The sequence below is a fragment of the Aythya ferina genome (genome assembly GCF_964211825.1).
Source record: "Aythya ferina genome assembly, contig: HAP1_SCAFFOLD_148, whole genome shotgun sequence".
NCBI lineage: Eukaryota > Metazoa > Chordata > Aves > Anseriformes > Anatidae > Aythya > Aythya ferina.
The window spans coordinates 202,255-274,343 of record NW_028181378.1 but is presented as its reverse complement, the minus strand read 5'-3'; the positions used below and the strand labels follow the sequence as shown (position 1 = coordinate 274,343).

General features: G+C 44.7%; 2 long non-coding RNA genes across 2 annotated transcripts; one reads left to right on the top strand and one right to left on the bottom strand.

Annotated features, from left to right (window-relative positions):
• The first annotated feature begins 45,602 nt into the window (after nucleotides 1-45,602).
• On the top strand, nucleotides 45,603-46,284 carry LOC311428814. The gene is made up of 2 exons (XR_014687902.1): nucleotides 45,603-45,723; nucleotides 45,895-46,284. It is a non-coding gene; the product is annotated as an uncharacterized lncRNA (long non-coding RNA).
• A 2,746-nt stretch (nucleotides 46,285-49,030) lies between these two features.
• On the bottom strand, nucleotides 49,031-51,182 carry LOC311428811. The gene is made up of 2 exons (XR_014687899.1): nucleotides 51,087-51,182; nucleotides 49,031-49,353 (listed from the first exon to the last, which is right to left on the bottom strand). It is a non-coding gene; the product is annotated as an uncharacterized lncRNA (long non-coding RNA).
• Between the last annotated feature and the right edge of the window lie 20,907 nt (nucleotides 51,183-72,089).

Genomic DNA, 72,089 nt, shown 5'->3' with positions numbered 1-72,089 from the left:
CCAAAAAAGAACGGAATCACCCCCAAAACTGGAAGAAAATCCCCCCAAAAACATAGATCCACCCCAAAACGACACTAAACCTACTTGATGTTCTCCAAATCCCAAAGTCCACTCCCAACAAACTTAAAACACATTAGGAAATCAACGAAACGCAACGGAAACCCCAAAACACGTCAAAAACACCACAAAAAAAAGCGGGATCACCCCCAAAACCGAAAGAAAACCCTAAAAGCCGTTGATCCACCCCAAAAGTCCCCCTAAACCTACCTGATGTTCTCCAATACCCACAATTTACACGTTTTCACCATGATGAACAACAAGAACCCAACAAAAACAAACGGAGACCCCAAAATATGTCAAAAAAAAAAACAAAAAAGAATGGGACCACCCCAAAAACAGAAGAAAACGCTAAAAAAACAGAAGAATTCAACCAAAACCATAGATTCACCACCCAGAAAAACTTAAACTCACCTGATATTCTCCAAAACCCACAATTTACACTTTTCCAACATGATGACCAACAAGAACCCAACAAAACCCAACGGAGACCCCAAAACACATCAAAAACACACCAAAAAAGAACGGGATCACTCCAGAAAAACAGAAAAAAAAAACAAATACCATGAATCCACCCCAAAAGTCCCCCTAAACCTACCTGATGTTCTCCAAAACCCACAATTTACCCTTTTCCACCATGATGCCAACGGAAAACCCAACGAAACTCAACGGAGAACCCAAAATACATCAAAAACACCACAAACAAGAACGGAATCACCCCCAAAACTGGAACAAAATCCCCAAAAAGCACGGATCAAATCCCAAAACCACCCTAAACCTACCTGATGTTCTCCAAAACCCACTATTCAGCCTTTTCCACCAAAATGAACAAGGAAAACACAACGAAACAAAACCGAGACCACAAAAAACGTCAAAAACACCCCAAACAAGAACGGAATCACCCCCAAAACTGGAAGAAAATCCCCAAAAAACACAGATCCACCCCAAAAAGACACTAAACCTACCTTATGTTTTCCAAAACCCGCAATTTACACTTTTCCAACATGATGACCACGGAAAACACAACGAAACCCAACGGAGAACCCAAAACACGTCAAAAACACCCCGAAAAAGAACTGGATCAGAAGAAAAAACACCAAACACTATGAATTTCCCCGCAAAACCACCCTAAACTCACCTGATCTTCTTCAAAACCCACAATACACTCCCATTTCCCTTAACGACCAACGAGAATCCAACTAAAACCCAACGGAGACCACAAAAAGGGTCAAAAACACCCCAAACAAGAACGGAATCACCCCCAAAACTGGAAGAAAATCCCCCAAAAACATAGATACACCCCAAAACGACAGTAAACCTACCTGATGTTCTCCAAAACCCGCAATTTACACTTTTCCAACATGATGACCAACAAGAACCCAGCAAAACCCAACGGAGACCCCAAAACACGTCAAAAACATGCCAAAAATGAATTCGATCACCCCCCCAAAAAAAACAGAAAAAAAAAACAAATACCATGAATCCACCCCAAAAGTCCCCCTAAACCTACCTGATGTTCTCCAAAACCCACAATTTACACTTTTCCACCATGATGACAACGGAAAACCCAACGAAACCCAACGGAGAACCCAAAACACGTCCAAAACACCCCAAAAAAGAACGGGATCACCCCAAAACTGGAACAAAATCCCTCAAAACCATAGATCCACCAAAAAACACCCTAAATCTACCTGATGTTCTCCAAAACCCACAATTTACACTTTTCCACCATGATGACCACGAAAAACCCAATGAAACCCAACGGAGACCCCAAAACACGTCAAAAACATGCCAAAAAACAACTGGATCACTAGAAAAAAACAGAAGAAAACCCTAAAAATCATGAATCTGCCCCAAAAGTCCTCCTAAACCTACCTGATGTTCTCCAAAACCCACAATTTACACTTTTCCTGCATGATGACCACGGAAAAAACAACGAAACCCAACGGAGAACCCAAAACAAGTCGAAAACACCCCAAACAAGAACAGGATCACCCCCAAAAAAGAAAGAAAACCCCAAAAAGCACGGATCCAATCCCAAAACCACCCTAAACCTACCTGATGTTCTCCAAATCCAAATGTCCACTCCCAACCACCATAAAACCCATTAGGAACTCAACGAAACCCAACGGAAACCCCAAAAACACCTCAAAAACACCCCAAAAAAGAACTGGATCAGAAGAAAAAACACCAAACACTATGTATTTCCCCGCAAAACCACCCTAAACTCACCTGATCTTCTTCAAAACCCACAATCCACTCCCATTTCCCTTAACGACCAACGAGAATCCAACTAAAACCCAACGGAGACCACAAAAAAGGTCAAAAACACCCCAAACAAGAACGGAATCACCCCCAAAACTGGAAGAAAATCCCCCCAAAAACATAGATCCACCCCAAAACGACACTAAACCTACTTGATGTTCTCCAAATCCCACAATTTACACTTTTCCAACATGATGACCAACAAGAACCCAGCAAAACCCAACGGAGACCCCAAAACACATCAAAAACACACCAAAAAAAACGGGATCACCCCAGAAAAACAGAAAAAAAAAAAACAAATACCATGAATCCACCCCAAAAGTCCCCCTAAACCTACCTGATGTTCTCCAAAACCCACAATTTACCCTTTTCCACCATGATGCCAACGGAAAACCCAACGAAACCCAACGGAGAACCCAAAACACATCAAAAACACCACAAACAAGAACGGAATCACCCCCAAAACTGGAACAAAATCCCCAAAAAGCACGGATCAAATCCCAAAACCACCCTAAGCCTACCTGATGTTCTCCAAAACCCACTATTCAGCCTTTTCCACCAAAATGAACAAGGAAAACACAACGAAACAAAACAGAGACCACAAAACACGTCAAAAACACCCCAAACAAGAACGGAATCACCCCCAAAACTGGAAGAAAATCCCCCAAAAACATAGATCCACCCAAAAAACACCCTAAATCTACCTGATGTTCTCCAAAACCCACAATTTACACTTTTCCACCATGATGACCACGAGAAACCCAATGAAACCCAACGGAGACCCCAAAACACGTCAAAAACACGCCGAAAAACAACTGGATCAGTAGAAAAAAACAGAAGAAAACCCTAAAAACCATGAATCTGCCCCAGAAGTCCTCCTAAACCTACCTGATGTTCTCCAAAACCCACAACTTACACTTTTCCTGCATGATGACCACGGAAAACACAACGAAACCCAACGGAGAACCCAAAACACATCCAAAACACCCCAAACAAGAACAGGATCACCCCCAAAAACGAAAGAAAACCCCAAAAAGCACGGATCCAATCCCAAAACCACTCTAAACGTACCTGATGTTCTCCAAATCCAAATGTCCACTCCCAACCACCATAAAACCCATTAGGAACTCAACGAAACCCAACGGAAACCCCAAAAACACCTCAAAAACACCCCAAAAAAGAACTGGATCAGAAGAAAAAACACCAAACACTATGAATTTCCCCGCAAAACCACCCTAAACTCACCTGATCTTCTTCAAAACCCACAATCCACTCCCATTTCCCTTAAGGACCAACGAGAATCCAACTAAAACGCAACGGAGACCCCAAAGCAAGTCGAAAACACCCCAAACAAGAACAGGATAACCCCTAAAAAAGAAAGAAAACCCCAAACACCATAGATCCACCCCAAAAACACACTAAACCTACCTGATGTTCTCCAAATCCCAAAGTCCACTCCCAACAAACTTAAAACACATTAGGAAATCAACGAAACGCAACGGAAACCCCAAAACACGTCAAAAACACCACAAAAAAAAAAGCGGGATCACCCCCAAAACCGAAAGAAAACCCTAAAAGCCGTTGATCCACCCCAAAAGTCCCCCTAAACCTACCTGATGTTCTCCAATACCCACAATTTACCCTATTCCACCATGATGCCAACGGAAAACCCAACGAAACTCAACGGAGAACCCAAAATACATCAAAAACACCCCAAACAAGAACGGAATCACCCCCAAAACTGGAAGAAAATCCCCCAAAAACACAGATCCACCCCAAAAAGACACTAAACCTACCTGATGTTTTCCAAAACCCGCAATTTACACTTTTCCAACATGATGACCACGGAAAACACAACGAAACCCAACGGAGAACCCAAAACACGTCAAAAACACCCCAAAAAAAAACTGGATCAGAAGAAAAAACACCAAACACTATGAATTTCCCCGCAAAACCACCCTAAACTCACCTGATCTTCTTCAAAACCCACAATCCACTCCCATTTACCTTAAGGACCAAAGAGAATCCAACTAAAACCCAACGGAGACAACAAAAAGGGTCAAAAACACCCCAAACAAGAACGGAATCACCCCCAAAACTGGAAGAAAATCCCCCAAAAACATAGATCCACCCCAAAACGACAGTAAACCTACCTGATGTTCTCCAAAACCCGCAATTTACACTTTTCCAACATGATGACCAACAAGAACCCAGCAAAACCCAACGGAGACCCCAAAACACGTCAAAAACATGCCAAAAAACAACTGGATCACTAGAAAAAAACAGAAGAAAACCCTAAAAACCATGAATCTGCCCCAAAAGTCCTCCTAAACCTACCTGATGTTCTCCAAAACCCACAATTTACACTTTTCCACCATGATGACCACGGAAAACACAACGAAACCCAACGGAGAACCCAAAACACGTCCAAAACACCCCAAACAAGAACAGGATCACCCCCAAAAACGAAAGAAAACCCCAAAAAGCACGGATCCAATCCCAAAACCACCCTAAACCTACCTGATGTTCTCCAAATCCAAATGTCCACTCCCAACCACCATAAAACCCATTAGGAACTCAACGAAACCCAACGGAAACCCCAAAAACACCTCAAAAACACCCCAAAAAAGAACTGGATCAGAAGAAAAAACACCAAACACTATGAATTTCCCCGCAAAACCACCCTAAACTCACCTGATCTTCTTCAAAACCCACAATCCACTCCCATTTCCCTTAACGACCAACGAGAATCCAACTAAAACCCAACGGAGACCACAAAAAGGGTCAAAAACACCCCAAAAAAGAACGGAATCACCCCCAAAACTGGAAGAAAATCCCCCCAAAAACATAGATCCACCCCAAAACGACACTAAACCTACTTGATGTTCTCCAAATCCCAAAGTCCACTCCCAACAAACTTAAAACACATTAGGAAATCAACGAAACGCAACGGAAACCCCAAAACACGTCAAAAACACCACAAAAAAAAGCGGGATCACCCCCAAAACTGAAAGAAAACCCTAAAAGCCGTTGATCCACACCAAAAGTCCCCCTAAACCTACCTGATGTTCTCCAATACCCACAATTTACACGTTTTCACCATGATGAACAACAAGAACCCAACAAAAACAAACGGAGACCCCAAAATATGTCAAAAAAAAAAACAAAAAAGAATGGGACCACCCCAAAAACAGAAGAAAACGCTAAAAAAACAGAAGAATTCAACCAAAACCATAGATTCACCACCCAGAAAAACTTAAACTCACCTGATATTCTCCAAAACCCACAATTTACACTTTTCCAACATGATGACCAACAAGAACCCAACAAAACCCAACGGAGACCCCAAAACACATCAAAAACACGCCAAAAAAGAACGGGATCACGCCAGAAAAACAGAAAAAAAAAAAACAAATACCATGAATCCACCCCAAAAGTCCCCCTAAACCTACCTGATGTTCTCCAAAACCCACAATTTACCCTTTTCCACCATGATGCCAACAGAAAACCCAACGAAACCCAACGGAGAACCCAAAACACATCAAAAACACCACAAACAAGAACGGAATCACCCCCAAAACTGGAACAAAATCCCCAAAAAGCACGGATCAAATCCCAAAACCACCCTAAACCTACCTGATGTTCTCCAAAACCCACTATTCAGCCTTTTCCACCAAAATGAACAAGGAAAACCCAACGAAACAAAACAGAGACCACAAAAAACGTCAAAAACACCCCAAACAAGAACGGAATCACCCCCAAAACTGGAAGAAAATCCCCAAAAAACACAGATCCACCCCAAAAAGACACTAAACCTACCTTATGTTTTCCAAAACCCGCAATTTACACTTTTCCAACATGATGACCACGGAAAACACAACGAAACCCAACGGAGAACCCAAAACACGTCAAAAACACCCCAAAAAAGAACTGGATCAGAAGAAAAAACACCAAACACTATGAATTTCCCCGCAAAACCACCCTAAACTCACCTGATCTTCTTCAAAACCCACAATCCACTCCCATTTACCTTAAGGACCAAAGAGAATCCAACTAAAACCCAACGGAGACCACAAAAAGGGTCAAAAACACCCCAAACAAGAACGGAATCACCCCCAAAACTGGAAGAAAATCCCCCAAAAACATAGATCCACCCCAAAACGACAGTAAACCTACCTGATGTTCTCCAAAACCCGCAATTTACACTTTTCCAACATGATGACCAACAAGAACCCAGCAAAACCCAACGGAGACCCCAACACACGTCAAAAACACCCCAAAAATGAATTCGATCACCCCCCCAAAAAAAACAGAAGAAAACCCCAAATACCATGAATCCACCCCAAAAGTCCCCCTAAACCTACCTGATGTTCTCCAAAACCCACAATTTACACTTTTCCACCATGATGACCACGGAAAACCCAACGAAACCCAACGGAGAACCCAAAACACGTCCAAAACACCCCAAAAAAGAACGGGATCACCCCAAAACTGGAACAAAATCCCTCAAAACCATAGATCCACCAAAAAACACCCTAAATCTACCTGATGTTCTCCAAAACCCACAATTTACACTTTTCCACCATGATGACCACGAAAAACCCAATGAAACCCAACGGAGACCCCAAAACACGTCAAAAACATGCCAAAAAACAACTGGATCACTAGAAAAAAACAGAAGAAAACCCTAAAAACCATGAATCTGCCCCAAAAGTCCTCCTAAACCTACCTGATGTTCTCCAAAACCCACAATTTACACTTTTCCTGCATGATGACCACGGAAAAAACAACGAAACCCAACGGAGAACCCAAAACAAGTCGAAAACACCCCAAACAAGAACAGGATCACCCCCAATAACGAAAGAAAACCCCAAAAAGCACGGATCAAATCCCAAAACCACCCTAAACCTACCTGATGTTCTCCAAATCCAAATGTCCACTCCCAACCACCATAAAACCCATTAGGAACTCAACGAAACCCAACGGAAACCCCAAAAACACCTCAAAAACACCCCAAAAAAGAACTGGATCAGAAGAAAAAACACCAAACACTATGAATTTCCCCGCAAAACCACCCTAAACTCACCTGATCTTCTTCAAAACCCACAATCCACTCCCATTTCCCTTAACGACCAACGAGAATCCAACTAAAACCCAACGGAGACCACAAAAAGGGTCAAAAACACCCCAAAAAAGAACGGAATCACCCCCAAAACTGGAAGAAAATCCCCCCAAAAACATAGATCCACCCCAAAACGACACTAAACCTACTTGATGTTCTCCAAATCCCAAAGTCCACTCCCAACAAACTTAAAACACATTAGGAAATCAACGAAACGCAACGGAAACCCCAAAACACGTCAAAAACACCACAAAAAAAAGCGGGATCACCCCCAAAACCGAAAGAAAACCCTAAAAGCCGTTGATCCACCCCAAAAGTCCCCCTAAACCTACCTGATGTTCTCCAATACCCACAATTTACACGTTTTCACCATGATGAACAACAAGAACCCAACAAAAACAAACGGAGACCCCAAAATATGTCAAAAACACCCCAAAAAAGAATGGGACCACCCCAAAAACAGAAGAAAACGCTAAAAAAACAGAAGAATTCAACCAAAACCATAGATTCACCACCCAGAAAAACTTAAACTCACCTGATATTCTCCAAAACCCACAATTTACACTTTTCCAACATGATGACCAACAAGAACCCAACAAAACCCAACGGAGACCCCAAAACACATCAAAAACACACCAAAAAAGAACGGGATCACGCCAGAAAAACAGAAAAAAAAAAAACAAATACCATGAATCCACCCCAAAAGTCCCCCTAAACCTACCTGATGTTCTCCAAAACCCACAATTTACCCTTTTCCACCATGATGCCAACGGAAAACGCAACGAAACCCAACGGAGAACCCAAAACACATCAAAAACACCACAAACAAGAACGGAATCACCCCCAAAACTGGAACAAAATCCCCAAAAAGCACGGATCAAATCCCAAAACCACCCTAAACCTACCTGATGTTCTCCAAAACCCACTATTCAGCCTTTTCCACCAAAATGAACAAGGAAGACACAACGAAACAAAACAGAGACCACAAAACACGTCAAAAACACCCCAAACAAGAACGGAATCACCCCCAAAACTGGAAGAAAATCCCCCAAAAACATAGATCCACCCCAAAACGACAGTAAACCTACCTGATGTTCTCCAAAACCCGCAATTTACACTTTTCCAACATGATGACCAACAAGAACCCAGCAAAACCCAACGGAGACCCCAACACACGTCAGAAACACCCCAAAAATGAATTCGATCACCCCCCCAAAAAAAAACAGAAGAAAACCCCAAATACCATGAATCCACACCAAAAGTCCCCCTAAACCTACCTGATGTTCTCCAAAACCCACAATTTACACTTTTCCACCATGATGACCACGGAAAACACAACGAAACCCAACGGAGAACCCAAAACACGTCCAAAACACCCCAAACAAGAACAGGATCACCCCCAAAAACGAAAGAAAACCCCAAAAAGCACGGATCCAATCCCAAAACCACCCTAAACCTACCTGATGTTCTCCAAATCCAAATGTCCACTCCCAACCACCATAAAACCCATTAGGAACTCAACGAAACCCAACGGAAACCCCAAAAACACCTCAAAAACACCCCAAAAAAGAACTGGATCAGAAGAAAAAACACCAAACACTATGAATTTCCCCGCAAAACCACCCTAAACTCACCTGATCTTCTTCAAAACCCACAATCCACTCCCATTTCCCTTAACGACCAACGAGAATCCAACTAAAACCCAACGGAGACCCCAAAACAAGTCGAAAACACCCCAAACAAGAACAGGATAACCCCTAAATAAGAAAGAAAACCCCAAAAAGCATAGATCCACCCCAAAAACACACTAAACCTACCTGATGTTCTCCAAATCCCAAAGTCCACTCCCAACAAACTTAAAACACATTAGGAAATCAACGAAACGCAACGGAAACCCCAAAACACGTCAAAAACACCACAAAAAAAAGCGGGATCACCCCCAAAACCGAAAGAAAACCCTAAAAGCCGTTGATCCACACCAAAAGTCCCCCTAAACCTACCTGATGTTCTCCAATACCCACAATTTACACGTTTTCACCATGATGAACAACAAGAACCCAACAAAAACAAACGGAGACCCCAAAATATGTCAAAAACACCCCAAAAAAGAATGGGACCACCCCAAAAACAGAAGAAAACGCTAAAAAAACAGAAGAATTCAACCAAAACCATAGATTCACCACCCAGAAAAACTTAAACTCACCTGATATTCTCCAAAACCCACAATTTACACTTTTCCAACATGATGACCAACAAGAACCCAACAAAACCCAACGGAGACCCAAAAACACATCAAAAACACACCAAAAAAGAACGGGATCACCCCAGAAAAACAGAAAAAAAAAAAACAAATACCATGAATCCACCCCAAAAGTCCCCCTAAACCTACCTGATGTTCTCCAAAACCCACAATTTACCCTTTTCCACCATGATGCCAACAGAAAACGCAACGAAACCCAACGGAGAACCCAAAACACATCAAAAACACCACAAACAAGAACGGAATCACCCCCAAAACTGGAACAAAATCCCCAAAAAGCACGGATCAAATCCCAAAACCACCCTAAACCTACCTGATGTTCTCCAAAACCCACTATTCAGCCTTTTCCACCAAAATGAACAAGGAAGACACAACGAAACAAAACAGAGACCACAAAACACGTCAAAAACACCCCAAACAAGAACGGAATCACCCCCAAAACTGGAAGAAAATCCCCCAAAAACATAGATCCACCCCAAAACGACAGTAAACCTACCTGATGTTCTCCAAAACCCGCAATTTACACTTTTCCAACATGATGACCAACAAGAACCCAGCAAAACCCAACGGAGACCCCAACACACGTCAAAAACACGCCAAAAAAGAACGGGATCACCCCCCCAAAAAAAACAGAAGAAAACCCCAAATACCATGAATCCACCCCAAAAGTCCCCCTAAACCTACCTGATGTTCTCCAAAACCCACAATTTACACTTTTCCACCATGATGACCACGGAAAACCCAACGAAACCCAACGGAGAACCCAAAAAACGTCCAAAACACCCCAAAAAAGAACGGGATCACCCCAAAACTGGAACAAAATCCTTCAAAACCATAGATCCACCAAAAAACACCCTAAATCTACCTGATGTTCTCCAAAACCCACAATTTACACTTTTCCACCATGATGACCACGAAAAACCCAATGAAACCCAACGGAGACCCCAAAACACGTCAAAAACATGCCAAAAAACAACTGGATCACTAGAAAAAAACAGAAGAAAACCCTAAAAACCATGAATCTGCCCCAAAAGTCCTCCTAAACCTACCTGATGTTCTCCAAAACCCACAATTTACACTTTTCCACCATGATGACCACGGAAAACCCAACGAAACCCAACGGAGAACCCAAAACACGTCCAAAACACCCCAAACAAGAACAGGATCACCCCCAAAAACGAAAGAAAACCCCAAAAAGTACGGATCCAATCCCAAAACCACCCTAAACCTACCTGATGTTCTCCAAATCCAAATGTCCACTCCCAACCACCATAAAACCCATTAGGAACTCAACGAAACCCAACGGAAACCCCAAAAACACCTCAAAAACACGCCAAAAAAGAACTGGATCAGAAGAAAAAACACCAAACACTATGAATTTCCCCGCAAAACCACCCTAAACTCACCTGATCTTCTTCAAAACCCACAACCCACTCCCATTTCCCTTAACGACCAACGAGAATCCAACTAAAACCCAACGGAGACCACAAAAAAGGTCAAAAACACCCCAAACAAGAACGGAATCACCCCCAAAACTGGAAGAAAATCCCCCAAAAACATAGATCCACCCCAAAACGACAGTAAACCTACCTGATGTTCTCCAAAACCCGCAATTTAAACTTTTCCAACATGATGACCAACAAGAACCCAGCAAAACTCAACGGAGACCCCAAAACACATCAAAAACACACCAAAAAAGAACGGGATCACCCCAGAAAAACAGAAAAAAAAAAACAAATACCATGAATCCACCCCAAAAGTCCCCCTAAACCTACCTGATGTTCTCCAAAACCCACAATTTACCCTTTTCCACCATGATGCCAACGGAAAACCCAACGAAACCCAACGGAGAACCCAAAACACATCAAAAACACCACAAACAAGAACGGAATCACCCCCAAAACTGGAACAAAATCCCCAAAAAGCACGGATCAAATCCCAAAACCACCCTAAACCTACCTGATGTTCTCCAAAACCCACTATTCAGCCTTTTCCACCAAAATGAACAAGGAAAACACAACGAAACAAAACAGAGACCACAAAACACGTCAAAAACACCCCAAACAAGAACGGAATCACCCCCAAAACTGGAAGAAAATCCCCCAAAAACATAGATCCACCCAAAAAACACCCTAAATCTACCTGATGTTCTCCAAAACCCACAATTTACACTTTTCCACCATGATGACCACGAGAAACCCAATGAAACCCAACGGAGACCCCAAAACACGTCAAAAACATGCCAAAAAACAACTGGATCACTAGAAAAAAACAGAAGAAAACCCTAAAAACCATGAATCTGCCCCAAAAGTCCTCCTAAACCTACCTGATGTTCTCCAAAACCCACAACTTACACTTTTCCTGCATGATGACCACGGAAAACCCAACGAAACCCAACGGAGAACCCAAAACACATCCAAAACACCCCAAACAAGAACAGGATCACCCCCAAAAACGAAAGAAAACCCCAAAAAGCACGGATCCAATCCCAAAACCACTCTAAACGTACCTGATGTTCTCCAAATCCAAATGTCCACTCCCAACCACCATAAAACCCATTAGGAACTCAACGAAACCCAACGGAAACCCCAAAAACACCTCAAAAACACCCCAAAAAAGAACTGGATCAGAAGAAAAAACACCAAACACTATGAATTTCCCCGCAAAACCACCCTAAACTCACCTGATCTTCTTCAAAACCCACAATCCACTCCCATTTCCCTTAACGACCAACGAGAATCCAACTAAAACCCAACGGAGACCACAAAAAGGGTCAAAAACACCCCAAAAAAGAACGGAATCACCCCCAAAACTGGAAGAAAATCCCCCCAAAAACATAGATCCACCCCAAAACGACACTAAACCTACTTGATGTTCTCCAAATCCCAAAGTCCACTCCCAACAAACTTAAAACACATTAGGAAATCAACGAAACGCAACGGAAACCCCAAAACACGTCAAAAACACCACAAAAAAAAGCGGGATCACCCCCAAAACCGAAAGAAAACCCTAAAAGCCGTTGATCCACCCCAAAAGTCCCCCTAAACCTACCTGATGTTCTCCAATACCCACAATTTACACGTTTTCACCATGATGAACAACAAGAACCCAACAAAAACAAACGGAGACCCCAAAATATGTCAAAAACACCCCAAAAAAGAATGGGACCACCCCAAAAACAGAAGAAAACGCTAAAAAAACAGAAGAATTCAACCAAAACCATAGATTCACCACCCAGAAAAACTTAAACTCACCTGATATTCTCCAAAACCCACAATTTACACTTTTCCAACATGATGACCAACAAGAACCTAGCAAAACCCAACGGAGACCCCAAAACACATCAAAAACACACCAAAAAAGAACGGGATCACGCCAGAAAAACAGAAAAAAAAAAAAACAAATACCATGAATCCACCCCAAAAGTCCCCCTAAACCTACCTGATGTTCTCCAAAACCCACAATTTACCCTTTTCCACCATGATGCCAACAGAAAACCCAACGAAACCCAACGGAGAACCCAAAACACATCAAAAACACCACAAACAAGAACGGAATCACCCCCAAAACTGGAACAAAATCCCCAAAAAGCACGGATCAAATCCCAAAACCACCCTAAACCTACCTGATGTTCTCCAAAACCCACAATTCAGCCTTTTCCACCAAAATGAACAAGGAAAACACAACGAAACAAAACAGAGACCACAAAACACATCAAAAACACCCCAAACAAGAACGGAATCACCCCCAAAACTGGAAGAAAATCACCAAAAAACACAGATCCACCCCAAAAAGACAGTAAACCTACCTGATGTTCTCCAAAACCCGCAATTTACACTTTTCCAACATGATGACCAACAAGAACCCAGCAAAACCCAACGGAGACCCCAAAACACATCAAAAACACGGCAAAAAATAACGGGATCACCCCAGAAAAACAGAAGAAAACCCCAAATACCATGAATCCACACCAAAAGTCCCCCTAAACCTACCTGATGTTCTCCAAAACCCAAAATTTACACTTTTCCACCATGATGACCACGGAAAACCCAACGAAACCCAACGGAGAACCCAAAACACGTCCAAAACACCCCAAAAAAGAACGGGATCACCCCAAAACTGGAACAAAATCCCTCAAAACCATAGATCCACCCAAAAAACACCCTAAATCTACCTGATGTTCTCCAAAACCCACAATTTACACTTTTCCACCATGATGACCACGAAAAACCCAATGAAACCCAACGGAGACCCCAAAACACGTCAAAAACATGCCAAAAAACAACTGGATCACTAGAAAAAAACAGAAGAAAACCCTAAAAACCATGAATCTGCCCCAAAAGTCCTCCTAAACCTACCTGATGTTCTCCAAAACCCACAATTTACACTTTTCCACCATGATGACCACGGAAAAAACAACGAAACCCAACGGAGAACCCAAAACAAGTCGAAAACACCCCAAACAAGAACAGGATCACCCCCAAAAACGAAAGAAAACCCCAAAAAGCACGGATCAAATCCCAAAACCACCCTAAACCTACCTGATGTTCTCCAAATCCAAATGTCCACTCCCAACCACCATAAAACCCATTAGGAACTCAACGAAACCCAACGGAAACCCCAAAAACACCTCAAAAACACCCCAAAAAAGAACTGGATCAGAAGAAAAAACACCAAACACTATGAATTTCCCCGCAAAACCACCCTAAACTCACCTGATCTTCTTCAAAACCCACAATCCACTCCCATTTCCCTTAACGACCAACGAGAATCCAACTAAAACCCAACGGAGACCACAAAAAGGGTCAAAAACACCCCAAACAAGAACGGAATCACCCCCAAAACTGGAAGAAAATCCCCCCAAAAACATAGATCCACCCCAAAACGACACTAAACCTACTTGATGTTCTCCAAATCCCAAAGTCCACTCCCAACAAACTTAAAACACATTAGGAAATCAACGAAACGCAACGGAAACCCCAAAACACGTCAAAAACACCACAAAAAAAAGCGGGATCACCCCCAAAACCGAAAGAAAACCCTAAAAGCCGTTGATCCACCCCAAAAGTCCCCCTAAACCTACCTGATGTTCTCCAATACCCACAATTTACACGTTTTCACCATGATGAACAACAAGAACCCAACAAAAACAAACGGAGACCCCAAAATATGTCAAAAACACCCCAAAAAAGAATGGGACCACCCCAAAAACAGAAGAAAACGCTAAAAAAACAGAAGAATTCAACCAAAACCATAGATTCACCACCCAGAAAAACTTAAACTCACCTGATATTCTCCAAAACCCACAATTTACACTTTTCCAACATGATGACCAACAAGAACCTAGCAAAACCCAACGGAGACCCCAAAACACATCAAAAACACACCAAAAAAGAACGGGATCACGCCAGAAAAACAGAAAAAAAAAAAAACAAATACCATGAATCCACCCCAAAAGTCCCCCTAAACCTACCTGATGTTCTCCAAAACCCACAATTTACCCTTTTCCACCATGATGCCAACAGAAAACCCAACGAAACCCAACGGAGAACCCAAAACACATCAAAAACACCACAAACAAGAACGGAATCACCCCCAAAACTGGAACAAAATCCCCAAAAAGCACGGATCAAATCCCAAAACCACCCTAAACCTACCTGATGTTCTCCAAAACCCACAATTCAGCCTTTTCCACCAAAATGAACAAGGAAAACACAACGAAACAAAACAGAGACCACAAAACACATCAAAAACACCCCAAACAAGAACGGAATCACCCCCAAAACTGGAAGAAAATCACCAAAAAACACAGATCCACCCCAAAAAGACAGTAAACCTACCTGATGTTCTCCAAAACCCGCAATTTACACTTTTCCAACATGATGACCAACAAGAACCCAGCAAAACCCAACGGAGACCCCAAAACACATCAAAAACACGGCAAAAAATAACGGGATCACCCCAGAAAAACAGAAGAAAACCCCAAATACCATGAATCCACACCAAAAGTCCCCCTAAACCTACCTGATGTTCTCCAAAACCCACAATTTACACTTTTCCACCATGATGACCACGGAAAACCCAACGAAACCCAACGGAGAACCCAAAACACGTCCAAAACACCCCAAAAAAGAACGGGATCACCCCAAAACTGGAACAAAATCCCTCAAAACCATAGATCCACCCAAAAAACACCCTAAATCTACCTGATGTTCTCCAAAACCCACAATTTACACTTTTCCACCATGATGACCACGAAAAACCCAATGAAACCCAACGGAGACCCCAAAACACGTCAAAAACATGCCAAAAAACAACTGGATCACTAGAAAAAAACAGAAGAAAACCCTAAAAACCATGAATCTGCCCCAAAAGTCCTCCTAAACCTACCTGATGTTCTCCAAAACCCACAATTTACACTTTTCCACCATGATGACCACGGAAAAAACAACGAAACCCAACGGAGAACCCAAAACAAGTCGAAAACACCCCAAACAAGAACAGGATCACCCCCAAAAACGAAAGAAAACCCCAAAAAGCACGGATCAAATCCCAAAACCACCCTAAACCTACCTGATGTTCTCCAAATCCAAATGTCCACTCCCAACCACCATAAAACCCATTAGGAACTCAACGAAACCCAACGGAAACCCCAAAAACACCTCAAAAACACCCCAAAAAAGAACTGGATCAGAAGAAAAAACACCAAACACTATGAATTTCCCCGCAAAACCACCCTAAACTCACCTGATCTTCTTCAAAACCCACAATCCACTCCCATTTCCCTTAACGACCAACGAGAATCCAACTAAAACCCAACGGAGACCACAAAAAGGGTCAAAAACACCCCAAAAAAGAACGGAATCACCCCCAAAACTGGAAGAAAATCCCCCCAAAAACATAGATCCACCCCAAAACGACACTAAACCTACTTGATGTTCTCCAAATCCCAAAGTCCACTCCCAACAAACTTAAAACACATTAGGAAATCAACGAAACGCAACGGAAACCCCAAAACACGTCAAAAACACCACAAAAAAAAGCGGGATCACCCCCAAAACCGAAAGAAAACCCTAAAAGCCGTTGATCCACCCCAAAAGTCCCCCTAAACCTACCTGATGTTCTCCAATACCCACAATTTACACGTTTTCACCATGATGAACAACAAGAACCCAACAAAACAAACGGAGACCCCAAAATATGTCAAAAACACCCCAAAAAAGAATGGGACCACCCCAAAAACAGAAGAAAACGCTAAAAAAACAGAAGAATTCAACCAAAACCATAGATTCACCACCCAGAAAAACTTAAACTCACCTGATATTCTCCAAAACCCACAATTTACACTTTTCCAACATGATGACCAACAAGAACCCAGCAAAACCCAACGGAGACCCCAAAACACATCAAAAACACGGCAAAAAATAACGGGATCACCCCAGAAAAACAGAAGAAAACCCCAAATACCATGAATCCACACCAAAAGTCCCCCTAAACCTACCTGATGTTCTCCAAAACCCACAATTTACACTTTTCCACCATGATGACCACGGAAAACCCAACGAAACCCAACGGAGAACCCAAAACACGTCCAAAACACCCCAAAAAAGAACGGGATCACCCCAAAACTGGAACAAAATCCCTCAAAACCATAGATCCACCCAAAAAACACCCTAAATCTACCTGATGTTCTCCAAAACCCACAATTTACACTTTTCCACCATGATGACCACGAAAAACCCAATGAAACCCAACGGAGACCCCAAAACACGTCAAAAACATGCCAAAAAACAACTGGATCACTAGAAAAAAACAGAAGAAAACCCTAAAAACCATGAATCTGCCCCAAAAGTCCTCCTAAACCTACCTGATGTTCTCCAAAACCCACAATTTACACTTTTCCACCATGATGACCACGGAAAAAACAACGAAACCCAACGGAGAACCCAAAACAAGTCGAAAACACCCCAAACAAGAACAGGATCACCCCCAAAAACGAAAGAAAACCCCAAAAAGCACGGATCAAATCCCAAAACCACCCTAAACCTACCTGATGTTCTCCAAATCCAAATGTCCACTCCCAACCACCATAAAACCCATTAGGAACTCAACGAAACCCAACGGAAACCCCAAAAACACCTCAAAAACACCCCAAAAAAGAACTGGATCAGAAGAAAAAACACCAAACACTATGAATTTCCCCGCAAAACCACCCTAAACTCACCTGATCTTCTTCAAAACCCACAATCCACTCCCATTTCCCTTAACGACCAACGAGAATCCAACTAAAACCCAACGGAGACCACAAAAAGGGTCAAAAACACCCCAAAAAAGAACGGAATCACCCCCAAAACTGGAAGAAAATCCCCCCAAAAACATAGATCCACCCCAAAACGACACTAAACCTACTTGATGTTCTCCAAATCCCAAAGTCCACTCCCAACAAACTTAAAACACATTAGGAAATCAACGAAACGCAACGGAAACCCCAAAACACGTCAAAAACACCACAAAAAAAAGCGGGATCACCCCCAAAACCGAAAGAAAACCCTAAAAGCCGTTGATCCACCCCAAAAGTCCCCCTAAACCTACCTGATGTTCTCCAATACCCACAATTTACACGTTTTCACCATGATGAACAACAAGAACCCAACAAAAACAAACGGAGACCCCAAAATATGTCAAAAACACCCCAAAAAAGAATGGGACCACCCCAAAAACAGAAGAAAACGCTAAAAAAACAGAAGAATTCAACCAAAACCATAGATTCACCACCCAGAAAAACTTAAACTCACCTGATATTCTCCAAAACCCACAATTTACACTTTTCCAACATGATGACCAACAAGAACCTAGCAAAACCCAACGGAGACCCCAAAACACATCAAAAACACACCAAAAAAGAACGGGATCACGCCAGAAAAACAGAAAAAAAAAAAAACAAATACCATGAATCCACCCCAAAAGTCCCCCTAAACCTACCTGATGTTCTCCAAAACCCACAATTTACCCTTTTCCACCATGATGCCAACAGAAAACCCAACGAAACCCAACGGAGAACCCAAAACACATCAAAAACACCACAAACAAGAACGGAATCACCCCCAAAACTGGAACAAAATCCCCAAAAAGCACGGATCAAATCCCAAAACCACCCTAAACCTACCTGATGTTCTCCAAAACCCACAATTCAGCCTTTTCCACCAAAATGAACAAGGAAAACACAACGAAACAAAACAGAGACCACAAAACACATCAAAAACACCCCAAACAAGAACGGAATCACCCCCAAAACTGGAAGAAAATCACCAAAAAACACAGATCCACCCCAAAAAGACAGTAAACCTACCTGATGTTCTCCAAAACCCGCAATTTACACTTTTCCAACATGATGACCAACAAGAACCCAGCAAAACCCAACGGAGACCCCAAAACACATCAAAAACACACCAAAAAAGAACGGGATCACCCCAGAAAAACAGAAGAAAACCCCAAATACCATGAATCCACACCAAAAGTCCCCCTAAACCTACCTGATGTTCTCCAAAACCCACAATTTACACTTTTCCACCATGATGACCACGGAAAACCCAACGAAACCCAACGGAGAACCCAAAACACGTCCAAAACACCCCAAAAAAGAACGGGATCACCCCAAAACTGGAACAAAATCCCTCAAAACCATAGATCCACCCAAAAAACACCCTAAATCTACCTGATGTTCTCCAAAACCCACAATTTACACTTTTCCACCATGATGACCACGAAAAACCCAATGAAACCCAACGGAGACCCCAAAACACGTCAAAAACATGCCAAAAAACAACTGGATCACTAGAAAAAAACAGAAGAAAACCCTAAAAACCATGAATCTGCCCCAAAAGTCCTCCTAAACCTACCTGATGTTCTCCAAAACCCACAATTTACACTTTTCCTGCATGATGACCACGGAAAAAACAACGAAACCCAACGGAGAACCCAAAACAAGTCGAAAACACCCCAAACAAGAACAGGATCACCCCCAAAAACGAAAGAAAACCCCAAAAAGCACGGATCAAATCCCAAAACCACCCTAAACCTACCTGATGTTCTCCAAATCCAAATGTCCACTCCCAACCACCATAAAACCCATTAGGAACTCAACGAAACCCAACGGAAACCCCAAAAACACCTCAAAAACACCCCAAAAAAGAACTGGATCAGAAGAAAAAACACCAAACACTATGAATTTCCCCGCAAAACCACCCTAAACTCACCTGATCTTCTTCAAAACCCACAATCCACTCCCATTTCCCTTAACGACCAACGAGAATCCAACTAAAACCCAACGGAGACCACAAAAAGGGTCAAAAACACCCCAAAAAAGAACGGAATCACCCCCAAAACTGGAAGAAAATCCCCCCAAAAACATAGATCCACCCCAAAAACACACTAAACCTACTTGATGTTCTCCAAATCCCAAAGTCCACTCCCAACAAACTTAAAACACATTAGGAAATCAACGAAACGCAACGGAAACCCCAAAACACGTCAAAAACACCACAAAAAAAAGCGGGATCACCCCCAAAACCGAAAGAAAACCCTAAAAGCCGTTGATCCACACCAAAAGTCCCCCTAAACCTACCTGATGTTCTCCAATACCCACAATTTACACGTTTTCACCATGATGAACAACAAGAACCCAACAAAAACAAACGGAGACCCCAAAATATGTCAAAAACACCACAAAAAAGAATGGGACCACCCCAAAAACAGAAGAAAACGCTAAAAAAAAAAAATAGAATTCAACCAAAACCATAGATTCACCACCCAGAAAAACTTAAACTCACCTGATATTCTCCAAAACCCACAATTTACACTTTTCCAACATGATGACCAACAAGAACCCAACAAAACCCAACGGAGACCCCAAAACACATCAAAAACACACCAAAAAAGAACGGGATCACCCCAGAAAAACAGAAAAAAAAAACAAATACCATGAATCCACCCCAAAAGTCCCCCTAAACCTACCTGATGTTCTCCAAAACCCACTATTCAGCCTTTTCCACCAAAATGAACAAGGAAAACACAACGAAACAAAACAGAGACCACAAAACACGTCAAAAACACCCCAAACAAGAACGGAATCACCCCCAAAACTGGAAGAAAATCCCCCAAAAACATAGATCCACCCAAAAAACACCCTAAATCTACCTGATGTTCTCCAAAACCCACAATTTACACTTTTCCACCATGATGACCACGAGAAACCCAATGAAACCCAACGGAGACCCCAAAACACGTCAAAAACACGCCGAAAAACAACTGGATCACTAGAAAAAAACAGAAGAAAACCCTAAAAACCATGAATCTGCCCCAGAAGTCCTCCTAAACCTACCTGATGTTCTCCAAAACCCACAATTTACACTTTTCCACCATGATGACCACGGAAAACCCAACGAAACCCAACGGAGAACCCAAAACACGTCCAAAACACCCCAAACAAGAACAGGATCACCCCCAAAAACGAAAGAAAACCCCAAAAAGCACGGATCCAATCCCAAAACCACTCTAAACGTACCTGATGTTCTCCAAATCCAAATGTCCACTCCCAACCACCATAAAACCCATTAGGAACTCAACGAAACCCAACGGAAACCCCAAAAACACCTCAAAAACACCCCAAAAAAGAACTGGATCAGAAGAAAAAACACCAAACACTATGAATTTCCCCGCAAAACCACCCTAAACTCACCTGATCTTCTTCAAAACCCACAATCCACTCCCATTTCCCTTAACGACAAACGAGAATCCAACTAAAACCCAACGGAGACCACAAAAAGGGTCAAAAACACCCCAAACAAGAACGGAATCACCCCCAAAACTGGAAGAAAATCCCCCCAAACCATAGATCCACCCCAAAACGACACTAAACCTACCTGATGTTCTCCAAATCCCAAAGTCCACTCCCAACAAACTTAAAACACATTAGGAAATCAACGAAACACAACGGAAACCCCAAAACACGTCAAAAACACCACAAAAAAAAGCGGGATCACCCCCAAAACCGAAAGAAAACCCTAAAAGCCGTTGATCCACCCCAAAAGTCCCCCTAAACCTACCTGATGTTCTCCAATACCCACTATTCAGCCTTTTCCACCAAAATGAACAAGGAAAACACAACGAAACAAAACAGAGACCACAAAACACGTCAAAAACACCCCAAACAAGAACGGAATCACCCCCAAAACTGGAAGAAAATCCCCCAAAAACATAGATCCACCCCAAAACGACAGTAAACCTACCTGATGTTCTCCAAAACCCACAATTTACCCTTTTCCACCATGATGCCAACGGAAAACCCAACGAAGCCCAACGGAGAACCCAAAACACATCAAAAACACCACAAACAAGAACGGAATCACCCCCAAAACTGGAACAAAATACCCAAAAAGCACGGATCAAATCCCAAAACCACCCTAAGCCTACCTGATGTTCTCCAAAACCCACTATTCAGCCTTTTCCACCAAAATGAAAAAGGAAAACACAACGAAACAAAACAGAGACCACAAAACACGTCAAAAACACCCCAAACAAGAACGGAATCACCCCCAAAACTGGAAGAAAATCCCCCAAAAACATAGATCCACCCAAAAAACACCCTAAATCTACCTGATGTTCTCCAAAACCCACAATTTACACTTTTCCACCATGATGACCACGAGAAACCCAATGAAACCCAACGGAGACCCCAAAACACGTCAAAAACACGCCAAAAAAGAATGGGACCACCACAAAAACAGAAGAAAACGCTAAAAAACCAGAAGAATTCAACCAAAACCATAGATTCACCACCCAGAAAAACTTAAACTCACCTGATATTCTCCAAAACCCACAATTTACACTTTTCCAACATGATGACCAACAAGAACCCAGCAAAACCCAACGGAGACCCCAAAACACGTCAAAAACACCCCAAAAATGAATTCGATCACCCCCCCAAAAAAAACAGAAGAAAACCCCAAATACCATGAATCCACCCCAAAAGTCCCCCTAAACCTACCTGATGTTCTCCAAAACCCACAATTTACACTTTTCCACCATGATGACCACGGAAAACCCAACGAAACCCAACGGAGAACCCAAAACACGTCCAAAACACCCCAAAAAAGAATTGGATCACCCCAAAACTGGAACAAAATCCCCCAAAACCATAGATCCACCCAAAAAAACACCCTAAATCTACCTGATGTTCTCCAAAACCCACAATTTACACTTTTCCACCATGATGACCACGAAAAACCCAATGAAACCCAACGGAGACCCCAAAACACGTCAAAAACATGCCAAAAAACAACTGGATCACTAGAAAAAACAGAAGAAAACCCTAAAAACCATGAATCTGCCCCAAAAGTCCTCCTAAACCTACCTGATGTTCTCCAAAACCCACAATTTACACTTTTCCACCATGATGACCACGGAAAACCCAGCGAAACCCAACGGAGAACCCAAAACACGTCCAAAACACCCCAAACAAGAACAGGATAACCCCTAAAAAAGAAAGAAAACCCCAAAAACCATAGATCCACCCCAAAAACACACTAAACCTACCTGATGTTCTCCAAATCCCAAAGTCCACTCCCAACAAACTTAAAACACATTAGGAAATCAACGAAACGCAACGGAAACCCCAAAACACGTCAAAAACACCACAAAAAAAAGCGGGATCACCCCCAAAACCGAAAGAAAACCCTAAAAGCCGTTGATCCACCCCAAAAGTCCCCCTAAACCTACCTGATGTTCTCCAATACCCACAATTTACACGTTTTCACCATGATGAACAACAAGAACCCAACAAAAACAAACGGAGACCCCAAAATATGTCAAAAAAAAACCAAAAAAGAATGGGACCACCCCAAAAACAGAAGAAAACGCTAAAAAAACAGAAGAATTCAACCAAAACCATAGATTCACCACCCAGAAAAACTTAAACTCACCTGATATTCTCCAAAACCCACAATTTACACTTTTCCAACATGATGACCAACAAGAACCCAACAAAACCCAACGGAGACCCCAAAACACATCAAAAACACACCAAAAAAGAACGGGATCACCCCAGAAAAACAGAAAAAAAAAACAAATACCATGAATCCACCCCAAAAGTCCCCCTAAACCTACCTGATGTTCTCCAAAACCCACAATTTACCCTTTTCCACCATGATGCCAACGGAAAACCCAACGAAACTCAACGGAGAACCCAAAATACATCAAAAACACCACAAACAAGAACGGAATCACCCCCAAAACTGGAACAAAATCCCCAAAAAGCACGGATCAAATCCCAAAACCACCCTAAACCTACCTGATGTTCTCCAAAACCCACTATTCAGCATTTTCCACCAAAATGAACAAGGAAAACACAACGAAACAAAACAGAGACCAAGAAAAACGTCAAAAACACCCCAAACAAGAACGGAATCACCCCCAAAACTGGAAGAAAATCCCCAAAAAACACAGATCCACCCCAAAAAGACACTAAACCTACCTTATGTTTTCCAAAACCCGCAATTTACACTTTTCCAACATGATGACCACGGAAAACACAACGAAACCCAACGGAGAACCCAAAACACGTCAAAAACACCCCAAAAAAGAACTGGATCAGAAGAAAAAACACCAAACACTATGAATTTCCCCGCAAAACCACCCTAAACTCACCTGATCTTCTTCAAAACCCACAATCCACTCCCATTTCCCTTAACGACCAACGAGAATCCAACTAAAACCCAACGGAGACCACAAAAAGGGTCAAAAACACCCCAAAAAAGAACGGAATCACCCCCAAAACTGGAAGAAAATCCCCCCAAAAACATAGATCCACCCCAAAACGACAGTAAACCTACCTGATGTTCTCCAAAACCCGCAATTTACACTTTTCCAACATGATGACCAACAAGAACCCAGCAAAACCCAACGGAGACCCCAACACACGTCAAAAACACCCCAAAAATGAATTCGATCACCCCCCCAAAAAAAACAGAAGAAAACCCCAAATACCATGAATCCACCCCAAAAGTCCCCCTAAACCTACCTGATGTTCTCCAAAACCGACAATTTACACTTTTCCACCATGATGACCACGGAAAACCCAACGAAACCCAACGGAGAACCCAAAACACGTCCAAAACACCCCAAAAAAGAACGGCATCACCCCCAAAACTGGAACAAAATCCCTCAAAACCATAGATCCACCAAAAAACACCCTAAATCTACCTGATGTTCTCCAAAACCCACAATTTACACTTTTCCACCATGATGACCACGGAAAACCCAACGAAACCCAACAGAGACCACAAAACACGTCAAAAACATGCCAAAAAACAACTGGATCACTAGAAAAAAACAGAAGAAAACCCTAAAAACCATGAATCTGCCCCAAAAGTCCTCCTAAACCTACCTGATGTTCTCCAAAACCCACAATTTACACTTTTCCAGCATGATGACCACGGAAAACCCAACGAAACCCAACGGAGAACCCAAAACACGTCCAAAACACCCCAAACAAGAACAGGATCACCCCCAAAAACGAAAGAAAACCCCAAAAAGCACGGATCAAATCCCAAAACCACCCTAAACCTACCTGATGTTCTCCAGATCCAAATGTCCACTCCCAACCACCATAAAACCCATTAGGAACTCAACGAAACCCAACGGAAACCCCAAAAACACCTCAAAAACACCCCAAAAAAGAACTGGATCAGAAGAAAAAACACCAAACACTATGAATTTCCCCGCAAAACCACCCTAAACTCACCTGATCTTCTTCAAAACCCACAATCCACTCCCATTTCCCTTAACGACCAACGAGAATCCAACTAAAACCCAACGGAGACCACAAAAAGGGTCAAAAACACCCCAAACAAGAACGGAATCACCCCCAAAACTGGAAGAAAAAGCCCCCAAAAACATAGATCCACCCCAAAACGACACTAAACCTACTTGATGTTCTCCAAATCCCAAAGTCCACTCCCAACAAACTTAAAACACATTAGGAAATCAACGAAACGCAACGGAAACCCCAAAACACGTCAAAAACACCACAAAAAAAAGCGGGATCACCCCCAAAACTGAAAGAAAACCCTAAAAGCCGTTGATCCACCCCAAAAGTCCCCCTAAACCTACCTGATGTTCTCCAATACCCACAATTTACACGTTTTCACCATGATGAACAACAAGAACCCAACAAAAACAAACGGAGACCCCAAAATATGTCAAAAACACCCCAAAAAAGAATGGGACCACCCCAAAAACAGAAGAAAACGCTAAAAAAACAGAAGAATTCAACCAAAACCATAGATTCACCACCCAGAAAAACTTAAACTCACCTGATATTCTCCAAAACCCACAATTTACACTTTTCCAACATGATGACCAACAAGAACCCAACAAAACCCAACGGAGACCCCAAAACACATCAAAAACACACCAAAAAAGAACGGGATCACCCCAGAAAAACAGAAAAAAAAAACAAATACCATGAATCCACCCCAAAAGTCCCCCTAAACCTACCTGATGTTCTCCAAAACCCACAATTTACCCTTTTCCACCATGATGCCAACGGAAAACCCAACGAAACTCAACGGAGAACCCAAAATACATCAAAAACACCACAAACAAGAACGGAATCACCCCCAAAACTGGAACAAAATCCCCAAAAAGCACGGATCAAATCCCAAAACCACCCTAAACCTACCTGATGTTCTCCAAAACCCACTATTCAGCCTTTTCCACCAAAATGAACAAGGAAAACACAACGAAACAAAACAGAGACCACAAAAAACGTCAAAAACACCCCAAACAAGAACGGAATCACCCCCAAAACTGGAAGAAAATCCCCAAAAAACACAGATCCACCCCAAAAAGACACTAAACCTACCTGATGTTTTCCAAAACCCGCAATTTACACTTTTCCAACATGATGACCACGGAAAACACAACGAAACCCAACGGAGAACCCAAAACACGTCAAAAACACCCCAAAAAAGAACTGGATCAGAAGAAAAAACACCAAACACTATGAATTTCCCCGCAAAACCACCCTAAACTCACCTGATCTTCTTCAAAACCCACAATCCACTCCCATTTACCTTAAGGACCAAAGAGAATCCAACTAAAACCCAACGGAGACCACAAAAAGGGTCAAAAACACCCCGAACAAGAACGGAATCACCCCCAAAACTGGAAGAAAATCCCCCAAAAACATAGATCCACCCCAAAACGACAGTAAACCTACCTGATGTTCTCCAAAACCCGCAATTTACACTTTTCCAACATGATGACCAACAAGAACCCAGCAAAACCCAACGGAGACCCCAACACACATCAAAAACACCCCAAAAATGAATTCGATCACCCCCCCAAAAAAAACAGAAGAAAACCCCAAATACCATGAATCCACCCCAAAAGTCCCCCTAAACCTACCTGATGTTCTCCAAAACCCACAATTTACACTTTTCCACCATGATGACCACGGAAAACCCAACGAAACCCAACGGAGAACCCAAAACACGTCCAAAACACCCCAAAAAAGAACGGCATCACCCCCAAAACTGGAAGAAAATCCCTCAAAACCATAGATCCACCAAAAAACACCCTAAATCTACCTGATGTTCTCCAAAACCCACAATTTACACTTTTCCACCATGATGACCACGAAAAACCCAACGAAACCCAACGGAGACCCCAAAACACGTCAAAAACATGCCAAAAAACAACTGGATCACTAGAAAAAAACAGAAGAAAACCCTAAAAACCATGAATCTGCCCCAAAAGTCCTCCTAAACCTACCTGATGTTCTCCAAAACCCACAATTTACACTTTTCCTGCATGATGACCACGGAAAAAACAACGAAACCCAACGGAGAACCCAAAACAAGTCGAAAACACCCCAAACAAGAACAGGATCACCCCCAAAAACGAAAGAAAACCCCAAAAAGCACGGATCCAATCCCAAAACCACCCTAAACCTACCTGATGTTCTCCAAATCCAAATGTCCACTCCCAACCACCATAAAACCCATTAGGAACTCAACGAAACCCAACGGAAACCCCAAAAACACCTCAAAAACACCCCAAAAAAGAACTGGATCAGAAGAAAAAACACCAAACACTATGAATTTCCCCGCAAAACCACCCTAAACTCACCTGATCTTCTTCAAAACCCACAATCCACTCCCATTTCCCTTAACGACCAACGAGAATCCAACTAAAACCCAACGGAGACCACAAAAAGGGTCAAAAACACCCCAAAAAAGAACGGAATCACCCCCAAAACTGGAAGAAAATCCCCCCAAAAACATAGATCCACCCCAAAACGACACTAAACCTACTTGATGTTCTCCAAATCCCAAAGTCCACTCCCAACAAACTTAAAACACATTAGGAAATCAACGAAACGCAACGGAAACCCCAAAACACGTCAAAAACACCACAAAAAAAAGCGGGATCACCCCCAAAACTGAAAGAAAACCCTAAAAGCCGTTGATCCACCCCAAAAGTCCCCCTAAACCTACCTGATGTTCTCCAATACCCACAATTTACACGTTTTCACCATGATGAACAACAAGAACCCAACAAAAACAAACGGAGACCCCAAAATATGTCAAAAACACCCCAAAAAAGAATGGGACCACCCCAAAAACAGAAGAAAACGCTAAAAAAACAGAAGAATTCAACCAAAACCATAGATTCACCACCCAGAAAAACTTAAACTCACCTGATATTCTCCAAAACCCACAATTTACACTTTTCCAACATGATGACCAACAAGAACCTAGCAAAACCCAACGGAGACCCCAAAACACATCAAAAACACACCAAAAAAGAACGGGATCACGCCAGAAAAACAGAAAAAAAAAAAACAAATACCATGAATCCACCCCAAAAGTCCCCCTAAACCTACCTGATGTTCTCCAAAACCCACAATTTACCCTTTTCCACCATGATGCCAACAGAAAACCCAACGAAACCCAACGGAGAACCCAAAACACATCAAAAACACCACAAACAAGAACGGAATCACCCCCAAAACTGGAACAAAATCCCCAAAAAGCACGGATCAAATCCCAAAACCACCCTAAACCTACCTGATGTTCTCCAAAACCCACAATTCAGCCTTTTCCACCAAAATGAACAAGGAAAACACAACGAAACAAAACAGAGACCACAAAACACGTCAAAAACACCCCAAACAAGAACGGAATCACCCCCAAAACTGGAAGAAAATCACCAAAAAACACAGATCCACCCCAAAAAGACAGTAAACCTACCTGATGTTCTCCAAAACCCGCAATTTACACTTTTCCAACATGATGACCAACAAGAACCCAGCAAAACCCAACGGAGACCCCAAAACACGTCAAAAACACCCCAAAAATGAATTCGATCACCCCCCCAAAAAAAACAGAAGAAAACCCCAAATACCATGAATCCACCCCAAAAGTCCCCCTAAACCTACCTGATGTTCTCCAAAACCCACAATTTACACTTTTCCACCATGATGACCACGGAAAACCCAACGAAACCCAACGGAGACCCCAAAACAAGTCGAAAACACCCCAAACAAGAATTGGATCACCCCAAAACTGGAACAAAATCCCCCAAAACCATAGATCCACCCAAAAAACACCCTAAATCTACCTGATGTTCTCCAAAACCCACAATTTACACTTTTCCACCATGATGACCACGAAAAACCCAACGAAACCCAACGGAGACCCCAAAACACGTCAAAAACATGCCAAAAAACAACTGGATCACTAGAAAAAAACAGAAGAAAACCCTAAAAACCATGAATCTGCCCCAAAAGTCCTCCTAAACCTACCTGATGTTCTCCAAAACCCACAATTTACACTTTTCCTGCATGATGACCACGGAAAAAACAACGAAACCCAACGGAGAACCCAAAACAAGTCGAAAACACCCCAAACAAGAACAGGATCACCCCCAAAAACGAAAGAAAACCCCAAAAAGCACGGATCCAATCCCAAAACCACTCTAAACCTACCTGATGTTCTCCAAATCCAAATGTCCACTCCCAACCACCATAAAACCCATTAGGAACTCAACGAAACCCAACGGAAACCCCAAAAACACCTCAAAAACACCCCAAAAAAGAACTGGATCAGAAGAAAAAACACCAAACACTATGAATTTCCCCGCAAAACCACCCTAAACTCACCTGATCTTCTTCAAAACCCACAATCCACTCCCATTTCCCTTAACGACCAACGAGAATCCAACTAAAACCCAACGGAGACCACAAAAAGGGTCAAAAACACCCCAAAAAAGAACGGAATCACCCCCAAAACTGGAAGAAAATCCCCCCAAAAACATAGATCCACCCCAAAACGACACTAAACCTACTTGATGTTCTCCAAATCCCAAAGTCCACTCCCAACAAACTTAAAACACATTAGGAAATCAACGAAACGCAACGGAAACCCCAAAACACGTCAAAAACACCACAAAAAAAAGCGGGATCACCCCCAAAACTGAAAGAAAACCCTAAAAGCCGTTGATCCACCCCAAAAGTCCCCCTAAACCTACCTGATGTTCTCCAATACCCACAATTTACACGTTTTCACCATGATGAACAACAAGAACCCAACAAAAACAAACGGAGACCCCAAAATATGTCAAAAACACCCCAAAAAAGAATGGGACCACCCCAAAAACAGAAGAAAACGCTAAAAAAACAGAAGAATTCAACCAAAACCATAGATTCACCACCCAGAAAAACTTAAACTCACCTGATATTCTCCAAAACCCACAATTTACACTTTTCCAACATGATGACCAACAAGAACCTAGCAAAACCCAACGGAGACCCCAAAACACATCAAAAACACACCAAAAAAGAACGGGATCACGCCAGAAAAACAGAAAAAAAAAAAACAAATACCATGAATCCACCCCAAAAGTCCCCCTAAACCTACCTGATGTTCTCCAAAACCCACAATTTACCCTTTTCCACCATGATGCCAACAGAAAACCCAACGAAACCCAACGGAGAACCCAAAACACATCAAAAACACCACAAACAAGAACGGAATCACCCCCAAAACTGGAACAAAATCCCCAAAAAGCACGGATCAAATCCCAAAACCACCCTAAACCTACCTGATGTTCTCCAAAACCCACTATTCAGCCTTTTCCACCAAAATGAACAAGGAAAACACAACGAAACAAAACAGAGACCACAAAACACGTCAAAAACACCCCAAACAAGAACGGAATCACCCCCAAAACTGGAAGAAAATCACCAAAAAACACAGATCCACCCCAAAAAGACAGTAAACCTACCTGATGTTCTCCAAAACCCGCAATTTACACTTTTCCAACATGATGACCAACAAGAACCCAGCAAAACCCAACGGAGACCCCAAAACACGTCAAAAACACCCCAAAAATGAATTCGATCACCCCCCCAAAAAAAACAGAAGAAAACCCCAAATACCATGAATCCACCCCAAAAGTCCCCCTAAACCTACCTGATGTTCTCCAAAACCCACAATTTACACTTTTCCACCATGATGACCACGGAAAACCCAACGAAACCCAACGGAGACCCCAAAACAAGTCGAAAACACCCCAAACAAGAATTGGATCACCCCAAAACTGGAACAAAATCCCCCAAAAACATAGATCCACCCAAAAAACACCCTAAATCTACCTGATGTTCTCCAAAACCCACAATTTACACTTTTCCACCATGATGACCACGAAAAACCCAACGAAACCCAACGGAGACCCCAAAACACGTCAAAAACATGCCAAAAAACAACTGGATCACTAGAAAAAAACAGAAGAAAACCCTAAAAACCATGAATCTGCCCCAAAAGTCCTCCTAAACCTACCTGATGTTCTCCAAAACCCACAATTTACACTTTTCCTGCATGATGACCACGGAAAAAACAACGAAACCCAACGGAGAACCCAAAACAAGTCGAAAACACCCCAAACAAGAACAGGATCACCCCCAAAAACGAAAGAAAACCCCAAAAAGCACGGATCCAATCCCAAAACCACTCTAAACCTACCTGATGTTCTCCAAATCCAAATGTCCACTCCCAACCACCATAAAACCCATTAGGAACTCAACGAAACCCAACGGAAACCCCAAAAACACCTCAAAAACACCCCAAAAAAGAACTGGATCAGAAGAAAAAACACCAAACACTATGAATTTCCCCGCAAAACCACCCTAAACTCACCTGATCTTCTTCAAAACCCACAATCCACTCCCATTTCCCTTAACGACCAACGAGAATCCAACTAAAACCCAACGGAGACCACAAAAAGGGTCAAAAACACCCCAAAAAAGAACGGAATCACCCCCAAAACTGGAAGAAAATCCCCCCAAAAACATAGATCCACCCCAAAACGACACTAAACCTACTTGATGTTCTCCAAATCCCAAAGTCCACTCCCAACAAACTTAAAACACATTAGGAAATCAACGAAACGCAACGGAAACCCCAAAACACGTCAAAAACACCACAAAAAAAAGCGGGATCACCCCCAAAACTGAAAGAAAACCCTAAAAGCCGTTGATCCACCCCAAAAGTCCCCCTAAACCTACCTGATGTTCTCCAATACCCACAATTTACACGTTTTCACCATGATGAACAACAAGAACCCAACAAAAACAAACGGAGACCCCAAAATATGTCAAAAACACCCCAAAAAAGAATGGGACCACCCCAAAAACAGAAGAAAACGCTAAAAAAACAGAAGAATTCAACCAAAACCATAGATTCACCACCCAGAAAAACTTAAACTCACCTGATATTCTCCAAAACCCACAATTTACACTTTTCCAACATGATGACCAACAAGAACCTAGCAAAACCCAACGGAGACCCCAAAACACATCAAAAACACACCAAAAAAGAACGGGATCACGCCAGAAAAACAGAAAAAAAAAAAACAAATACCATGAATCCACCCCAAAAGTCCCCCTAAACCTACCTGATGTTCTCCAAAACCCACAATTTACCCTTTTCCACCATGATGCCAACAGAAAACCCAACGAAACCCAACGGAGAACCCAAAACACATCAAAAACACCACAAACAAGAACGGAATCACCCCCAAAACTGGAACAAAATCCCCAAAAAGCACGGATCAAATCCCAAAACCACCCTAAACCTACCTGATGTTCTCCAAAACCCACTATTCAGCCTTTTCCACCAAAATGAACAAGGAAAACACAACGAAACAAAACAGAGACCACAAAACACGTCAAAAACACCCCAAACAAGAACGGAATCACCCCCAAAACTGGAAGAAAATCACCAAAAAACACAGATCCACCCCAAAAAGACAGTAAACCTACCTGATGTTCTCCAAAACCCGCAATTTACACTTTTCCAACATGATGACCAACAAGAACCCAGCAAAACCCAACGGAGACCCCAAAACACGTCAAAAACACCCCAAAAATGAATTCGATCACCCCCCCAAAAAAAACAGAAGAAAACCCCAAATACCATGAATCCACCCCAAAAGTCCCCCTAAACCTACCTGATGTTCTCCAAAACCCACAATTTACACTTTTCCACCATGATGACCACGGAAAACCCAACGAAACCCAACGGAGACCCCAAAACAAGTCGAAAACACCCCAAACAAGAATTGGATCACCCCAAAACTGGAACAAAATCCCCCAAAAACATAGATCCACCCAAAAAACACCCTAAACCTACCTGATGTTCTCCAAAACCCACAATTTACACTTTTCCTGCATGATGCCAACGGAAAACCTAACGAAACCCAACGGAGAACCCAAAACACGTCCAAAACACACCAAACAAGAACAGGATCACCCCCAAAAACGAAAGAAAACCCCAAAAAGCACGGATCCAATCCCAAAACCACTCTAAACGTACCTGATGTTCTCCAAATCCAAATGTCCACTCCCAACCACCATAAAACCCATTAGGAACTCAACGAAACCCAACGGAAACCCCAAAACACGTCAAAAACACGCCGAAAAACAATTGGGTCACTAGAAAAAATAGAAGAAAACCCTAAAAACCATGAATTGCCCCAGAAGTCGTCATAAACCTACCCGATGTTCTCCAAAACCCACAATTTACACTTTTCCACCATTAAAAACGAGTAGGGTTAGGGTAAAGGTTTTCATTTTTTAAAGCTGAAAAGCAGTATGCAATCTGGGACGTCACAGCCAGAGCTGCCTATGGCAAGGTGAGAAAGGAAAAGATGGAGCAGATGTTCTACTCCTAGTTTTTTCTTTATACGTAAATAAAAGTTTGAGCTAATTCCAGTTGGAAGAGTTCCAATTACTTGCTTGGTCATAATGTCTTTTAATATTGAAAGCTGCAGCAAAAGCATGGGGATTTTTGCTTCTAGAAACACCCTAGTTCTCTTGTCTGCACTATGCATGCTTTTGAGCTAAAACTGATTAAAAAATAAAAAGAAAAATCATACACACACACAAAAAAAAGAAAAAAAAAAAAAACACCACAGCTGCTGCTGCTGCTCTCTTCCTACTTCCTTGTGCTTTGCCCCTACCCTTCCCAGGTGATTGGATTTGGGTGCTAGACGGGGCCAAATGGTATGTGAGTCCCAGGCATCCCCTCAGAGAGCTCATTCTGCTTGGGCTGCTCTTTGGGGTGTTTGTTTTTCCTTCGGTCAGTTGCAGGCTTCTTCAGGTGGATGAGAGTTTATGGACTGATGCGTTTCCAAGTAGCGAGGGGTACGCACATCTTTTTGAGGTAACAGCTAGTAGGATCTGTTAGAATAAACTAATGTAGTATTGATGCCTTTATTGCATGCAGTTCTTTATCAGGTGAGTAACTGTTGCGAGTAACTGAAGTCAATGTTACTTGGTGTGTTTGCTATGCAGTGCCTGTGCGGACTACTGCACGAGACACAGCTTTCTGACATCTGGCCCAGCAACTACTAAATAAGGGGAGGGGAGAAGCTGAAGAACGACCAAAGGACAAAGCCTGGGAGGAAGACTACGAGCCTTCAGTACGAGCGGCCCCCAGAGGGACCACCGGAGACTGATAACGCCTGCACCAGTGGGAGGGTTTGGATTCTGGGAACTAATTAGAATAACCCTGCCTTTTGTAGAAGTAGTAATGAATATGTATTAGCCTAGCAGCATAAAAACCAGCCGCCTGATGTAACTTGTGTGCGTCTTGGTGGAGCAGAGACTCCTGGCGCACCCAGCGCTGCTTGCTTACCTCTATTCAATTAATAAATTGTAAATTTCAATTGCAATCCTATTTGGGACCCAGTCATTTATTACAAGTGGGACCTCCTGATGGGTGGAAGCTGTCGGGATAGCTCGGGATGCTTAGGCGTGGTGCTGCAAGGAGGTTGGTGGTCGGTGGCGCCCTGGGGCAGGCCAAATTGGGAGGGGGCGAGGCGGCGGGTGGTCGGTGGCTTCTGTGGAAAAGGCGCTTGTATGGGGGGCTGCGCATTCAGAGGAACCTTGACAGGCTGCAGATAGGGGCAGGCAGGAACCTTTTGAAGTTCAGGAGAGGGAAATGCCAAGCCCTACCCCTAGGGAGAAACACCTCTGCTTACCAGCACTGGCTAGCTCGATACTGAATAAGCATTTCTTCATGGAAGGGGTGCTTTGCTATTACAACAGGCTGCCCGGGGGAAGTGGTAAGAGACCCGATCCTTAAAAGTATTGAAGAGACATGTGGACATAGCCCGGGAGTCCGGCCTCCGGCAGGGCGGGAGCTGGCTCTTCCGAGCCCCTGTGCTCCGGTCTTGTGCGACGCGTTTGCAAGCAGCACCGGGTGCCGGGTCCGACATCGGACGGTTCGGGGACGGCGATTCCGGGGCCGTCGGCTAGCGGGGGCCGGCTATGTCGTGTCCCGGGGATCCGACTTCAGGGGGCGTGGGGGCCGGCCGTGCAGTGAAGCGGGGGGCTGGCGTCCGCCGGCTTCCCAGAGAGCGGGCTTTCGGTCCCGTGCGGTTCGGTGGCCGGCCGTCCCGAAACCCTGGGCACCGGTCTTGTGCTAGACTCAGCGGGCTCCGGGGCCGAAGTCGGCTTCTCGGGGCCGGCGGTCGCCGTGTCCAGGTGTCCCGCCTCGGGCGGCGCGGGGCCGGCTGTCCCTAGCAGCTGGGCTCCCAAGCGTCGCCCAAGACCGGATCGCAGAGAATCGGGACGGCCGGCCACACCGCTGCGACTAGCACAAGCGTCTCCCGACAACGGAGCCCAGGAGCTTGCGAGGGTCAGATTCCGCGCCCCGGGATAGAGAAACGGGGAGCGCGGGTCGGCCGGCCGCAGCTTCGCACGGGACCGAACCCCCTGTCTCCGGCACGGCCAGACCCCGAGCCGGCAGACAGCAGCCTCCCGCTTCACGGCACAGTCGGCCCCCAACCCGCCCGAGTTCTGATCGCCGGGACACGGGACAGCCGGCCGCGCCGCCCGAGGCCGGACACCTGGAGCCCGGGACCGCCGTCCCTGACAAAGCCAAAGTCGGACCCGGACCCCGCTGCGGCTAGCACACGCGTCGCCCAGGACCGCAGCCTAGGACCTCGGGACGGTCGCATCCCGCGCCTCCGGCAGGAGCTACCCGGGAGGGCAGGACGGCCTGCCGCAGCTCCGCAAGAGACCGAACCTGCTGGATTCCGGGACGGCCAGAGCCCGAGCCGGTGGGCAGCAGCCTCCCGCTTCACGGCTCGGCAGGCACCCAAGTCGCCCGACTTCGGACCCACGGGACAGCCGGCACCCGCGCCGCCGGAGGCCGGACACACGGGCCTCGGCATCGCCGTCCCCGAACCGCACGAAGTCACACACGGTCTCCGGTGCGTCCAGCACACGCATCGCAAAGACCGGAGCCCAGATTATAGGATCAGCCAGCCCCGCGCCGCCCGAGGTCGGACCGGGAACCCGATGCGCTTGGCACATGCGTCGCCCAAGAACGGCGCCCAGGGCTGCGGGATGGCCGTGCGTCACGCAGCCCGAGTTCGGACCCCCGGAACACGGGACAACTGGCACCCGCGCCACCGGAGGACAGAATCCCCTGCCCCGGGGGATCACCGTCCTCAAAGCGCCCGAAGTCGGCTCCGGACCTCGCTGCATCTGGCACATGCCTCACACAAGACCGGAGCACAGGTTCTAGGGACAGACAGCTCCAGAGCCGTCCGAGGTCGTACCGGGAACCCGGTGCGGTTGACACATGCGTCGCCAAAGACCGGAGCCCTGGGAAGCGTGGTGGCCGGACCCCACGCAGCCCGAGTTCGGACCCACAGGACACGGGACAGCCGGCACCCGTGCCTGGCTCTTAGGGACTTGGAAAGAGTCCTGATGCTGTGCCAGCACTATGCAGCAATAGGCACAACACTGGAGTGACTTCACTGTTGTTCCATCTACGAGTGCAGAGTACAGCACTGTGCGGGCTGCTGCAGGGAAACGGTGACTCCAGCTCAGACAGACCCAACACAACTTCCACCGCTTATTCCATAACATTTGTGTCACAATCAGGTACAGTTTAGTATATAGATGGTCTCATCACCATAGTTTTCTGTCCATTGAAGCATTTTTATGTCTGTACTTCTCTTTATTCTATAGGTCTTTTCCCAAAATGCTCCTAAAAACTGTTGATGGTTTCACCATCATCTGTCAAAGTAGTCACTCAGGGCAGGCGAAGTTGGTTTTCTTGACACCAGCACCAGCTTAGCTCACATCACTGTTGCACTTGCCTGGTTCCTTGCAAAGTTGACCTTTCATTGGTTCTGCAGTGTCCTCCTACAACACATAACTTGGATGACAGATTAATTTTCTCCCAGTGTTAAATCTCCTTGAGGCACACACTTGATATCCCCATCTTTCTGCATCACCCACCATGTATACCCTGCACCTTGGGCAAAGACAATCCCACGAATGCAATCCCACAGCACTTGTCTTTCCAGGCCCAAGATAGTGTTTCGGGCCGTGGCATGGTTTACAGGGTATGTTTCCAGCCACCCAGTAGTTGCTTCTTCCATGGTGAGTATGTACCGTTTTCGTTGGCCGGTTTGTGGAAGTGGTCCGATGTAGTCAATCTGCCATAGCTCACCAGATCGAAATCCAAGCCATCTCCGCCTATTCCAGGGAGACTTTCCCCTCATGGCTCGTTTGATTGCAGCACAGGTCTCACACTGATGGGTAACCTGTGTGATGGCCTCAATGGTCAGTTCCTCTTTCGAGTCACTCAATATAGAGGACTCACAAGCTGACTATAGCCTGGCACATGCATTCTCCAAAATCCCACAAGACCTAGGAACGCTTCTGTTTCTTTTTTGCTGGTTGGCGGAGACAGAACTGTTATTTTGTTGATCACATCCCTCGGAATGTGGCGACGTCCATCCTGCCATTTTACCCCCAACAACTGGATTTCCTGTGCAGGTCCCTTGACCTTATTCTGTTTAATGGCAAATCCAGCTTTCAGGAGAATTGGAATTATTTTCTTCGCTTTCCCAAAAACTTCTTCTGCTGTGTTACCCCATACGATGATATCATCGATATACTGCAGGTGTTCAGGAGCGTTCCCCTGTTCCAGTGTCGTCTGGATCAGTCCATGGCAGATGGCAGGGCTGTGTTTCCACCCCTGGGGCTGTCGATTCCAAGTATACTGAATGCCCCTCCAAGTGAAAGCAAATTGTGGCCTGCATGCTGCTGCTAGACGGATAGAGAAAAACGCATTAGCAGTATCGATAGTAGCATTCCACTTGGCTGCCTTTGCCTCTAGTTCGTACTGGAGTTCTAGCATGTCTGGCACTGCTGCACTTAGTGGTGGTGTGACTTCATTCAGGCCCCGATAGTCCACCGTTAGCCTCCACTCGCCATTGGACTTTAGCACTGGCCATATAGGACTGTTAAAAGGTGAATGAGTCTTGCTGATCACTCCTTGGCTCTCCAGATGGTGAACTAACTCATGGAGAGGAATCAGGGAGTCTCGGTTGGTGCGCTATTGCCGCCGGTGCACAGTTGTAGTCGCAATTGGCAATCCTACAGCAGAAGGGTCTTGTGAGAGACCAGGCAGAGTAGACAGCTGCTTAATCTTCTCTGTGCTCAAGGCAGCTATGCCAAAAGCCCACCGGTACCCTGTTGGATCCTTGAGGTACCCTTTCCTGAGGTAGTCTATGCCGACGATGCACGGAGCCTCTGGGCCAGTCACGATGGGGTGCTTTTGCCACTCATTCCCAGTTAGACTCACTTCAGCTTCCAATATGGTTAGCTCTTGGGATCCCCCGTCACTCCGGAGATAGAGATGGGTTCTGCCCCTTGGTGGCCTGACGGCATTAGGGTACAGTGTGCGCCTGTGTCCACTAAAGCTTTCTATTTTTGCGGTTCCGGTGTGCCAGGCCATCGAATCCACACAGTCCAATAAATCCGGTTGTCCCTCTCCTCTACCTGGCTAGAGGCAGGGCCCCACTAGTCCTGGTCAGAGTATCTGTCAATTATTTCTTCCAAAAGTGAAGGAGAAGTCTCTTCATCAGGGTCAGGAGTATTACTGTTCCTTCTACTCCCTCTGGGGGACTGTTCAACAGAAACCGCGGCAGCAATCCTCCTAGGGGCCCTCTTTGTTGCTGCTGTGTCTTTCCGTAGCTCAGGTAGCCGAGCAGCTAGGGCCGAGGTCGGTTCACCGTCCCACTTCCCCCTATCTTCCCCGTGGTCACGTAAATAAAACCACAAGGTACCTCGCGGTGTGCGTCCCGGATTCTCCCTTGTTTGAGCCGGGGACTGCTGGTGCTTGAAGGCCGAAAGATTTTTCCGTCTAGGTGAGGACGAAGCTATGTGTTCATCTAACCGTTGGAACAGTCTCTCCACAGCTGAAATGCAGTCCCGTACTGGAGCAGAGAGATTTTCTTCATATTTATGAAGGTGATTGGACACGTTGTCCACAGTTGGCCCCATCCCCTCGTCCCAACCCATGACTGCCAGTGTGCTGGCATGTTTTGGGGGTGCAGCCCGTACAAACTTCCGCCACTTGGACGCTGTGCATTGGACTTCATCGGGGACTTTAGGTGCCTGGGCGCTGTTTAAAACACTATAAAGCATCTCCAGCACAGCTAATTCCCGCAGCTGCTGGAATCTTATCCATATCCACAGTGGTCCCTTATCCATAGTGGTCCATTTGTTTACTTGGGAGACAATACCCTCTTTGTGGGGACACCTTTCTTTCACAGCTGTTAGGATTCGCCTCCAGAGGCTGATAACTTGTGCCTCTCTTCCAATTACTCTGTCAATGAGCCTTTCTCTAGAAAGGGATCCCAGCTGCTTGGCTTCGTTGCCTTCTAGCTGCTGGGTATTGGCCCCACTATCCCAGCGTCGAAGCAGCCAAGTGAGGATGTGCTCACCTGGACGGCGACTGAAGTCTTTTCGTATTTCTCGCAGCTCACTCAAGGATAGAGACCGAGTAGTTTCTGATTCATCTATGATTTCAGTCTCTTCTTCGTGATGTTGCCGTGATAACGCTGCTTTAGAGCCGCTTGCCTTTTCCTCTTCTCCCTCATCCATAGGAGGCGCTCCTTCCCTTACTAAACGACCTGATCTCCGTTTCCACTGTTTCGTCTTTACTACGGGGGCGACTGATACCAAAGATGGTCGGTCCTCTGGGGTAGTCACAGTGTGTGCTGTCTCATCATCAAATTCAAGAACCTCCCTATCCCCTTGAGGGTGCTGGGCAATGTTAGTTGACATCTGATAGGCGTAAGCCAGACCCCAGCAGAGTGCAGCCAGCTGGTGGAGTTCTCTAGTATTGCCAGGGTCAGGGCATACATCTTTCAAACATTCTACCGACTTTCTTGGATTTTGTACTTGTTCAGGGGTGAAATTTAGAACCATTGGAGGAGAAAACCGTGATAGGTACCTGCCCAAATCCCCCCACACACCTTGCCACCCACAACTTTGTCTGGGGACAGGTCCTTGGATAATATTCTTAATAAACTGCTTTGCCTTGGGGAAGAAGACAAACACTAGACCTAGTATATGAGGATAATATCTCACCAGGGGTATCCAAGATACTGAAAGGCTGCTGTAGTTAGCCCACAGGGAGAAAAGTAGAAGGCACCACACCCGATATTATTCACTGATTGACTGCTGGGGGCAAAAAAGAAAGCACTGTAATTCTTAATATTGTCAATAAGATAATCTCCAGGAGACCAGGAGGATAACAATGCCGGGCTTGAATACCAAACCAAACTGAAGGCCAGTATGTTACAGCACAACATGTTAAAAAAACAAGCACAGACTTCAACATTTTCTCCGATCGGATGTAAAGGAAAAAAGAAAACAGAGAGTGGGCTACATACAACATATCCACACAGAAAAGTATTACCAGAAAACCGAGCATTATGACAACCAATATGTTAGTTGTAAATACTTCAATCAATACTATTGTTATCTCAACCCTCGAGCGCCACAACCCTTTTGGAGCCCAACCCTCGTTGGGCGCCAAAAAGGACTGTGGTGGTTTTACTCAGGTGGGCAGCCGCGCTCCACCAAAACCGCTCTCTCACTCCCCCTCTCCTTAAAGAGGAAGGGGGAGAAAATACAACACAGAGAACTCGAGGTTTGAAATAAGAAAGGTATAATTAAAGGGAAAGGGAATGGGGAGAAAAAGAAACAAAAGAAACAATAAGTCCGCATGGAAGCACCGAGAGAGAAAAAAATTATTCTCTACTTCCCATCAGCGAGCGGTGTTCGGCCACGTCCTGGGAAGCAGGGCCTCAAACGCGTAGTGGATGTTCAGGAGGAACAGCCCCCTCCCCCACGAGAGCCCCCCCTTTTACTGCTGAGTGTGACATCGGGTGTTACAGAATATCCCTTTGGTTGGTTTAGGTCAGCTGGCCCGACAACATCCCCTCCCCATCACTTGCCCACCCCTAGCCTGCTGGCTCTTGGGGGCTTGGAAGGAGTCCTGATGCTGTGCCAGCACTACGCAGACACAACACTGGAGTGATACCAGTGCTGTTCCAGCTACGAGTGCAGAGTACAGCACTGTGCGGGCTGCTGCAGGGAAAAGGTGACTCCAGCTCAGACAGCCCCAACACACTGGGTCCGGGTCCGACCTCGGGAGGCTCGGGGACGGTGGACCCGGGGCCCGCGTGACCGGCCTCCGTCGGCACGGGTGCCGGCTGTCCCATGTCCCGTGGGTCCGAACTCGGGCTGCGTGGGGTCCGGCCATCACGCTTCCCAGGGCTCCGGTCTTTGGCGACGCATGTGCCAAGCGCATCGGGTTCCCGGTCCGACCTCGGGCGGCGCGGGGCTGGCTGATCCTATAATCTGGGCTCCGGTCTTTGCGATGCGTGTGCTGGACGCACCGGAGACCGTGTGTGACTTCGTGCGGTTCGGGGACGGCGATCCCGAGGCCCGTGTGTCCGGCCTCCGGCGGCGCGGGTGCCGGCTGTCCCGTGGGTCCGAAGTCGGGCGACTTGGGTGCCTGCCGAGCCGTGAAGCGGGAGGCTGCTGCCCACCGGCTCGGGCTCTGGCCGTCCCGGAATCCAGCAGGTTCGGTCTCTTGCGGAGCTGCGGCAGGCCGTCCTGCCCTCCCGGGTAGCTCCTGCCGGAGGCGCGGGATGCGACCGTCCCGAGGTCCTAGGCTGCGGTCCTGGGCGACGCGTGTGCTAGCCGCAGCGGGGTCCGGGTCCGACTTTGGCTTTGTCAGGGACGGCGGTCCCGGGCTCCAGGTGTCCGGCCTCGGGCGGCGCGGCCGGCTGTCCCGTGTCCCGGCGATCAGAACTCGGGCGGGTTGGGGGCCGACTGTGCCGTGAAGCGGGAGGCTGCTGTCTGCCGGCTCGGGGTCTGGCCGTGCCGGAGACAGGGGGTTCGGTCCCGTGCGAAGCTGCGGCCGGCCGACCCGCGCTCCCCGTTTCTCTATCCCGGGGCGCGGAATCTGACCCTCGCAAGCCCCTGGGCTCCGTTGTCGGGAGACGCTTGTGCTAGTCGCAGCGGTGTGGCCGGCCGTCCCGATTCTCTGCGATCCGGTCTTGGGCGACGCTTGGGAGCCCAGCTGCTAGGGACAGCCGGCCCCGCGCCGCCCGAGGCGGGACACCTGGACACGGCGACCGCCGGCCCCGAGAAGCCGACTTCGGCCCCGGAGCCCGCTGAGTCTAGCACAAGACCGGTGCCCAGGGTTTCGGGACGGCCGGCCACCGAACCGCACGGGACCGAAAGCCCGCTCTCTGGGAAGCCGGCGGACGCCAGCCCCCCGCTTCACTGCACGGCCGGCCCCCACGCCCCCTGAAGTCGGATCCCCGGGACACGACATAGCCGGCCCCCGCTAGCCGACGGCCCCGGAATCGCCGTCCCCGAACCGTCCGATGTCGGACCCGGCACCCGGTGCTGCTTGCAAACGCGTCGCACAAGACCGGAGCACAGGGGCTCGGAAGAGCCAGCTCCCGCCCTGCCGGAGGCCGGACTCCCGGGCTATGTCCACATGTCTCTTCAATACTTTTAAGGATCGGGTCTCTTACCACTTCCCCCGGGCAGCCTGTTGTAATAGCAAAGCACCCCTTCCATGAAGAAATGCTTATTCAGTATCGAGCTAGCCAGTGCTGGTAAGCAGAGGTGTTTCTCCCTAGGGGTAGGGCTTGGCATTTCCCTCTCCTGAACTTCAAAAGGTTCCTGCCTGCCCCTATCTGCAGCCTGTCAAGGTTCCTCTGAATGCACAGCCCCCCATACAAGCGCCTTTTCCACAGAAGCCACCGACCACCCGCCGCCTCGCCCCCTCCCAATTTGGCCTGCCCCAGGGCGCCACCGACCACCAACCTCCTTGCAGCACCACGCCTAAGCATCCCGAGCTATCCCGACAGCTTCCACCCATCAGGAGGTCCCACTTGTAATAAATGACTGGGTCCCAAATAGGATTGCAATTGAAATTTACAATTTATTAATTGAATAGAGGTAAGCAAGCAGCGCTGGGTGCGCCAGGAGTCTCTGCTCCACCAAGACGCACACAAGTTACATCAGGCGGCTGGTTTTTATGCTGCTAGGCTAATACATATTCATTACTACTTCTACAAAAGGCAGGGTTATTCTAATTAGTTCCCAGAATCCAAACCCTCCCACTGGTGCAGGCGTTATCAGTCTCCGGTGGTCCCTCTGGGGGCCGCTCGTACTGAAGGCTCGTAGTCTTCCTCCCAGGCTTTGTCCTTTGGTCGTTCTTCAGCTTCTCCCCTCCCCTTATTTAGTAGTTGCTGGGCCAGATGTCAGAAAGCTGTGTCTCGTGCAGTAGTCCGCACAGGCACTGCATAGCAAACACACCAAGTAACATTGACTTCAGTTACTCTCAACAGTTACTCACCTGATAAAGAACTGCATGCAATAAAGGCATCAATACTACATTAGTTTATTCTAACAGATCCTACTAGCTGTTACCTCAAAAAGATGTGCGTACCCCTCGCTACTTGGAAACGCATCAGTCCATAAACTCTCATCCACCTGAAGAAGCCTGCAACTGACCGAAGGAAAAACAAACACCCCAAAGAGCAGCCCAAGCAGAATGAGCTCTCTGAGGGGATGCCTGGGACTCACATACCATTTGGCCCCGTCTAGCACCCAAACCCAATCACCTGGGAAAGTGTAGGGGCAAAGCACAAGGAAGTAGGAAGAGAGCAGCAGCAGCTGTGGTTTTTTTTTTTTTTTTTTTTTTTTTGTGTGTGTGTGTGTGATTTTTCTTTTCATTTTTTAATTAGTTTTAGCTCAAAAGCATACATAGTGCAGACAAGAGAAATAGGTGTTTCTAGAAGCAAAAATCCCCATGCTTTTGCTGCAGCTTTCAATATTAAAAGACATTATGACCAAGCAAGTAATTGGAACTCTTCCAACTGGAATTAGCTCAAACTTTTATTTACGTATAAAGAAAAAACTAGGAGTAGAACATCTGCTCCATCTTTTCCTTTCTCACCTTGCCATAGGCAGCTCTGGCTGTGACGTCCCAGATTGCATACTGCTTTTCAGCTTTAAAAAATGAAAACCTTTACCCTAACCCTTATCCTAACCATTAGCTTACCCTTATCCTTACCCTAAACCTAACCCTAATCCTTACCCTTACCCTAATCCTTACCCTACCCTTATACTTACCATTACTCTATCCTTTACCCTAACTCTTAACCCTAACCCTAACCCTTACCCCAACCCTTACCCTAAACCTAACCCTTTCCCTAAACCTTATCCTCACCCTAAGCCTTACCCTTAGCCTTACCCTAACACTTACCTTTGCCCTAACCCTTACCCGTACCCTAATGTGAACCCGAACCCTAACCCTTATACCCTCACCCTAACCCTTACCCTAAGCGTAACCACAGTCCCAACCCCTAACCCTCTAAACCTACCCCTAACCTATCCCTAACCCTAACCCTCTAAGCCTAACCCTAAACCACTAACCCTAACAATAACCCCCAACCCTCACCCGAAACCCTAACTCTAGCCCCAGCCCTAGCCCCTAACCCTAACCCTAGTTCCCGAGAACTACATCTCCCGGTATGCTCTGGGCATTCAACATGGCCTCCCGGAAGTCCCGAATCCGAAAACTACATTTCCCGGCATACTCTGGGTACGCAACATGGCCTCCCGGAAGTCCGGAGTCCCGAGAACTACATCTCCCGGCATGCTCTGGGCACACAACATGGCCTCCCAGTGCCGGAAAACTACACCTACCAGCATTCCCCGCACAGCCAGCATGGCCAATCACAGGCCGAGTGCTCGAGAACTGCATTTACCAGCACTCACTGGAACCCTCACCGCCCTTACAAAAAAAGCCTCAAGCCCTAACATCCAAAAAACCTCGAAACCCCTACAGACCTAACCCAAACTATTTACCACACTAAACCCCTGAAGACCTATGCCTAAAACCCCCAACCCAAAATCTTAGGATGCTCAAAACCCAAACCCAACCCAAAACGTTAGGAATGCTCAAAGCCCTAGCCCAAAAACTTAGGGCGCTCCAAACCCTAACCCCAAAACATTAATGTAATACACCATAAATGTTTGTTCATTGTCTTTTGTATTATAAAACAAGGAGTTCCGTTTGAGGAGCAGGAGTTGCAAAAGCTCCCTGCTGAAGTAAGATGTATAATGTATAGTGTCTTGGCTAGACACTATGAAAATTCTTTTGCTTAATGTAACAAAAAAGAGAACCCCCTCCCCTTCTCTCCTTCTGCATCTCAGTTGCCTCTTTTGTTCAAAGACACTGTTGCAAAGCTCATGTAACCATCTCCTGATAAGTTGCTAAAGTAGTGTATCGACATGCATGCCTTCCTGTCTAACGCTGGGCCAACATGACCAAATAATAAAAGAAGTTGAACCACAACGCGGAGGAAGACTTCGGCCTTCATCTTCACGACCACCAGAGGGACAGAGACGACCCCCTAGCAACAGTGCGCGCAGTCGCAGAATATACCAGGATGTGCTGCGTAATCCCGGAATTAGCAAAATATAGATAAAAAGGGACCCTGGCGGGGGTGAGGTGCGTGCCGTTGGCGGAGCTGAGACTCCCCGGCCGCCCAGTGCTGTTTTGCTTGATGTTTGCTCACTCAATAAATTCCTTTCTATGATTAATACAATGCTCTATGAAAATTAATTAAGGGGGCAACTTATAATACTTTGGACGCTCAAAACCCAAACCCAAAAACTTTGGACGCTCAAAACCCTATCCCGAAAACACTAGGACGCTCCAAACCCTATCCCAAAAACATTAGGACGCTCCAAGCCCTAATCCAAAAACATTAGGGCGCTCAAAGCCCTAACCCAAAAACATTAGGACGCTCAAAACCCAAACCCAATAACTTTGGATGTGCAAAACCCAAACCAAAAACATTAAGACGCTCCAAACCCTATCCGGAAAACATTAGGAAGCTCAAAGACCTATCCCAAAAACTTAGGATGCTCCAAACCCTATCCTGGAAACATTAAGATGCTCCAAACCCTATCCCAAAAACTTAGGACACTCCAAACCCTAACCCAAAAACATTAGGATGCTCAAAGCCCTAACCCAAAAACATTAGGAGGCTCAAAACCCAATCCTGGAAACAGTAAGTTGCTCAAAACCCTATCCTGGAAACATTAAGATGCTCAAAACCCTATGCCGAAAACTTAGGACGCTCCAAACCCTAACCCGAAAACATTAGGACGCTCAAAACCCTATCCTGGAAACATAAAGATGCTCAAAACCCTTTCCCGAAAACTTAGGATGCTCAATACCCAGACCCAAAATATTAAGATGCTCAAAACACTAACCCAACTACTTAGGATGCTTAAAAGCCTATTCCAAAAAATTAGGGCACACAAAGGCCTAACCCCAAAAATTAAGATGCTCAAAATCCAAACCCCCAAAATTAGGATACTCAAAACCCTGGACCTGGAGAACCTAACCTGAAAAAAAAAAAAAAAAAAAAAAAAAAAAGATCTTAAAACCCTAACCGTAAATAACTGACCAAAAATAAAACCTTAAGACTCTAACCCTAAAAAACATATCAACACTACAACCCAAAAAACTCTAATACCCTAACACGCTAACCCTGAAACCCTTAAAACCCTAACCCCCAAATCCTTAAAACCCTAACCGTTAAAACTCCAACCCTAAAAACCTTAAAATCCTAAACATAAACCCTGAAACCCCTTACCCGGAAACCCAACCCTAGTGCCCAATCCCTGAAACCTTAAAACCCTGAATCAATCTGTAGCAAATAGCATAGGCTGAGTCGAGGATCTCAGTACAGTAGCATTATTATTTGAGATTACAATGGCGGGTGTCCCACAAGCAGGAGGGTGCCTACTAATTCCATACACAGTTTATACACTTTTTTTTTCTGCCGAGGACCGGGACCCTCCCCTGTTTCCCCTTTAACTGTGCTATTCAAGGTTCATAATCTAGCTGGTGCTTCACAGAAAATACACAGCTGCTGGCCTGTTACAAGTCACATTTCTTTTGAGGTTTTTACTCTTTGAGGTGGTAATGTTTCTTACGCCGTGATTTCCACCTAATTGCTGTAAGGATTCTGGTTGTCTGCGTTTTACAAGGTTGTCTGTTATAATAAATAAAAGTCCCAAATAGGATTACAATCAAAGTTTACAATTCACTGAATGAATAGAGGTAAGCAAACAGTGCTGGGTACGCCGGGAGTCTCTGCTCCACCAAGACGCGCACCAGTTATACACCAGTTACCTCCCTTAAGGGATATAGAGAAGCTCTCTCAGATACGTCCGTCCTACTTCTCCTGCATGCGGCCGGAGGTCGGTCTAATTCTGGTGCTGTTGGTGGTGGAAGCTGGGGCAACGGTGGTACTGGTGGCGATACCACAGCCACCGGAGGGGGAGCCGCTGGGAGTGGATTGTTAGGATATGGAGGTGGTAGCTTATCCAACGGCTCACGTTTATCTTCTTTTTCTTTTTCATGTTCTTCTTGTTCTTCAAATTTCTTACCTGCTTTTAGTGTAAATATTGAGGCTGGAAAAGGACGTGAAGTCCTCCTGATCCATAATCCTGCATAATCACTTTCTTCCTGGCTAAAAGGTTCCTTTGAATTAACATGGATATTTAAGGCCTGGCAAATCCAGTCTTCGAAGGATCCAAAAACAGGCCAAAAGACATGTAGTCTTAAAGGCTCCTTTGGCCATTCTGTCACACAATACTGGACCACTTTTAATTTACTTTTTCCTTTTCTGGGGTCCCTATCATTCCAATTTCTAATCGTTATTCCTAATGGACTTTCTGGTGGTATGACTGGTAATTTGCTCCCTTTCTTCCGGTCTCTGGTCTTCGATTTTGTCTGACCTATCTAGGAATTTTACTCTGGCAATTCCCATAGCCCTTGGTTACCTTAGTAAGAGTGTCTTGCAGGGGGTCGAGGACCTATCACACACCCACAAATCCTATAGGAATCCCTTCGGTCCTTCACCGGCCAAGTCCCTCGCGGGAGATTGGAACCGCGGTTAGAAGACCTCCACAATCGCTTTGGAACTAAGTTCCATCTCAGTCACACTCTTACACACACAGGCAACCGAACCCCACCCAACCGAACGGTATACGCTTTAAATGCTTACGACTCCGTCATCTTCGTTCGGATCTTCACACACACAATTATGGGCAAAATATAGTGCTGCAGCTGGCAAGGGAGCTGAAAAAAAGAATCAGAAACTTTGCTTACCTTTATTCAGGTTCAAGATGCCATTAGTTCCGACCTGACTCAAACAGCAGCCACCAAATGGTGGGGGTGCCTCTCCTAGATCAAACCAGAAATCAGGAACCAAAGCCCTCCCGGACGAGCGCCCGCTTGTAATAAATGACTGGGTCCCAAATAGGATTGCAATTGAAATTTACAATTTATTAATTGAATAGAGGTAAGCAAGCAGCGCTGGGTGCGCCAGGAGTCTCTGCTCCACCAAGACGCACACAAGTTACATCAGGCGGCTGGTTTTTATGCTGCTAGGCTAATACATATTCATTACTACTTCTACAAAAGGCAGGGTTATTCTAATTAGTTCCCAGAATCCAAACCCTCCCACTGGTGCAGGCGTTATCAGTCTCCGGTGGTCCCTCTGGGGGCCGCTCGTACTGAAGGCTCGTAGTCTTCCTCCCAGGCTTTTCTCTTGTCCTTCTCCTTTGTCCATCTTGGCTGGATGGCAGACACTTGCATAGTGTCCCATGCAACAGTTGTAATAGTTAGCAGTTATTCTGAAACCCCTTTGTTCTCTTATCCCCTATTGACCCGAATTGCTGGACCATTCCTTTGCAAGATACAAGAACTATATATATTAACCACTCTGGTTTTCTCAGACTTTTCATCATATCATGCGGCCCTAGCATTGTTCCATATTGACACGAATCAGATGAACTCATTTCACACTGTTAAGCTGTCTTATCACTGCAAGCATATCTCAATACCACCTTCCTTCCCTCTACAGGATGTAACTGCGCAAAAACAACATTTTTATTCCCACAACCTTGATCCCCTTACCCTGAAGTCCTTATTCCCCTTAAACCTAACAACTCTAACCACAACCCTAACCCTTATTATCAACCCCCTAACGCTAATGACACTGACCTTAATCCAAACCCCAAACTGCCCCTAACCCCAGACAACCAACAACGAAACACACACACACAAAGATGGAAACTACAAAAAAGGCAAAACCCTGGATACAGGCCCCAAATCACAAATATGCAACCAAAATGCTACAGAAAAGCCCCAGATGCAGGCCCCAAATGCTACTGCTAGGCCTCAAAAGCTCAAGATGCATCCCAAAGCAAAAATGCAGACCCCAAACGTTACAGAAAAGCCCCCAAACCCAGGCTGCACAAGTCTACAAGCAGGCCCCAAACTGCCAACAGAAGCAGGCACCAACCACACCCAGATGCAGACCCCAACTGCCCACAAGCAGCTCCTACCCCACCACCCCCTCCCAAGAACTGGACTCCACCCAGACACTGGCCCAAGACCCGGGCCCGACCCCCGCCACCCCCCCTACCCTCCCCCCGACACAGGTGTACAAGCAGCTCACAACCCGCCCCTTCAGAGACCGGTCCCACTCCCCCCACCCCCCCCAAGACATGGGATGCGGAGGTGTACAACCAACTCCCAACTCCCTCCCCCTCAAAGGGAGGCCCCAAAGACCCCCAAATGGAGGCTCCTAGAGTGAACAAGCACCTCCCAACTCCCCCAGGCACAGGCCCACCCCCCCCCAAACACAGGCCACAAAGGTGTATAAACAGCCCAGACCCCCCTCCAAGACCATGGCCCCTATAGTGTACAAGCAGCTCCCAACCACCCACAGATGCAGGCCCCAACCCTTCTCAAAAGGGAGGCACCTAGAATGCATGAGCAGCCTCCCAACCCCCCTAAACATAGGTCCAAAAGTGCACAAGCAGCTCCCAACCCCCCTCAAATACAGACCCCAAAAGTGTACAAGTAGCTCCCCCCCTGAGACAGGACCCAAAGGTGTACAACCAGTTCCCAACACCCCTGAGACACAGGCCCCAACCCCCCCCCCAGACACAGGGCCCCAAATTCTACAAGCAGCTCCCAACCCCTGCCAGGCAGGCCCTATACAAGCAGCTCCCAACCTTCCCCCCCCCCCCGAGGGAGGCCTCCAAGCCCCCCTAAACACAGGCCCCTACAGTGTACAGGCAGCTCCCAGCCACCCCCAGATGCTGGCCCCGAAGTTGTACAAACAGCTCCCAGCCACCCTGCAGAAACAGATTCCTACATTGTACAAGCAGTTCCCAGCCCGCTAGACACAGGCCCTGACCCCCCACAGATGCAGGCCCCAAAGGTGTACAAGCAGCTCCCACCCCTCCCCCAGACGCAGGTCCCAAGCCCCCCCCCAAACACAGGCCCCTACAACCAGCACCCAACCCCCTACCTCCGATGCCAGGCCCAAAGGTGTAGAAGCAGCTCCAAACCTCCTCCCTCAACCCAGGCTCCAACAGTGTACAAGCAGCACCCAACCAACCCTCCCGTAAAAACCTCGTTGGTCATCATGGTGGAAAAGGGTAAATTGTGGGTTTTGGAGAACATCAGGTAGGTTTAGGGTGGTTTTGGGGTGGATCTATGGTTTTGGCGTATTTTCTTCCAGTTTTGGGGGTGATGCCGATATTTTTTGGGGTGTTTTTGACGTGTTTTGGGGTCTCCGTTGGGTTTTGTTGTGTTCTTGTTGGTCATTATGTTAAATAGGAGTGGATTGTGGGTTTTGCAGAACATCAGGTAGGTTTAGGGTGGTTTTGGGGTGGATCTATGGTTTTGGCGTATTTTCTTCCAGTTTTGGGGGTGATGCCGATATTTTTTGGGGTGTTTTTGACGTGTTTTGGGGTCTCCATTAGGTTTTGTTGGGTTCTTGTTTGTCATTATGTTAAATAGGAGTGGATTGTGGGTTTTGCAGAACATCAGGTAGGTTTAAGGGTTTCTTTAGGGTTAAATCCTGGCATTTTGTTTTGATTTTTTGTTGTTTTGTTTTGTTTTGTTTTGTTTTGTTTTAGGATCTGGGTTGATTTTGGTGTGTTTTTGACGTGTTTGGGGGTCTCCGTTGGGTTTCTTTTGGTTTTCCGTGTTCATCATGGTGGAAAAGGGTAAATTGCTGGTTTTGGAGAACTTCAGTTAGGTTTAGGGTGTCTTTGGGGTGGATCTATGGTTTTGGCGTATTTTCTTCCAGTTTTGGGGGTGATGCCGATATTTTTTGGGGTGTTTTTGACGTGTTTTGGGGTCTCCGTTGGGTTTTGTTGTGTTCTTGTTGGTCATTATGTTAAATAGGAGTGGATTGTGGGTTTTGGAGAACATCAGGTAGGTTTAGGGTGGTTTTGGGGTGGATCTATGGTTTTGGGGGATTTTCTTCCAGTTTTGGGGGTGATGCTGATATTTTTTGGGGTGTTTTTGACGTGTTTTGGGGTCTCCATTAGGTTTTGTTGGGTTCTTGTTTGTCATTATGTTAAATAGGAGTGGATTGTGGGTTTTGCAGAACATCAGGTAGGTTTAAGGTTTTTTTTAGGGTTAAATCTTGGCATTTTTTTATTTTTTTATTTATTTTTTTTATTATTTTTTTTTTTTTTTAGGATCTGGGTTGATTTTGGTGTGTTTTTGATGTGTTTGGGGGTCTCCGTTGTGTTTTGTGAGGTTTTCCGTGGTCATCATGGTGGAAAAGTGTAAATTGCTGGTTTTGGAGAACTTCAGGTAGGTTTAGGGTGGTTTTGGGGTGGATCTATGGTTTTGGCGGACTTTCTTCCAGTTTTGGGGGTGATGCCGTTCTTGTTTGGGTTGTTTTTGACGTTTTTTGGGGTCTCTGTTGGGTTTTGTTGTGTTCTCGTTGGTCATCATGGTGGAAAAGGGTAAATTGTGGGTTTTGGAGAACATCAGGTAGGTTTAGGGTGGTTTTGGGGTGGATCTATGGTTTTGGCGTATTTTCTTCCAGTTTTGGGGGTGATGCCGATATTTTTTGGGGTGTTTTTGACGTGTTTTGGGGTCTCCATTAGGTTTTGTTGGGTTCTTGTTTGTCATTATGTTAAATAGGAGTGGATTGTGGGTTTTGCAGAACATCAGGTAGGTTTAAGGGTTTCTTTAGGGTTAAATCCTGGCATTTTGTTTTGATTTTTTGTTGTTTTGTTTTGTTTTGTTTTGTTTTGTTTTGTTTTAGGATCTGGGTTGATTTTGGTGTGTTTTTGACGTGTTTGGGGGTCTCCGTTGGGTTTCTTTTGGTTTTCCGTGTTCATCATGGTGGAAAAGGGTAAATTGCTGGTTTTGGAGAACTTCAGTTAGGTTTAGGGTGTCTTTGGGGTGGATCTATGGTTTTGGCGTATTTTCTTCCAGTTTTGGGGGTGATGCCGATATTTTTTGGGGTGTTTTTGACGTGTTTTGGGGTCTCCGTTGGGTTTTGTTGTGTTCTTGTTGGTCATTATGTTAAATAGGAGTGGATTGTGGGTTTTGGAGAACATCAGGTAGGTTTATGGTGTTTTTGGGGTGGTTCTATGGTTTTGGGGGATTTTCTTCCAGTTTTGGGGGTGATGCCGATATTTTTTGGGGTGTTTTTGACGTGTTTTGGGGTCTCCATTAGGTTTTGTTGGGTTCTTGTTTGTCATTATGTTAAATAGGAGTGGAGTGTGGGTTTTGCAGAACATCAGGTAGGTTTAAGGTTTTTTTTAGGGTTAAATCTTGGCATTTTTTTATTTTTTTATTTATTTTTTTTATTATTTTTTTTTTTTTTTTAGGATCTGGGTTGATTTTGGTGTGTTTTTGATGTGTTTGGGGGTCTCCGTTTTGTTTTGTGAGGTTTTCCGTGGTCATCATGGTGGAAAAGTGTAAATTGCTGGTTTTGGAGAACTTCAGGTAGGTTTAGGGTGGTTTTGGGGTGGATCTATGGTTTTGGCGGACTTTCTTCCAGTTTTGGGGGTGATGCCGTTCTTGTTTGGGTTGTTTTTGACGTTTTTTGGGGTCTCTGTTGGGTTTTGTTGTGTTCTCGTTGGTCATCATGGTGGAAAAGGGTAAATTGTGGGTTTTGGAGAACATCAGGTAGGTTTAGGGTGGTTTTGGGGTGGATCTATGGTTTTGGCGTATTTTCTTCCAGTTTTGGGGGTGATGCCGATATTTTTTGGGGTGTTTTTGACGTGTTTTGGGGTCTCCGTTGGGTTTTGTTGTGTTCTTGTTGGTCATTATGTTAAATAGGAGTGGATTGTGGGTTTTGCAGAACATCAGGTAGGTTTAGGGTGGTTTTGGGGTGGATCTATGGTTTTGGCGTATTTTCTTCCAGTTTTGGGGGTGATGCCGATATTTTTTGGGGTGTTTTTGACGTGTTTTGGGGTCTCCATTAGGTTTTGTTGGGTTCTTGTTTGTCATTATGTTAAATAGGAGTGGATTGTGGGTTTTGCAGAACATCAGGTAGGTTTAAGGTTTTTTTTAGGGTTAAATCTTGGCATTTTTTTATTTTTTTTTTTAGGTTCTGGTTTGATTTTTGTGTGTTTTTGTCCTGTTTAGGGCTCTCCGTTGGGTTTCGTTGGGTTTTCCATGGTCGTCATGGTGGAAAAGGGTAAATTGCTGGTTTTGGAGAACTTCAGGTAGGATTAGGGGGACTTTTCGCGTGGATTCATGGTATTTGGGCTTTTCTTCTATTTTGGTGAGTGATCCTCTCCTTTCTTCGGGTGATTTTGAAGTGTTTTGGGGTTTCCGTAGCGTTTTGTTGAGTTCCTAATGCGTTTTATGGTGGTTGGGAGTGTGCTTTGGGATTAGGAGAACATCAGGTAGGTTTAGGGTGTCTTTGGGGTGGATCTATGGTATTTGGGGTTTTCTTCTAGTTTTTGGCGTGATCCTGTTCTATTTTGGTTTTTTTTTGACGTGTTTTGGGGTCTCCGTTGGGTTTTGTTGTGTTCTTGTTGGTCATTATGTTAAATAGGAGTGGATTGTGGGTTTTGGAGAACATCAGGTAGGTTTAGGGTGGTTTTGGGGTGGATCTATGATTTTGGGAGATTTTCTTCCAGTTTTGGGTGTGATCCCGTTCTTGTTTGGGGTGTTTTAGACGTGTTTTGGGGTCTCCGTTGGGTTTTGTTGGATTCTCATTGGTCATCATGGTGGAAAATGGGAAATTGTGGGTTTTGGAGAACATCAGGTAGGTTTAGGCTGGTTTTGGGGTGGATCTATGATTTTGGGGGATTTTCTTCCAGTGTTGGGGGTGATGCCGTTCTTGTTTGGGGTGTTTTTGACGTTTTTTGGGGTCTCTGTTGGGTTTTGTTCTGTTTTCCGTGGTCATCATGGTTGAAAAGTGTTAATTGTGGGTTTTGGAGAACATCAGGTAGGTTTAGGGGTACTTTTGGGGTGGATTTATGGCTTTTTGGGTTTTCTTTCGTTTTGGGGAATGATCCTGTTATTTTTGGGGTGTTTTTGACGTGTTTTGGGGTCTCCATTAGGTTTTGTTGGGTTCTTGTTTGTCATTATGTTAAATAGGAGTGGATTGTGGGTTTTGCAGAACATCAGGTAAGTTTAAGGTTTTTTTTAGGGTTAAATCTTGGCATTTTTTTATTTTTTTTTTTTATTATTATTTTTTTTTTTTTTTAGGATCTGGGTTGATTTTGGTGTGTTTTTGATGTGTTTGGGGGTCTCCGTTGTGTTTTGTGAGGTTTTCCGTGGTCATCATGGTGGAAAAGTGTAAATTGCTGGTTTTGGAGAACTTCAGGTAGGTTTAGGGTGGTTTTGGGGTGGATCTATGGTTTTGGCGGACTTTCTTCCAGTTTTGGGGGTGATGCCGTTCTTGTTTGGGTTGTTTTTGACGTTTTTTGGGGTCTCTGTTGGGTTTTGTTGTGTTCTCGTTGGTCATCATGGTGGAAAAGGGTAAATTGTGGGTTTTGGAGAACATCAGGTAGGTTTAGGGTGGTTTTGGGGTGGATCTATGGTTTTGGCGTATTTTCTTCCAGTTTTGGGGGTGATGCCGATATTTTTTGGGGTGTTTTTGACGTGTTTTGGGGTCTCCGTTGGGTTTTGTTGTGTTCTTGTTGGTCATTATGTTAAATAGGAGTGGATTGTGGGTTTTGCAGAACATCAGGTAGGTTTAGGGTGGTTTTGGGGTGGATCTATGGTTTTGGCGTATTTTCTTCCAGTTTTGGGGGTGATGCCGATATTTTTTGGGGTGTTTTTGACGTGTTTTGGGGTCTCCATTAGGTTTTGTTGGGTTCTTGTTTGTCATTATGTTAAATAGGAGTGGATTGTGGGTTTTGCAGAACATCAGGTAGGTTTAAGGGTTTCTTTAGGGTTAAATCCTGGCATTTTTTTATTTTTTTTTTTAGGTTCTGGTTTGATTTTTGTGTGTTTTTGTCCTGTTTAGGGCTCTCCGTTGGGTTTCGTTGGGTTTTCCATGGTCGTCATGGTGGAAAAGGGTAAATTGCTGGTTTTGGAGAACTTCAGGTAGGATTAGGGGGACTTTTCGCGTGGATTCATGGTATTTGGGCTTTTCTTCTATTTTGGTGAGTGATCCTCTCCTTTCTTCGGGTGATTTTGAAGTGTTTTGGGGTTTCCGTAGCGTTTTGTTGAGTTCCTAATGCGTTTTATGGTGGTTGGGAGTGTGCTTTGGGATTAGGAGAACATCAGGTAGGTTTAGGGTGTCTTTGGGGTGGATCTATGGTATTTGGGGTTTTCTTCTAGTTTTTGGCGTGATCCTGTTCTATTTTGGGTTTTTTTTGACGTGTTTTGGGGTCTCCGTTGGGTTTTGTTGTGTTCTCATTGGTCATCATGGTGGAAAATGGGAAATTGTGGGTTTTGGAGAACATCAGGTAGGTTTAGGGTGGTTTTGGGGTGGATCTATGATTTTGGGGGATTTTCTTCCAGTTTTGGGGGTGATGCCGTTCTTGTTTGGGGTGTTTTTGACGTTTTTTGGGGTCTCTGTTGGGTTTTGTTCTGTTTTCCGTGGTCATCATTGTTGAAAAGTGTTAATTGTGGGTTTTGGAGAACATCAGGTAGGTTTAGGGGTACTTTTGGGGTGGATTTATGGCTTTTTGGGTTTTCTTTCGTTTTGGGGAATGATCCTGTTATTTTTGGGGTGTTTTTGACGTGTTTTGGGGTCTATATTAGGTTTTGTTGGGTTCTTGTTTGTCATTATGTTAAATAGGAGTGGATTGTGGGTTTTGCAGAACATCAGGTAAGTTTAAGGTTTTTTTTAGGGTTAAATCTTGGCATTTTTTTATTTTTTTTTTTTTTATTATTATTATTTTTTTTTTTTAGGATCTGGGTTGATTTTGGTGTGTTTTTGATGTGTTTGGGGGTCTCCGTTGTGTTTTGTGAGGTTTTCCGTGGTCATCATGGTGGAAAAGTGTAAATTGCTGGTTTTGGAGAACTTCAGGTAGGTTTAGGGTGGTTTTGGGGTGGATCTATGGTTTTGGCGGACTTTCTTCCAGTTTTGGGGGTGATGCCGTTCTTGTTTGGGTTGTTTTTGACGTTTTTTGGGGTCTCTGTTGGGTTTTGTTGTGTTCTCGTTGGTCATCATGGTGGAAAAGGGTAAATTGTGGGTTTTGGAGAACATCAGGTAGGTTTAGGGTGGTTTTGGGGTGGATCTATGGTTTTGGCGTATTTTCTTCCAGTTTTGGGGGTGATGCCGATATTTTTTGGGGTGTTTTTGACGTGTTTTGGGGTCTCCGTTGGGTTTTGTTGTGTTCTTGTTGGTCATTATGTTAAATAGGAGTGGATTGTGGGTTTTGCAGAACATCAGGTAGGTTTAGGGTGGTTTTGGGGTGGATCTATGGTTTTGGCGTATTTTCTTCCAGTTTTGGGGGTGATGCCGATATTTTTTGGGGTGTTTTTGACGTGTTTTGGGGTCTCCATTAGGTTTTGTTGGGTTCTTGTTTGTCATTATGTTAAATAGGAGTGGATTGTGGGTTTTGCAGAACATCAGGTAGGTTTAAGGGTTTCTTTAGGGTTAAATCCTGGCATTTTTTTATTTTTTTTTTTTAGGTTCTGGTTTGATTTTTGTGTGTTTTTGTCCTGTTTAGGGCTCTCCGTTGGGTTTCGTTGGGTTTTCCATGGTCGTCATGGTGGAAAAGGGTAAATTGCTGGTTTTGGAGAACTTCAGGTAGGATTAGGGGGACTTTTCGCGTGGATTCATGGTATTTGGGCTTTTCTTCTATTTTGGTGAGTGATCCTCTCCTTTCTTCGGGTGATTTTGAAGTGTTTTGGGGTTTCCGTAGCGTTTTGTTGAGTTCCTAATGCGTTTTATGGTGGTTGGGAGTGTGCTTTGGGATTAGGAGAACATCAGGTAGGTTTAGGGTGTCTTTGGGGTGGATCTATGGTATTTGGGGTTTTCTTCTAGTTTTTGGCGTGATCCTGTTCTATTTTGGGTTTTTTTTGACGTGTTTTGGGGTCTCCGTTGGGTTTTGTTGTGTTCTCATTGGTCATCATGGTGGAAAATGGGAAATTGTGGGTTTTGGAGAACATCAGGTAGGTTTAGGGTGGTTTTGGGGTGGATCTATGATTTTGGGGGATTTTCTTCCAGTTTTGGGGGTGATGCCGTTCTTGTTTGGGGTGTTTTTGACGTTTTTTGGGGTCTCTGTTGGGTTTTGTTCTGTTTTCCGTGGTCATCATTGTTGAAAAGTGTTAATTGTGGGTTTTGGAGAACATCAGGTAGGTTTAGGGGTACTTTTGGGGTGGATTTATGGCTTTTTGGGTTTTCTTTCGTTTTGGGGAATGATCCTGTTATTTTTGGGGTGTTTTTGACGTGTTTTGGGGTCTATATTAGGTTTTGTTGGGTTCTTGTTTGTCATTATGTTAAATAGGAGTGGATTGTGGGTTTTGCAGAACATCAGGTAAGTTTAAGGTTTTTTTTAGGGTTAAATCTTGGCATTTTTTTATTTTTTTTTTTTTATTATTATTATTTTTTTTTTTTAGGATCTGGGTTGATTTTGGTGTGTTTTTGATGTGTTTGGGGGTCTCCGTTGTGTTTTGTGAGGTTTTCCGTGGTCATCATGGTGGAAAAGTGTAAATTGCTGGTTTTGGAGAACTTCAGGTAGGTTTAGGGTGGTTTTGGGGTGGATCTATGGTTTTGGCGGACTTTCTTCCAGTTTTGGGGGTGATGCCGTTCTTGTTTGGGTTGTTTTTGACGTTTTTTGGGGTCTCTGTTGGGTTTTGTTGTGTTCTCGTTGGTCATCATGGTGGAAAAGGGTAAATTGTGGGTTTTGGAGAACATCAGGTAGGTTTAGGGTGGTTTTGGGGTGGATCTATGGTTTTGGCGTATTTTCTTCCAGTTTTGGGGGTGATGCCGATATTTTTTGGGGTGTTTTTGACGTGTTTTGGGGTCTCCGTTGGGTTTTGTTGTGTTCTTGTTGGTCATTATGTTAAATAGGAGTGGATTGTGGGTTTTGCAGAACATCAGGTAGGTTTAGGGTGGTTTTGGGGTGGATCTATGGTTTTGGCGTATTTTCTTCCAGTTTTGGGGGTGATGCCGATATTTTTTGGGGTGTTTTTGACGTGTTTTGGGGTCTCCATTAGGTTTTGTTGGGTTCTTGTTTGTCATTATGTTAAATAGGAGTGGATTGTGGGTTTTGCAGAACATCAGGTAGGTTTAAGGGTTTCTTTAGGGTTAAATCCTGGCATTTTTTTATTTTTTTTTTTAGGTTCTGGTTTGATTTTTGTGTGTTTTTGTCCTGTTTAGGGCTCTCCGTTGGGTTTCGTTGGGTTTTCCATGGTCGTCATGGTGGAAAAGGGTAAATTGCTGGTTTTGGAGAACTTCAGGTAGGATTAGGGGGACTTTTCGCGTGGATTCATGGTATTTGGGCTTTTCTTCTATTTTGGTGAGTGATCCTCTCCTTTCTTCGGGTGATTTTGAAGTGTTTTGGGGTTTCCGTAGCGTTTTGTTGAGTTCCTAATGCGTTTTATGGTGGTTGGGAGTGTGCTTTGGGATTAGGAGAACATCAGGTAGGTTTAGGGTGTCTTTGGGGTGAATCTATGGTATTTGGGGTTTTCTTCTAGTTTTTGGCGTGATCCTGTTCTATTTTGGTTTTTTTTTGACGTGTTTTGGGGTCTCCGTTGGGTTTTGTTGTGTTCTTGTTGGTCATTATGTTAAATAGGAGTGGATTGTGGGTTTTGGAGAACATCAGGTAGGTTTAGGGTGGTTTTGGGGTGGATCTATGATTTTGGGAGATTTTCTTCCAGTTTTGGGTGTGATCCCGTTCTTGTTTGGGGTGTTTTAGACGTGTTTTGGGGTCTCCGTTGGGTTTTGTTGGATTCTCATTGGTCATCATGGTGGAAAATGGGAAATTGTGGGTTTTGGAGAACATCAGGTAGGTTTAGGCTGGTTTTGGGGTGGATCTATGATTTTGGGGGATTTTCTTCCAGTTTTGGGGGTGATGCTGTTCTTGTTTGGGGTGTTTTTGACGTTTTTTGGGGTCTCTGTTGGGTTTTGTTCTGTTTTCCGTGGTCATCATGGTGGAAAAGTGTAAATTGTGGGTTTTGGAGAACATCAGGTAGGTTTAGGGGTACTTTTGGGGTGGATTTATGGCTTTTTGGGTTTTCTTTCGTTTTGGGGAATGATCCTGTTATTTTTGGGGTGTTTTTGACGTGTTTTGGGGTCTCCATTAGGTTTTGTTGGGTTCTTGTTGGTTATCATGGTGAATGGGAGTGAAATGTGGGATTTGGAGAAGATCAGGTGAGTTTAAGGTGGTTATGGGGGGAAATTCATGGTTGTTGTTTTTTTTTTTTTTTTTTTTTTCACGTCTAGTTCTTTTTTGGGGTGTTTTTGACGTGTTTTGACGTCTCTGTTGAGTTTTGTTGGGTTTTCCGTTGTCATCATGGTGGAAAATTGTAAATTGTGGGTTTTGGAGAACATCATGTAGGTTTAGGGTGGTTTTGGCGTGGATCTATGGTTTTGGGAGTTTTCTTTCGTTTTGGGGGTTGATCCTATTCTTTTTTGTTGTGTTTCTTACGTGTTTTGTGGTCTCCGTTTGGATTTGTTGGGTTTTCTGTTGTCATCATGGTGGAAAAGGGTAAATTGTGGGTTTTGGAGAACTTCAGGTAGCTTTAGGGGGACTTTTCGCGTGGATTCATGGTATTTCGGGTTTTCTTCTGTTTTTGGGGTGATCCTGTTCTTTTTTGGGGTGTTTTTGAAGTGTTTTGGGGTTTCCGTTGCATTTCATTGAGTTCTTAATGTGTTTTATGGTGGTTGGGAGTGTGCTTTGGGATTAGGAGAACATCAGGTAGGTTTAGGATGTCTTGGGGGTGGATCTATGGCTTTTGGGGTTTTCTTCTGTTTTTTGGGGTGATCCTGTGTTTTTTTGGGGTGTTTTTGACGTGTTTTGGGGTCTCCGTTGGGTTTTGTTGGGTTCTTGTTGGTCATTATGTTAAATAGGTGTGGATTGTGGGTTTTGGAGAACATCAGGTGGGTTTAAGGCTTTTTTGGGTTTAAATCATGGCATTTGCGTCTTTTTTAGGATCTGGGTTGATTTTGGGGTTGTTTTGAAGTTCTTTGGGGTCTTTATTGGGTTTTGTTGGGTTTTCCGTGGTCATCGTGTTGGAAAAGGGTAAATTGTGGGTTTTGGAGAACATCAGGTAGGTTTAGGCTGGTTTTGCTGTGGATCTATTGTTTTGGGGGATTTTCTTCCTGTTTTGGGTGTGATCCTGTTTTTGTTTGGGGTGTTTTTGACGATTTTTGTGGTCTCTGTTGGTTTTTGTTGGGTTCTTGTTGTCATCATGGTGAATGGGAGTGAAATGTGGGATTTGGAGAAGATCAGGTGAGTTTAGGGTGGTTTTGGGGGGAAATTCATCGTTTTTGTTTGTTTGTTTTTTTTTTTTTTTTTCTTCACGTCTAGTTTTTTTATGGGGTGTTTTTGACTTGTTTTGTGGTCTCCGTTGGTTTTTGTTGGGTTTTCCGTGGTCAGTATGGTGGAAAAGGGTAAATTGTGGGTTTTGGAGAACATCAGGTAGCTTTAGGGTTGTTTTGGGGTGGATCTGTGTTTTTGGGGGATTTTCTTCCAGTTTTGGGGGTGATCCCGTTCTTGTTTCGGGTGTTTTTGACGTGTTTTGGGGTCTCCGTTGGGTTTTGTTGTGTTTTCCGTAGTCATCATGGTGGAAAAGTGTAAATTGTGGGTTTTGGTGAACATCATGTCGGTTTAGGGTTGTTTTTTGCGTTGGATCTATGGTTTTTGGGGATTTTCTTCCAGTTTTGGGGGCGATGCCGTTATTTTTTGGGGTCTTTTTGACGTGTTTTTGGGTCTCCAAATATGAGCCAGCAGTGTGCTCAGGTGGCCAAGAAGGCCAACGGCATCCTGGCTTGTATGAGGAACAGTGTGACCAGCAGGGCTAGGGAGGTGATTGTCCCCCTGTACTCAGCTCTGGTGAGGCCGCACCTCGAGTACTGTGTTCAGTTTTGGGCCCCTCGCTACAAGAAGGACATCGAGGTGCTTGAGCGGGTGCAGAGAAGGGCGACGAAGCTGGTGAGGGGCCTGGAGAACAAGTCCTACGAGGAGCGGCTGAGGGAGCTGGGCTTGTTCAGCCTGGAGAAGAGGAGGCTCAGGGGCGACCTTATCGCTCTTTATAGGTACCTCAAAGGAGGCTGTAGCGAGGTGGGGGTTGGTCTGTTCTCCCACGTGCCTGGTGACAGGACGAGGGGGAATGGGCTTAAGTTGAGCCAGGGGAGTTTTAGGTTAGATATTAGGAAGAACTTCTTCACTGAAAGGGTTGTGAGGCATTGGAACAGGCTGCCCAGGGAAGTGGTGGAGTCACCATCCCTGGAAGTCGTTAAAAGACGTTTAGATGTAGAGCTTAGGGATATGGTTTAGTGGGGACTGCTAGCGTTAGGTCAGAGGTTGGACTCGATGATCTTGAGGTCTCTTCCAACCTAGAAATTCTGTGATTCTGTGATTCTGTGATTCTCCATTGGGTTTCGTTAGGTTTTCCGTAGTCATCATGGTGGAAAAGGGTAAATTGTGGGTTCTGGAGAACATCAGGTAGGTTTATGGTGTTTTTGGGGTGGATCTATGGTTTTGGGGGATTTTCTTCCAGTTTTGGGGGTTATCCCGTTCTTGTTTGGGGTGATTTTGACGTGTTTTGTGGTCTCCGTTTGGATTTGTTGGGTTTTCCGTAGTCATCATGGTAGAAAAGTGTAAATTGCGGGTTTTGGAGAACTTCAGGTAGGTTTAGGGGGACTTTTCGCGTGGATTCATGGTATTTAAGGCTTTCTTTTGTTTTTGGGGTGATCCTCTTCTTTATTGGGGTGTTTTAGAAGTGTTTTGGGGTTTCCGTTGCGTTTCGTTGACTTCCTAATGTGTTTTTTGGTGGTTTGGGAGTGTGCTTTGGGATTAGGAGAACATCAGGTAGGTTTAGGATGGCTTGGGGGTGGATCTATGGCTTTTGGGATTTTCTTCTGTTTTTTGGGGTGATCCTGTTCTTTTTTGTGGTGTTTTGGACGTGTTCATGGGTCTCCGTTGGGTTTTTGTTGGGTTCTTCTTTGTCATTATGTTAAATAGGAGTGGATTGTGGGTTTTGGAGAACATCAGGTGGGTTTAAGGCTTTTTTTTGGTTAAAATCATAGAATTTGTGTTTTTTTTTAAGGATCAGGGTTGATATTGGTGTTGTTTTGAAGTTCTTTGGGGTCTTTATAGGGTTTTCTTGGGTTTTCTGTGGTCATCGTGTTGGAAAAGGGTAAATTGTGGGTTTTGGAGAACATCAGGTAGGTTGAGGGTGGTTCTGGCGTGGATCTATGATTTTGGGGGATTTTCTTCCAGTTTTGGAGGTGATCCCGTTCTTGTTTGGGGTGATTTTGACATGTTTTGTGGTCTCCGTTGGGTTTCGTTGGGTTTTCCGTGGTCATCATTTTGGAAGAGTGTAAATTGTGGGTTTTGGAGAACATCAGGTAGGTTTAGGGTAGTTTTGGGATTGGATCTGTGCTTTTTGGGGATTTTCTTCCAGTTTTGGGGGTGATCCCGTTCTTTTTTGGCGTGTTTTTGACTTGTTTTGGGGTCTCCATTGGGTTTCATTGGGTTCTCGTTGGTCGTTAAGGTAAATGGGAGTGGATTGTTGGTTTTGGAAAAGATCAGGTGAGTTTAGGGTGGTTTTGGGGGGAAATTCATAGGTTTTGTTTTTTTTTTTTCTTCTGATCCAGTTCTTTTTTGGGGTGTTTTTGACGTGTTTTGGGGTTTCCGTTGCTTTTCATTGAGTTCCTAATTGGTTTTATGGTGTTTGGGGTTGGACTTTTGGGATTTGGAGAACATTAGGTAGGTTTAGGGTGGTTTTGGGCTGGATCTATGGTATTTGGGGTTTTCTTCTGTTTTTGGGGTGATCCTGTTCTTTTGTGGGGTGTTTTTGACGCGTTTTGGGGTCTCCATTGGGTTCCGTTGGGTTCTCGTTGGTCATCGTGGTGAAGAAGGGTAAATTGTGGGTTTTGGAGAACATCAGGTAGGTTTAGGGGGACTATTGTGGTGGATCAATGGCTCTTGGGGTTTTCTTCCAATTTTGGGGGGTCATCCTGTTCCTTTTTGCGTTGTTTTTGACGTGTTTTGGGATCTCCGTTGGGTTTCGTTGGGTTTTCCGTGGTCATCATGTTGGAAAAGGGTAAATTGTGGGTTTTGGAGAACATCAGGTAGGTTTAGGGTGGTTTTGGGGTGGATCTATGATTTTGGGGGATTTTCTTCCAGTTTTGGGGGTGGTCCCGTTCTTTTTTGGGGTGTTTTTGACGTGTTTTGGGGTCTCATTTTGGTTTTAGTTGTGTTCTTGTTGGTCATCATGTTGGAAGAGTGTAAATTGTGTGTTTTGGAGAACATCAGGTAGGTTTAGGGGGACTATTGGGGTGGATCTATGGCTTTTGGGCTTTTCTTTCATTTTTGGGGTTGATCCTGTTTTTATGGGGGGTGGTTTTGACATGTTTTGGGGTCTCTGTTGGGTTTCTTTGGGTTCTTGTTGGTCGTTAAGGTAAATGGGTATGGATTGTGGGTTTTGGAAATGATCAGGTGAATTTAGGGTGGTTTTGGGGGGATATTCATAGTTTTTGTTTTGTTTTCTTCTGATCCATTTCTTTTTTGGGGTGTTTTTGACGTGTTTTGGGGTTTCCGTTGCGTTTCGTTGAGTTCCTAATGGGTTTTATGGTGGTTGGGAGTGGATTGTACATTTAGGAGAACATCAGTTAGGTTTACGGGTGGTTTTGGGCTTAAATCTTTTATTTTCTTCTGATCCGGTTTGCTTTTGTTTTTTTTTTTTTTTTTTTTTTGAGTTGTTTTGGGGTTTCCGTTGCGTTTCGTTGAGTTCCTAATGGCTTTTATGGTGGTTGGGAGTGGACTTTATGATTTGGAGAACATCAGGTAGGTATAGGGTGGTTTTGGGATTGGATCCGTGCTTTTAGAGCATTTTCTTCCAGTTTTGGGTGTGATCCCGTTCTTTTTTGGGGTGTTTTTGACGTGTTTTGGGGTTTCCGTTGGGTTTCGTTTGTTTTCCATTGTCATCATGGTGGAAAATGGGAAATTGTGGGTTTTGGAGAACATCAGGTAGGTTTAGGGTGGTTTTGGGGTGGATCTATGATTTTGGGGGATTTTCTTCCAGTTTTGGGTGTGATGCCGTTCTTGTTTGGGGTGTTTTTGACGTTTTTTGGGGTCTCTGTTGGGTTTTGTTCTGTTTTCCGTGGTCATCACGGTGGAAAAGTGTAAATTGTGGGTTTTGGAGAACATCAGGTAGGTTTAGGGGTACTTTTGGGGTGGATTTATGGCTTTTTGGGTTTTCTTTCGTTTTGGGGAATGATCCTGTTATTTTTGGGGTGTTTTTGACGTGTTTTGGGGTCTCCATTGGGTTTTGTTGGGTTCTTGTTGGTTATCATGGTGAATGGGAGTGAAATGTGGGATTTGGAGAAGATCAGGTGAGTTTAAGGTGGTTATGGGGGGAAATTCATGGTTGTTGTTTTTTTTTTTTTTTTTTTTTTCACGTCTAGTTCTTTTTTGGGGTGTTTTTGACGTGTTTTGACGTCTCTGTTGAGTTTTGTTGGGTTTTCCGTTGTCATCATGGTGGAAAATTGTAAATTGTGGGTTTTGGAGAACATCATGTAGGTTTAGGGTGGTTTTGGCGTGGATCTATGGTTTTGGGAGTTTTCTTTCGTTTTGGGGGTTGATCCTATTCTTTTTTGTTGTGTTTCTTACGTGTTTTGTGGTCTCCGTTTGGATTTGTTGGGTTTTCTGTTGTCATCGTGGTGGAAAAGGGTAAATTGTGGGTTTTGGAGAACTTCAGGTAGCTTTAGGGGGACTTTTCGCGTGGATTCATGGTATTTCGGGTTTTCTTCTGTTTTTGGGGTGATCCTGTTCTTTTTTGGGGTGTTTTTGAAGTGTTTTGGGGTTTCCGTTGCATTTCATTGAGTTCTTAATGTGTTTTATGGTGGTTGGGAGTGTGCTTTGGGATTAGGAGAACATCAGGTAGGTTTAGGATGTCTTGGGGGTGGATCTATGGCTTTTGGGGTTTTCTTCTGTTTTTTGGGGTGATCCTGTGTTTTTTTGGGGTGTTTTTGACGTGTTTTGGGGTCTCCGTTGGGTTTTGTTGGGTTCTTGTTGGTCATTATGTTAAATAGGTGTGGATTGTGGGTTTTGGAGAACATCAGGTGGGTTTAAGGCTTTTTTGGGTTTAAATCATGGCATTTGCGTCTTTTTTAGGATCTGGGTTGATTTTGGGGTTGTTTTGAAGTTCTTTGGGGTCTTTATTGGGTTTTGTTGGGTTTTCCGTGGTCATCGTGTTGGAAAAGGGTAAATTGTGGGTTTTGGAGAACATCAGGTAGGTTTAGGCTGGTTTTGCTGTGGATCTATTGTTTTGGGGGATTTTCTTCCAGTTTTGGGTGTGATCCTGTTTTTGTTTGGGGTGTTTTTGACGTTTTTTGTGGTCTCTGTTGGTTTTTGTTGGGTTCTTGTTGTCATCATGGTGAATGGGAGTGAAATGTGGGATTTGGAGAAGATCAGGTGAGTTTAGGGTGGTTTTGGGGGGAAATTCATCGTTTTTGTTTGTTTGTTTTTTTTTTTTTTCTTCACGTCTAGTTTTTTTATGGGGTGTTTTTGACTTGTTTTGTGGTCTCCGTTGGTTTTTGTTGGGTTTTCCGTGGTCAGTATGGTGGAAAAGGGTAAATTGTGGGTTTTGGAGAACATCAGGTAGCTTTAGGGTTGTTTTGGGGTGGATCTGTGTTTTTGGGGGATTTTCTTCCAGTTTTGGGGGTGATCCCGTTCTTGTTTCGGGTGTTTTTGATGTGTTTTGGGGTCTCCGTTGGGTTTCGTTGTGTTTTCCGTAGTCATCATGGTGGAAAAGTGTAAATTGTGGGTTTTGGTGAACATCATGTCGGTTTAGGGTTGTTTTTTTGCGTTGGATCTATGGTTTTTGGGGATTTTCTTCCAGTTTTGGGGGCGATGCCGTTATTTTTTGGGGTCTTTTTGACGTGTTTTTGGGTCTCCAAATATGAGCCAGCAGTGTGCTCAGGTGGCCAAGAAGGCCAACGGCATCCTGGCTTGTATGAGGAACAGTGTGACCAGCAGGGCTAGGGAGGTGATTGTCCCCCTGTACTCAGCTCTGGTGAGGCCGCACCTCGAGTACTGTGTTCAGTTTTGGGCCCCTCGCTACAAGAAGGACATCGAGGTGCTTGAGCGGGTGCAGAGAAGGGCGACGAAGCTGGTGAGGGGCCTGGAGAACAAGTCCTACGAGGAGCGGCTGAGGGAGCTGGGCTTGTTCAGCCTGGAGAAGAGGAGGCTCAGGGGCGACCTTATCGCTCTTTATAGGTACCTCAAAGGAGGCTGTAGCGAGGTGGGGGTTGGTCTGTTCTCCCACGTGCCTGGTGACAGGACGAGGGGGAATGGGCTTAAGTTGAGCCAGGGGAGTTTTAGGTTAGATATTAGGAAGAACTTCTTCACTGAAAGGGTTGTGAGGCATTGGAACAGGCTGCCCAGGGAAGTGGTGGAGTCACCATCCCTGGAAGTCGTTAAAAGACGTTTAGATGTAGAGCTTAGGGATATGGTTTAGTGGGGACTGCTAGCGTTAGGTCAGAGGTTGGACTCGATGATCTTGAGGTCTCTTCCAACCTAGAAATTCTGTGATTCTGTGATTCTGTGATTCTCCATTGGGTTTCGTTAGGTTTTCCGTAGTCATCATGGTGGAAAAGGGTAAATTGTGGGTTCTGGAGAACATCAGGTAGGTTTATGGTGTTTTTGGGGTGGATCTATGGTTTTGGGGGATTTTCTTCCAGTTTTGGGGGTTATCCCGTTCTTGTTTGGGGTGATTTTGACGTGTTTTGTGGTCTCCGTTTGGATTTGTTGGGTTTTCCGTAGTCATCATGGTAGAAAAGTGTAAATTGCGGGTTTTGGAGAACTTCAGGTAGGTTTAGGGGGACTTTTCGCGTGGATTCATGGTATTTAAGGTTTTCTTTTGTTTTTGGGGTGGTCCTCTTCTTTATTGGGGTGTTTTAGAAGTGTTTTGGGGTTTCCGTTGCGTTTCGTTGACTTCCTAATGTGTTTTTTGGTGGTTTGGGAGTGTGCTTTGGGATTAGGAGAACATCAGGTAGGTTTAGGATGGCTTGGGGGTGGATCTATGGCTTTTGGGATTTTCTTCTGTTTTTTGGGGTGATCCTGTTCTTTTTTGTGGTGTTTTGGACGTGTTCATGGGTCTCCGTTGGGTTTTTGTTGGGTTCTTCTTTGTCATTATGTTAAATAGGAGTGGATTGTGGGTTTTGGAGAACATCAGGTGGGTTTAAGGCTTTTTTTTGGTTAAAATCATAGAATTTGTGTTTTTTTTAAGGATCAGGGTTGATATTGGTGTTGTTTTGAAGTTCTTTGGGGTCTTTATAGGGTTTTCTTGGGTTTTCTGTGGTCATCGTGTTGGAAAAGGGTAAATTGTGGGTTTTGGAGAACATCAGGTAGGTTGAGGGTGGTTCTGGCGTGGATCTATGATTTTGGGGGATTTTCTTCCAGTTTTGGAGGTGATCCCGTTCTTGTTTGGGGTGATTTTGACATGTTTTGTGGTCTCCGTTGGGTTTCGTTGGGTTTTCCGTGGTCATCATTTTGGAAGAGTGTAAATTGTGGGTTTTGGAGAACATCAGGTAGGTTTAGGGTAGTTTTGGGATTGGATCTGTGCTTTTTGGGGATTTTCTTCCAGTTTTGGGGGTGATCCCGTTCTTTTTTGGCGTGTTTTTGACTTGTTTTGGGGTCTCCATTGGGTTTCATTGGGTTCTCGTTGGTCGTTAAGGTAAATGGGAGTGGATTGTTGGTTTTGGAAAAGATCAGGTGAGTTTAGGGTGGTTTTGGGGGGAAATTCATAGGTTTTGTTTTTTTTTTTTTCTTCCGATCCAGTTCTTTTTTGGGGTGTTTTTGACGTGTTTTGGGGTTTCCGTTGCTTTTCATTGAGTTCCTAATTGGTTTTATGGTGTTTGGGGTTGGACTTTTGGGATTTGGAGAACATTAGGTAGGTTTAGGGTGGTTTTGGGCTGGATCTATGGTATTTGGGGTTTTCTTCTGTTTTTGGGGTGATCCTGTTCTTTTGTGGGGTGTTTTTGACGCGTTTTGGGGTCTCCATTGGGTTCCGTTGGGTTCTCGTTGGTCATCGTGGTGAAGAAGGGTAAATTGTGGGTTTTGGAGAACATCAGGTAGGTTTAGGGGGACTATTGTGGTGGATCAATGGCTCTTGGGGTTTTCTTCCAATTTTGGGGGGTCATCCTGTTCCTTTTTGCGTTGTTTTTGACGTGTTTTGGGATCTCCGTTGGGTTTCGTTGGGTTTTCCGTGGTCATCATGTTGGAAAAGGGTAAATTGTGGGTTTTGGAGAACATCAGGTAGGTTTAGGGTGGTTTTGGGGTGGATCTATGATTTTGGGGGATTTTCTTCCAGTTTTGGGGGTGGTCCCGTTCTTTTTTGGGGTGTTTTTGACGTGTTTTGGGGTCTCATTTTGGTTTTAGTTGTGTTCTTGTTGGTCATCATGTTGGAAGAGTGTAAATTGTGTGTTTTGGAGAACATCAGGTAGGTTTAGGGGGACTATTGGGGTGGATCTATGGCTTTTGGGCTTTTCTTTCATTTTTGGGGTTGATCCTGTTTTTATGGGGGGTGGTTTTGACATGTTTTGGGGTCTCTGTTGGGTTTCTTTGGGTTCTTGTTGGTCGTTAAGGTAAATGGGTATGGATTGTGGGTTTTGGAAATGATCAGGTGAATTTAGGGTGGTTTTGGGGGGATATTCATAGTTTTTGTTTTGTTTTCTTCTGATCCATTTCTTTTTTGGGATGTTTTTGACGTGTTTTGGGGTTTCCGTTGCGTTTCGTTGAGTTCCTAATGGGTTTTATGGTGGTTGGGAGTGGATTGTACATTTAGGAGAATATCAGTTAGGTTTACGGGTGGTTTTGGGCTTAAATCTTTTATTTTCTTCTGATCCGGTTTGCTTTTGTTTTTTTTTTTTTTTTTTTTTTGAGTTGTTTTGGGGTTTCCGTTGCGTTTCGTTGAGTTCCTAATGGCTTTTATGGTGGTTGGGAGTGGACTTTATGATTTGGAGAACATCAGGTAGGTATAGGGTGGTTTTGGGATTGGATCCGTGCTTTTAGAGCATTTTCTTCCAGTTTTGGGTGTGATCCCGTTCTTTTTTGGGGTGTTTTTGACGTGTTTTGGGGTTTCCGTTGGGTTTCGTTTGTTTTCCATTGTCATCATGGTGGAAAATGGGAAATTGTGGGTTTTGGAGAACATCAGGTAGGTTTAGGCTGGTTTTGGGGTGGATCTATGATTTTGGGGGATTTTCTTCCAGTTTTGGGGGTGATGCCGTTCTTGTTTGGGGTGTTTTTGACGTTTTTTGGGGTCTCTGTTGGGTTTTGTTCTGTTTTCCGTGGTCATCATGGTGGAAAAGTGTAAATTGTGGGTTTTGGAGAACATCAGGTAGGTTTAGGGGTACTTTTGGGGTGGATTTATGGCTTTTTGGGTTTTCTTTCGTTTTGGGGAATGATCCTGTTATTTTTGGGGTGTTTTTGACGTGTTTTGGGGTCTCCATTAGGTTTTGTTGGGTTCTTGTTGGTTATCATGGTGAATGGGAGTGAAATGTGGGATTTGGAGAAGATCAGGTGAGTTTAAGGTGGTTATGGGGGGAAATTCATGGTTGTTGTTTTTTTTTTTTTTTTTTTTTTTCACGTCTAGTTCTTTTTTGGGGTGTTTTTGACGTGTTTTGACGTCTCTGTTGAGTTTTGTTGGGTTTTCCGTTGTCATCATGGTGGAAAATTGTAAATTGTGGGTTTTGGAGAACATCATGTAGGTTTAGGGTGGTTTTGGCGTGGATCTATGGTTTTGGGAGTTTTCTTTCGTTTTGGGGGTTGATCCTATTCTTTTTTGTTGTGTTTCTTACGTGTTTTGTGGTCTCCGTTTGGATTTGTTGGGTTTTCCGTTGTCATCATGGTGGAAAAGGGTAAATTGTGGGTTTTGGAGAACTTCAGGTAGCTTTAGGGGGACTTTTCGCGTGGATTCATGGTATTTCGGGTTTTCTTCTGTTTTTGGGGTGATCCTGTTCTTTTTTGGGGTGTTTTTGAAGTGTTTTGGGGTTTCCGTTGCATTTCATTGAGTTCTTAATGTGTTTTATGGTGGTTGGGAGTGTGCTTTGGGATTAGGAGAACATCAGGTAGGTTTAGGATGTCTTGGGGGTGGATCTATGGCTTTTGGGGTTTTCTTCTGTTTTTTGGGGTGATCCTGTGTTTTTTTGGGGTGTTTTTGACGTGTTTTGGGGTCTCCGTTGGGTTTTGTTGGGTTCTTGTTGGTCATTATGTTAAATAGGTGTGGATTGTGGGTTTTGGAGAACATCAGGTGGGTTTAAGGCTTTTTTGGGTTTAAATCATGGCATTTGCGTCTTTTTTAGGATCTGGGTTGATTTTGGGGTTGTTTTGAAGTTCTTTGGGGTCTTTATTGGGTTTTGTTGGGTTTTCCGTGGTCATCGTGTTGGAAAAGGGTAAATTGTGGGTTTTGGAGAACATCAGGTAGGTTTAGGCTGGTTTTGCTGTGGATCTATTGTTTTGGGGGATTTTCTTCCTGTTTTGGGTGTGATCCTGTTTTTGTTTGGGGTGTTTTTGACGATTTTTGTGGTCTCTGTTGGTTTTTGTTGGGTTCTTGTTGTCATCATGGTGAATGGGAGTGAAATGTGGGATTTGGAGAAGATCAGGTGAGTTTAGGGTGGTTTTGGGGGGAAATTCATCGGTTTTGTTTGTTTGTTTTTTTTTTTTTTTTTCTTCACGTCTAGTTTTTTTATGGGGTGTTTTTGACGAGTTTTGTGGTCTCCGTTGGTTTTTGTTGGGTTTTCCGTGGTCAGTATGGTGGAAAAGGGTAAATTGTGGGTTTTGGAGAACATCAGGTAGCTTTAGGGTTGTTTTGGGGTGGATCTGTGTTTTTGGGGGATTTTCTTCCAGTTTTGGGGGTGATCCCGTTCTTGTTTCGGGTGTTTTTGACGTGTTTTGGGGTCTCCGTTGGG